Here is a 72089-nt window from a genome sequence, read left to right as displayed (position 1 = left end):
CTTGCAGCCATGCCATTCCTGAACTGTCTTTCCCTTTTTCTTGGATATTTGTTGGACTTCGCGTACAATTGTGACCGGACTGAGATACGGACTATATATATATACACACTCTATATTCTTCTTTGATGAACTGAGACTGTAGAATACTACTGCCATCTTGTTGAAATTTGTTGTTTTTTTTGCACTGCGTGTTGTATTTTTATAGTCACACTTCTCGTTTTATCATCTTCTGTATTTGGGTCTTTGTTTAATAAATCATAACGAAAGTCATGTACTTGGACAATACTAATATTGTCTTGCTCCAACAGCAGTTATTCCCAACCTGCGGCTCCTGGTGGGCTGCGGAGGTATTGCAAGTGGGCCGCACAATCCTTTCCAAAATGGTATTTTTTTTATGGGAGGGTGGATGTTATTATATAAAAATACACATGTTTTCAAGGTTAAAACTCGTTAAGTTTAAAAGGACATTAAACATTTTCAAATATTCTTTTCCTTGTATTTTTTTTTCCTTCGAGTATTATACATATGACAAGAAAATGAGAACACATTATAATGCTATCGTATTTATGGGGTCGAAGATGGGCCGCAAAGGTTTTGGAGACTTAAGTGGGCCCTGAGTTGGCAAAAGTTAGGGACCACTATACTATAGTATTTGCAAGTTAATCCCGACCCTTAGTCGACACGAGGGTGAGCAGGACTCAGGGACCCTGTTTACCTGCACTGGAGGACACAAATCTTCCGTCGAGGGTTCCAGTGCGTTGTCTAAACTCATGCATTACTCACTTTCCCGAATGTTGACCAAAAAATTCCTGGCATGTTTACCTTGTTTACTCGGCTTTCATCCCGCCACAGTCAGGATTTGACACTGCCGTGACTCTGTTTCAAGACGTCGCCTCAGCTTGAAACCATCAGCGTTGTCGCACCCTGGCGATCTGTCGCTCAGCGGTGCACGCATCAGGCTTGAAGTTACTCTCTTCAGAGATCTGTACGTATGTGTGTGTGAGGCAGGGACTGGGGGGGGGGGCGATATGAGGTAGAGGGGCTTTTATCAGCTTCTGAGTTGGAACTCTTTGAGGGCCTTCTCAGAAGCACAGTATTTCTTCCATTGTTCTATTTCCATCCCTCGATTCACTCCTGTCACATGTAAAATTACAAAAAGCCAGCTCTACCCCCTCCTCCCTCGATCCCATCCCCTCGCCCCATGTTCCAGAGTCAGAGATGCACATAACCCACTTCCATTTCCCTCCAAATACTTCTCTATTTTTACAGTGTTCAGACGGAGAGACCTAGAAAGTAAAAGTGATAGTTCTCCCAATTTTTTTGTATTTTTCGACTCGCCCTCATGTCGACCAAGAGTTGGGTTTATTAGTAGTAATCTGTTCCTTTTTAGAGTTGTAGACACAATTGTTTGTTCATTTTAACGTAGTTATTACTGCTCTATATCTTCGCCCGAAAATACTTTATAACATCCAAATGCCTCCATACTGCTCGTCTGTAAAGTAAGTCTTGGATTAATCCTGGACTCGAAAAAAAAACAACTAATAAATTAACATTTTATTTGTAGCTTCATCAAACAGGAAGTACTCCAGCTAAATAGTACTTCCTGTTTGTAGCATGTTAGCCTTAAAGCTTCTGCTACGACCCTTAAATAAAGACTTGTTTAGGTTTTTCTCGAACAATTCCTTATGTCGAGGCGTCAATACAAGACGAACGTAGTAGCAGACGTTCAGTACTTGGATGTTTTTAAGTCTTTTTCGACGAAGATGAAGACGAAGATAAATGAGCTCAAGTCGCTACTTTAAAATGAAAATTAATTTTTTCCTGTAACTCCAAAAAGACACAGATTAAATATAATAATCCCAACCCTTAGTTCGACATGAGGGTGAGTAGAACATGATCATCTTCTCTCATCACTCAGTTGCGTAACATGCGTGGGGACGGCGGGAAAAGTTGCTGAATATAAAAAGCAGACTTTATAACAAATGCAAGCAAAAAAAATGTTTGTTTTTTTCCCCTGAAGTCCTTCAAGTCATGTATTCCTCGGGCAAAACCAATGTTTTCAATGTAACGGCTCACATGTGCACAACAAACAAACACACCTGAGACAGTGAGAGGCCTGGAGGTCTGTGTGCAGGTGAGGAAGGTGTCACTTCCAGTCACTCTTCTTCAGTTACCACTCGCCTTTTCTTCTCTCCTCCGCCGTTTTCTCTCTCGCTTGTCTTGACTTTCTCGCTCCCGCCGTGTCCCGCCTACAGCGACGCGGCGACTTCGGGTTTCAGCAGCAGCCGATCAAGTCAACTGCAGCAGGTGAAGTGGAATTCCCCCACGTCTTGCTTTTGTGCCGAAAAGAGATCACCTTTGATTTTGATCGAGGGCCTTTTGAAACCCAAATATGATCCGCGGAATGCAGAGTCGCAGACGCGGCGAGTGCAGCCGTGATGCGGGCGAGCCACCGCCACCACCCGCCCAGCACCAGGTGACCCGTCTGTCCCATGTAACTGAGTCGCACGACCGCCCGTTGCCCTCCCGTCTCACTCTTTCACCTCGCACTTATTTAGCAGATATCAAGGTCATTCAGACTCCGGGGTTTGATGCCCTGCTCAAGGGCTCCCTCCGCACAAAGGCGGGTGTTTGTTTGTGTGTAAGGTGAATAAAGGTATCATTGTCGGCTGCAGGTGAGCGCTTGTGCCAGGCATCAGCCGCGTACCTGCGGAACAATGGCCCTCTGTCGGGGAACACACCTGAGTCTGGGCGGGCAGGTGAGAGGGCCCGATCGCAAGCAGATTACACAAGACTCGACTTCATTAAAGTCTCAGGAGAGGGTGGAGGCCCAGAGGAGACGGATTAGAAGCATGAAGGGGGGAGGAGTCCATGCACAGGAGGCCAAACTTGACAAGTATTTAACATCAATTTAGCTTCCAAGAGGAAGACGTTTGAGACTTTTGCTGATAATTCTGTAAACATTTGGTTATCAAAATGCAAGTGAAACGACGAGTCCCTTCCTTGCACAGCTACTGTGGAGTCAGCTCGGTCAAGTCTTAGCAAGCTTGACAGGTTTGGGCACAAAATTGCTCACTAAATACAAAATTGCTTCCAATGACAACAAAAGCAGGATTATATCTATAAAACATCTTGTTATTAAAACAATCAAACTGACAAAGGGATTAGGTTTGATTACATTTTCAATTTTTTGATTTAATATAACATTTTTATTAGCATTTCAAATTGTTTGATTATAAAAGAACATTCTGATTTTAAATTGTTTAATAAAGAAATGTTTTATTTAATTGCAGCTAAAATAGTTGAACTGTAATGAAACATTTTCCAACTTTTCAATGGTTTGATGACAGAATGACATTGATTGATTAGAGTTTACAAGTGACAATTTTTGTTTTACGAAATGTTGATTATAGTTTTGAATTCATTTGATTGCAGTTGAAAATATATATATTTAAATTCTTGCCGAGGCTTCAATTCAAGATGGACAGTACACACAAGCAGTATGGAGATATTTGGATGTTTTTAACCCTTGTGTTGTCTCAGGGTCAAGGTGAACGACTTTCCTGGCTTCCAAAAATACATATGCAGTGGTGCAGGTCGCTCACCTTGACCCAGAGACAACACAAGGGATACCACAAACACATTAGCTTTGGAGGCTCAGGGTCACCTCGACCCTTAGAAAACACAGGGGTTAAGAGGCTTCTTTTGCCTGTAACTTCAAAAAGGAACATGTTACTCTGAAAATAACTCTTTGTGAGTAGAAAATAGGTCAAAATTTAAATTTTGATTGAACTGATAATTTAAGCTGTTTTTGAATGAGGCTGTAATACCATTTTTTCAACCTGACTTCCTCCAGCCAGCCTCTTGTGGCCACTTTATGAACTGCGGCTTTTTGTTCTTCTATACTGGCTTCACTTTTAGAAACTATTAACACATTTTCACCCAAAATTATACTAACTTTTAATAACTTGGACCAAGTGCAACACTATGTTAACACGTTTAAATTATTTTAATCTTTGAAAAATTCACAAAAAACGTGTTTATTTGTTTGGCAGAATTCAGAATGAGCGGCACCGGTGGAACCTACAGGATTCTCACGGATGTCAAAGTTCGTTTGCAAAGTAAAAAAAGTTGCTGATTTATCTGATTCACTCTGTGATACGTGTGCCTGTTTCATTTTGATGCGTGAGAAGAGCCGGCGACTTGTAGCCGTGGCAGGTACGACGTCGAAAAAAGCGACAATGATCAGAAGAAAAGCCGAAGTGACTCAAAACTCTTTTGTCACTAATTAATGACATTCGCTGTAGCGTCGCAGGATGAGGAGGGGAAGGCAGAGACGAGATGCCAGAAGAATGATAAGACTCCCAGATTAATTCCTCTCTCATCTCCCGCCTTCTGTCGCCACGCTTCAATCACAGTCGCACCTGGATCTCCTTCAGGAAAAAAAAAGAAAAAGTTCAGCAAGTCAAAGCATCTTTACTTTCACGCTGGATGAACAGTGTTTCTGTCTCAAACATGAAACTCAAACGGGATGTAAATGTCGTCTTTGATTCTGTTTAATGTATCCGGGGTACAAGGTGCCCCTGAATAAAAAGCCCCCCCCCGCCTGTGAAGCGTTCCGGAACACCTTTACAGGACAGTAGACCCCCTGCTGGGAGGATAATAGGAAGAAATTGTTTTGCTGTGAGATGAGGTGATAAAAGGAGGCAGGATGATGGAAGACTTTCTTCTGGAGCGCGCGAGGGAAACAGTCGAGCGCTAATTGAGTGATGGCTGATTGTGGACGTGTTCGTCTTTCATGTCCTCTCCCTCCTCTCTCCCCGACACAAATGAAACGTCAAGATGTGCGAAGAACCGCAATGAAGTTGGAGCTACATGTTGAAGTTTTGAGTTTTTGGACGGTTTTTATTTGCGGCCCGCGGGCCTATTGCGGCCGAGAGAGGGACTCTTTGTTCATCGTCTGATGGTTAAGGAAGATCATCATAATACATTATATCGATATAACTTTGATAATATACTTATGATTAGAACATTTCATTGAATAAAAACCCGTAAAATTATAAGGAAAAATATCAACAAATATTAATATAAATATTTCAAACTTTGATAAAAGACATGAATAAGAAAATGCACCAGCCTGATATCATCATTTAACCTCTTTATGTTCTGAAACGTGGAAGGAAACCTGTCTTTGAAATAAACCCTTCTCTATAAAGGTAGGACATTTAATCCAATGAAGTCCCTCAGGGGTCTCAAACTGGCAGAGGGGGCTACAGGCTTTCAAGCTATTTTAATGGAACGTCTTTGATCCAAATTGAATTATTATTTTGAGGTTTAACTTTGACGCTAATGTGGTTTTATTTGACGTGTTTTATTCCCTTTTTCATCTCAACTGAGTAATCAAAGCCATATTTAAGATTGAATCTTACTTATTCTTTAATTATGTTATAATTATTATCATATTATTATATGATTATTATTATTTGCAACTCAAATGTTAAGAAAAACGATCAATATTTACATTTTAATTGTCAATTTAAAAGAAAAATCATTATTATTTCGTTTTATTAACACTTTATTAGACTATAAACCATAAAATAACTATCACAATTATATTATTTGAGTTTGAGACCTCTTATTTTCATTTTGAGGGGTTGACAATAATTCGTGAAAACGTATACATATCGCACTAAAAAAAATGATAAAACAAAACAAAAGACGAATTAAATTACAAAGTGTAATGATGGCATAATGTTACGAACATAACATTGTGTTTTATTTAAGTAAATAAATAATAAATCACAAAGAAAATGCGGAAATATGATATAAAAACAAAAAGAGAGTGAAAGAATAGTAAATGTGCTCAGTAAAGCAATGTTATAATAATCTAAAACTGTATTTTCCTATGATTTAAAGGTCATGTAGTTATGGCAACAGTCTGGCTTCTGACGGTTGTTAATTGTATTGTTTGGAAAACATCAAAAGGAGAAAGTTTCGTCATTTTCTCAGCCTTATTTTATTTCTCCTTACATGAGCGTACTGACTGATTAATGTCTGACAACATGGAGTCGCTAGTTGAGGTAGCAAGTGTGTGTGTGAGTGAGTGTTTGTGAGTGTGTGTGTGTGTGTGTGTGTGTATACTGGAAGACCTGATCCAGCTGGGCCTGACAGCAGAGCACACATGAAAGACAGGGATAGAGGGGCGAGCGCAGGGAAAAAGAGAAGAAATGAACAGAGTCGCACACGGGGGTTCCTGCTGCTCACAGCGGCAGGTGCTAGGGTGGTGTTGGGGGGATCATGGGAGAGGGGGCGTCTGGGGGCGGGGGGGGGGGGGGGGGGTCAACATATGGGCAGCGTTCAACAGATCAAACTCGCCTCCGCTAAATAGAATGTGTGTTTGATTTGGTGCCGTCGTGATGTTTTTCATTAGCTGTCAAGTTCAAGAGAAATCGCAGAGAACAACAACTGGCGTCTGCAACACAAGAAACATCCACCCAGCGATGAAAACCAGGCGGGCTTTGTTATGAAAGCTACTTCAGTCCCTGTCATTTTCAATAGTTTTAGTAGTGATGGGCTGGTGAAGCTTCGGGAAACAGTAGTGGTGTTGGCTTTTCATCGGGAGATTTCATTGAAAGCTTGATATCATACAACGTCATTAAGCTTCATCAGCTGGTCTACATAAAACAGTTCTGATACCTTTGTGGTTTCTGACCGACTGATACAAAGTGATTGATACATGGCCCACTAACTGTAGGTGGGACCAACTGACAGGGCTGACGAAGCATCGTGAAGCATTCTCCTCATTTCCACTAGATGGCACAATTGGCTGTACAATCCTTTGGGTTTGAGCAACGATTTCAATAAAATCTTCAATCATTTCAAAGCCAAAACATCGACATCTACACAGCTCAGAAAAGGAAGATTTGTGAAGCTTTGTCAGCTACTACTAGCCGTTAGCTCATCTGACAACTGCATGATTGACGCATAACCGACTAACAAGGTGGTGGGAACTAGTCAAAAGCTGACGGAGCTTAATTTTCCACTCATTTAAAAGCCTTTAATTTTCTCAAAAAAACGACAGTGCTTTTTATAATCCGGAGCGCCTTATATATGAACATTACCTGGTGGATGACTTGTTTAAAAACACTTTCATGAGCCGACATGCCGTGGGCGGGATTAGGTCATTGAGTGATCACGGGGTGGGATTTACGACGCACGTCACATCATGGCAAACGTGTATGGAGTGATATTACTGCCACCGGTTTGAGCGAGTGTGTCTTGGTTGTTGTACACTCAAAATCACCAGTCATGCGTGCGTTCAACATGTCACACACGCGCAATCTAGCTGTCATACACGCGCTCAACTTCACTGTCTGCTAACAACACCAGTCTCGCGCGCTGCTGCTTGAAGCCTTTTAAACATTTTTTGAACAGCGTTACCATGGGAGTGAACGGAGTTGTCAGAACGCTTAATAAAGTTTGACTTTATCTGACTGTTTTGTTGACATTCCCTTTAGCACAGTTTATCTAGTGGATGCATAACGCAACCCCAGTCAAACGTTTGACTGTATCTTTTATTCTATGTGTTTTATTATATTCCGGTGCGACCTATTTATGAAAACACCTCTAAAATAGGCCATTCATTGAAGGTGCGCCTTGTAATCCGGGGCGCTGTATAGTGCGGAAAATAAGGTAGCGACTACATTAAAATGAACATACATGTCTTTAACTCTTAAAAGAACAGATTACTCTGAAAAAACTCAACATACTGTATATTAAATGAATTATATTTAATTTTAAAAGTCCAGAACAGTTTATCGGCTCCCAGTGTTTACTTTCGTTTAGGGAACGGGTCCAAATGGCTCTTTGAGTGGTAAAGGTTGCGGACCCCTGGACCAGACCAACAGTAATCACTTTTTCTAAAGGGCTTTAAGGAACATATCTGAGATTTCCCCGAATGAGCGTGTTCGCAAACAAAGATTTCTCAAACACCCTTGAGTCTGGAACGTGCGACGGGTATATCAAATTACAGTACATCAGTTTGGAGGAGAGGCGTCTCCCCTGAAGACTGGGCGTTGACAGACAGCGAGAGAACAGGAGCCTCGCAGATCTTCCTCTTTGATGAAACAATCATCAAATCCCCCAACTGCCTCTTATTTAAGTTACCGACGACTCTTCTAAAAAAAGAGAGAGAAGTTCTCCCAAAGTCGCTCAGAAGTGTGCACGCTTTAGGTGAAGGAAAGGAATGAAGGGAGCATGAAGAAGAAGGGTGGGGGAAAGAAGATAATGTTTATGCATTAGATTTTCAAAGCACTTTTTTCAGCAAGGAAATTCAGATTCAAAGGTGTACTTCTCGCAGGAAGATCTGAAGGATTCTTTCTCCCTCTCTCTGTTATTGCTTGAGTGACAAAGTCTCTGTAGCTTAGCCAGGACTTTGTATGCACATGGTTAGTGAGCGTGAGTAGTTTCTACACAGCTACAGTACTTCCACCAAGGGGGATGATTGATGTATCCCCGTATATATTATATATATTTTCACGCTAAAACTGAATATTCCACTTCAAAGCCAACGGTGACACTACAGTCACACCTTGGTTTTCGAGAATCAAATGCGACTGCTGTTAAGCGCTCACCCGCCCACCGACTGTATCGACAACAACCGTGAACCCGCACTTATCGGTCCAAAACTCATCGCGTGATATTCGCCGAGACTTTTCCTAAAGTGGATGTTTGAACTCTTCAGAAGACTGAAGCTGAGGGAGCGGAGATTAGAGGTTGTGTACTGGCGTCGGAGAGTTGCTGAGCGCAGCGCTTGTACATACGTGTGATAAAAAATTCAAATGAGCGCCTTTGGAATCAATGGAAGGCTTTGAGGCTCCGTAATGAGGCTGATACATGGAGTTTAAACATTTGCCGACGCTGGAAGTGCCACCTCGGAAAAGGAGACGGGGAAAGGGAGGAAGGCTAAAAGGAACTAGATGTGTAGCTTTGATGCGGGGATATGACCGAGGGGCACGGCTGGTTCACAGGCGCCGGGTGGTACTGGAATCCGGTGTTCTCTGTGTGTGACCAAAATTCCCCGATATAGGGAACTAAAGCACTCACTAGACCTCTTCCTAGTCTGTTGAGTCTTTTGATGATCCATATAACGCCATCGATGGATTCATAATAGGCAGCATTTCCTACCTCTTGGCAAGAGACGCTCGACACCCTGGGCAGCTCACCTGTGCATCAAAGACAACAACTCACGCCACTCTCTTCCACCTATAGACCATTCCGGGTTCCTAATGAACTTGTGTATAAATATGGACTGTGGGAGGAAACCAGAGATTTCCATAAACGCCCTATACAGGAAAACACCCCATGTAATGTCTGATTGTAAAAAAAAAATCACTATTGAAGCAGAATAAACAAATGTTACTTTAAAGGAACATGCTCCATAGTATTACTGCGTGAGTATTTAGTATTTACTTGGCTTGTAGTATTACTCCGCAAGTCAACATAGTATTACAGCACAATACTCACACACTCCTATAAGTAGTATAATGCTGCAATTAGTTTTACTCCTAAAGGCTCTGTAGTTTTACTCCCATAGGCTTTTTAGTATAACGCAATCCTTAGTATTACTCTGCAAGGCACTTCAGTATTACTTTGTGAGGCTCTATAGTATTACTCTGCAAGGCTCCTGTGTATAATGCTGCAAGTAGTATTACTCATAAAGGCTCTATATTATTAGTCTGCAAGGCTCTTAAATGAGTCTATAAAGAGGATTTTAACCAAAATCCAAACAAAATAAGTACATTCCTTCAACTATTATCCTGGAACTGAGATACTTTTTACACCCCAAAAAACATTTGGATAATGTACTTCAGTACATCTGTTATTTTTGCTGCTGTGTAAAGAGTAAACATGGCGTTTGACTACTGTTCTAAGTTAAAGCAAGGATTTGGGAAAAAAAGGACATTGGCTACCAAAAAAAACAGATACTGGTGCACACACACACAAACACGCACGCACACACACACACACACACACACACACACACACACACACACACACACACACACACACACACACACACACACACACACACACACACACACACACACACACACACACACACACACACACACACACAAACACGCACACACACACACAAACACACACCACACACACACACTCTCCATCACTCACACACACACACGGCTAAACCTCTCTGTGGAAGCAGTGGGAGTCTAGTGGCACTTTGAACCTCCCAACCATTAAAAGCCTGACAAAGTTTTGAAGAGGCCCATTGAAAGGGAACCTGTGCATTTATGATGTAAATGTATTTCTTCGAATCCTTTCTTCTTCTTCTATCGATTTTTTTTTCTACTTTGACAGCCTTTGAAATTTGTCATATGCACATCCAATTTAACAGGCAGAAAATACTTCTTTGGCCTCTCTCCTTTTTCTCTTTCACAACAATCCATTTTCAAACCCACTTGAAAGGACGAGTCTGTAGATTTTCATTTACTTTCATTGTTTGGAAACCAAAATATACCCAGCTTTAAACGCTGCTCAAGTCGACTGTATCCTCTCGTCCTCAGTCAAAGGCAGGGTCTCGCAGGATTTCATCGGCGGGGGACGTAGTGACTCCTACCATCTAGCGGTCAGAAGTTACACAAACGTTAACAAAAACCATTCAAATTTAGATGTTAATTGTCAATATAAAAGAAAAAACATTTTTATTTCATTTTACTAACACTTTATTTGACCATAAACCATAGAAGAACTATGATAACGGATAAAATATGATTTGCAAGCTGACAATGAAAAAAGAAGTTGATACACTATCGCCATATCGGTGTTTTCTAACACCCCTACTACTGATGGGCTGATGAAGCTTCATGAAGCATCGTCCTTGAATACCAAGATCGCACTTGTCCTTACAATTTGTCAGTGTTTTATTAAAAGGATAAAAAAGCCACTGATTTAACCACAAATAGTGCCCTCTAGTGGACTCATTACAACAAGGACAATGCAAAGCAAACACTAAATGTAACAATAACCATTCCAGATATTAGTGATGATGCTGGCGGGTTCTCATCGATTCGATGGACACACGGATGATACACACACATTAAACATAGACACACTGGACGAAAAACAGCCAAAAACAGGAGAAACCAACAGGACTAACGAATGGTTTAAGATCTTTCTGACGATTACTCACAGTGATGGCAATAGTGTACCTTATTTCAGTTATTTACTTATTCCTCTTTTGCTTTATTGTGCTTTTATTTTAGTTGGTCACTTCCTGTTTTCTCCCTTTATCTCTTGTGGCTTGACCAATGTCACTTGGCTATTGAGTATTCAAGTGGTTTTTGGAGCATGTATTTTCTCTTCTGTTTACAGATTCCCTGTGCTGGTTGTCCTATTTATGCGTGGGATTTTGGACTCTTAATTGTGTTATGAGCTATTGTAACTTGTTGGTTTTTCTATTTGTTACTTGTTGCATGTTTGCATTTGTATTACAAATCCTATGTTGTGCTTAAGAATCTTACTTCCGCTCCATACAGTTTGTGATGGTGTTCGCCAAAGACGAAAGTTACCAATGGGATAATGATGTATCTAGTGATGAAACCACATAATTTCCCAAGATCAATAGATGGCGCTCTTGGCTTGAACCTGATGGGAGAGTTCATTAAAATAGCTTAAAGTGATAGGTAATCTAAAACTATAAACTTCACTCACCCTCATGTCGACTAAGGTTTTTTTGTTGAAGCTTTGACATTAGTTCAAAGAATTGTTCTTGAAAAAATATAACACGTCTATATTTTGAGTTTGTTTTAAGCGGAAGATGCTAGTTAAGCAGCTTAGATATGTGTTGGACGAAATATTCGTGTTCTCCTGTGCAGGTAAACAGGAAAAATTCAGGCAGGAACTGAGAGACTCTTGCACTTGCACTACAAACATGCTTAGAATAAACAGAGTTATTTAAGTTAAAGTTAATCAAATGCTTCAATACAAGATGGACGTTACAGAGTAGCAGTATGGAGTTCATCAGTTCCTTTCTAGAGTTATAGGCAAAAAAGTACATCCACTATAATGAAGCAACTGAGTGTCCAGGGATGAAATTCCTCCAAAAAGACACTTAAAAACATCAATATACCTCCAGACTGCTCGTCTGTAACGGCTATCTTGTATTGAAGCCTCCTCAGGAAAAAATTAAATAAGTCTATATTTTACGCTCATTTGAGACGGACGTTGAAAAAAGTTTAAACAGGAAGTACTTTGGAAGTACTACTGGTCATATCGCCAGTGACATGTCAACATGAAGGTGAGTAAAAACTGATTGAAATGTGAATTTTGGGTGAAATATGCCTTTAATATTATTAAAAGCTTCATCAACCTGTAACTTGATGCTACTGTTTTATAAATGATTGATGATGTGATTTGGACAACTTTATTGAACACATTATCGTGTTCGCCGGACTTGTGCAGAACTGTTGAGTGTGCAGAGTTCTCTAAAGTAAGTACAGCCACACTCCAAGAAAGGGAACTAGCCATTAGATATAATGTGTGTTTCTGTACCACCCGTGAGTGGAGGAAGATGCTTTGTGCCTCCACACATTCACTCAAACACACCGCTGTGTTGTTGTGGCCGACAACAGTCGCCGTGCCTTAATAAAGCCCAAAAACCCCGCCAAGCGTCTCCTCTCTGTTCCTAAGCTCCCGCTGGTCGTCCGCCTCAAGAGTGTCGTAATTTACTGTCACACAACTCCTCAAATGGGCCGTCGCACAGTCGGCAGACTAGGTACCACTGTCACAGAGACAGAAGAAATAAACTCAGTTCCCCCTCGGCAACAAAAAAAAGAAGTGTTTTCACAGACTCTATCATGAACAGCAGTTCGTCCGGCTTTGTTTAGTTCCTCGTTCTTTTTTGGAAAGAGGTGGTTGTCAACAGTAAGAGCCGCCGATGCACCTGGAGTCAAGAAACTACTCTTTGATCACTTGTCGAGTGAAATTCCACCGCTGGATTAAAGTGAGGGGCGGGGGTGGACTGGACAGAGCGATAAAAGACGAAAATGGAGAGCCACGACTTGCAGTGAACGCAGCATGGTGCGTTCACTGACTTTAATGTTGCCTGTAACGACCCGTTGGCTGTAATTAAAATCAGTGTGGCGCTTTGAGTCCGGAGCAGGAACAGCCTTGTGATGTGAAAGGCTTTCAATTTGGAGGTTTGACACAGTCTGGTGAATTCCTGTCTTTCGAAAACTCGTCCTGAGTAATGTCATGAGCTTTCTGCGACAGAAGCGCCGAAGATCAATCTTTCATTAATTAATCTGTCAATTAAAACTATCTCAATATTGATATTACTGTTACAGTTAGAATAGGACTTCAACTCACGCCTGTTGGCAAAACATTTTGTCTTGATTCTCACTAACACTTGTTTGTGGTTTTATCTTGGGGTCAGGTTCTCTCTCACAATACTGGTTTTGACAAGGACTTTTGTTTTTGCTCCTTCATATCATGACAAGGAATAATAATGTTGTTGACAAGTATTGATGATGTGCACAAAACTAGACAAAGGCGCAAGATAATTTAGTTTTGTTATCTCATCTACGGAGTTTTAATTTGGAGAAACTGATAATTGAGGTGTGATACGATTTTTGGTTACAGCATTAAAAGTACGCTTTCTAAGCTTTGTTAGTTTAGTTTTAGCTATGATAGAAAACAATATGATGTTTACAATAAAACATTTCCATTAGAGGCAGTAAAATGTTTAAGTACACACCCCATGACAGAAGTATGTTACACAATTTATTCTAATTTGTAACAAAAGAATTGTATTGTAATGTTTATTGATGGACTAATGAATATTCATGAAGCATTGCTGTCTTCTCAATCGACCTTGAAATATAGACCTTGTTCTATTTTATTTTCAAAAAATTCGAGGCTTCAATACAATAAGGATGTTATAGACGAGCAGTATGGAGGTATTTTGGTGTTTTTAAGTGTATTTTTTGGACGAAGATGAAGATGAAAACACTTGAGCTCCGGTCACTATGTTAAAATGAACAAACTCTGAAAATGAACGTGAAGGAAATTTGTATTTTAAGAATAACTTGATTGATACGAGTGAAATAGGAATTTGTTTAATGTTTAATTATTAAGATAAATTCAGCCTAACATATCTAAGCATTTTAAACATTTTGAAGCCAACAGCGCCATCTACTGAGCTCTGAAAATGATGACAATGCCTCATGAAGCTTCATAAGCCCATCAATACCAACAGGATTGAGTTGACGTGTCTTTTACCTCGCCCATGAATTCACTTTCCTCCTCCTGGACTCTGGGTTGGTCCCACACTGTGATCTCCAGCATACGTTCTCGGAAGTCCCGGTGTAGGTACAAATTTTGTCCCCCCTACAAATTTTGTCCCCCCACTTCCTACGTGATGACGTCACATGCGGCATATGCGAACGTCTCTTTAAAATATTTTTTATGGGTTAAAGAAACGTCAACAGAACATTTACATGATACTTTTTTACCACATAAAATATTTATATTGATGAAAAGACGATCTTCGTCAACATAATCACTTTCCGTTCTTTCATCTCGACACACGTGACTTTGAGACCAACGGAAGTGTCCGCGCTACGACGAAGCTGCTGATTGATTGAAGCCGTTTTACTAATAATAAATGAAATACATTATACAAATGGAACAAATAAAAAAAAATGACTCGTTCAATAAAGTTGGCATATGTACATTTAATAATTGATTTAATTGATTTAAAGAAAAATCGAAATGAAACCTAAATAATTACTGAGGTGTTTATGATCCGAACTACAGACAAGTTATTGAAAGGGGAATATTCTAACATTTATTTTATTTGAAAAGCAAATTATTTCGGAACTCGAATTTTTGTATTGCATTGTACAGTTGTGCGTTATTATTAGTTAAACAGCTTCAGCCAATCAGAGGCTTCGTCACATGTAGCGCGGTCACTTCTGTTGGTCTCAAAGTCACGTGTGTCGTCAGACCAGGAAATGAAAGAACGGAAAGTGATTATGTTGACGAAGATCGTCTTTTTATCAATATAAATGTTTTATATGTGGTAAAAAGTATCATGTAAACGTTCTGTTGACGTTTCTTTAACCCATAAAAAATATTTTAAAGAGACGTTCGCATATGCCGTGTGTGACGTCATCAAGTAGGAAGTGGGGGGACTAAATTTGTACCTACACCGGCGGTGAACGTGTGAATAGATAAAGGTCTGGTTCCACTTGGGCTCAGCACTCTTCTTCACTGTTTTTGTCCGTCGTTTGCTCTTGTCACTAGAGAAGGGAACATAAAGCACCCGAGTCATGTGTGTCCTACGAAATGTATCTTCAATATGACGTAGACAATATCAACAAACCTTCTGTCAGGGAGAAAGTACATTTTGACATTAGGGTTCCTGATGGTCGTCCATCAGGTCGGGTTGGCAGATTGAAGGACGTTGACGATCAGTTGAATAAGCATTCTTTGAGCCAGCTTTGCTAATCATGTAATGCTTATAACTTGAAATGACCAGGCAAATGAAAGATTAGACGGTGGTTTGTGCAATCAATTTTTTTTTATTTACAGTGAACAAATACAAGGGAAGATATTTATAGATTTGTTTGAAAAAAAACAAACACAAATAACTTTCCCTGCATCAAATAACATGTGTGTGGGGGGTTCTTTGAAAAGACTAGGAACGGTTGTGTGCATACAATTATGTGGTACAAAAATAAAATCATCATTCTGACTAAGATAAGACAGAAGTGTATTAGCGATGACTGGAAGTGGACTACACTAGAAAAATAATGGATGTGACGGAAAGGAATAAAAACAAAAATAACAACTTGGTCTGGGTCTTTACACTCCAGTCTGGGTCTTCTTCTTAAACTTTAAACCAGTCTTAATAGTGTCACTGTCTTTATATTCTGGTCTTAATTGTGTCTCTGTCTTTATAATCTGGTCTTGGTATCGACTTGATCTTGGTCTTCTTTAAACTTTGATCTTTATACTATGGTCTTGGTAGTGACCTAATCTTGGTTTGAAGACTCCAGTCTTTGTGCTGACTTGGTCTTCTTGACACTCCGGTCTAGGTAGCTACTTGGTCTTAGTATTTTTTTTAACTCCGCTCTTGGTAGTGACTTGGTCTTGGTCTTCTTTGACCCTGGGCTTTGTAATGACTCAATCTTGGCTGAGGTGTTTTTTACTACTACTTTAATTGCAGCAGCAGCAGCAGCAGCAGCGCATGAATGCCACACAAGTGAAAAACATTCGGAACAGTCGGAAACAATTTCCCGAAGGAGACCTCCTGAGGGATCAATAAAGTTTTACCTTACCTTACCTTACATCCCCATGAAACCAAAGATACAAACTCAATATTATTTCTAACTCATCCGTGTTTGTAAAGACTGGATTGTTGACAAGTCAGAGTTGATTTATGATTTAATTCCAAACTCAGCTGTCATCATTAGCATATGAATCATGTGACGCAGGACCACATGATGCTTCTGGAACAGATGGAGAAACTTGCCTGTGACAGTCAGCCGCTCAAAAGCAACAGCTAAGACCCTTTCCAAGCCAAGCTAAACTGTTAAGTGACGTCGTGTTAACACCTCGCGTGGGAGCCGTGCAGCTTTGAATGGTGGGAGCGACCTTGAGAGGAGGAGCAGGAATTCCCTGCACTTGACAGCTGGAGCTCATGTCCGCCCTTGACTCGCCTGATGTCATGCTGCCCGGGATGCTTGAGGTTTTGGGGAACTGCCGGCATGATCGTCTTTCCTCCACCGTCTTCCGAGGCAACAACAGGAGATGAAGAAGATCGTAGCGCTCATCACAGGAGAAGAATGTTTGTGCCATCGTCCTCAACAACAATATGATTAAAAGGATGTTGGGAAAGAAAAACTTAAGGGTGCAGACTTTTCTCTCTTCTTGATGTATTCTTTTTTACCAAATAGTTTCAAAGTACTTCATTTTCACACAGAGAAGAGGATGTTGAAATAACACCACAAAGAGTACGTCAATAGGATCATTAAAGCAGCAATAGGTAAGATTTAAAAGAGCGTTTCTGGCTCCGCCCAGAGTTGGCTATGAATGTTGGGAAATCACTAAAGATAGAATGTGCGAAACACTTTGAAAGCTCCTGCGTATGAATCATTGGTACAAATAAATTTACACAAATAATACGTACTATTTAGATCATAAAACTAGTTAAAGTTTTTTTGTTCTACTTTTAGGACTTCTAACCTGTTTTTAAAGGTATCACACCAGTTGAAACTTCCTAAAATTCCCCAAAACTACGACATAAATTATTGACTTTACAGTATACACATTTGCATATAAATACATCTATTACTTATTTACAAAACACAGATATTAGTGTGTTAGTACACACACACATACTATAAACAAAAGACATTACGACAGTTACGAATAAACGAAGAAGTTTCATTGACCAACATGCAGGTCTCACATATCACCACTAGATGTCAGCATACACAAGCAACTACCCTCATTTCCAGTCAGTCAGTCAGTTGTTGACATTATGGATCAATACTAATTCATCTTAATTTATTTTAATCAAAATTAAGAAAGATAATGTGTTGAAAAAACAGTAAATCCTACCATGGAATGCAGTAATTCAACAGATCAGACGGTCCTGGTGTATTTTGAGAGCGTTTCTTTCATTTTCGGCTCTACCCTTTTCTCCGAATTATGATCACAACTTGGCCTCTTGTTATCGAAAATGCCAAAAAAAAAGTTGATGATCTTGTTCAGGTCCAAATGACTGCAGGAAACTCCAGGTCACCAGAGAGAAAGCTAGGAAGAAATGTAGTTTAAGAGCATCACAAGCTCTGTGATGATCTGAGGAAAGCCTGTCTTGCTTCGGTTTTGTTGCTCAGCAAACCAAAAAAAAAAGCCACTTTTTATACTTTTGTGTAGTATTTGTGTGCGTCCACATGTGTGTTATGTGGAGGTGGTGGCCGCTCACCTCCCTTGCTTTGGTTCCATGGGAACCTGTGTGCAGCTAATCCCCCTTTTGGCTGGAGATGGCTTCTCCAAACAAATCATGCCGCTCCTCAAGTGGGCTCCTGGCTCTCTTCGCCAAGCTTCACCACAAAAAAAAAAAGAAGAAAAAACAACCCCTTTCTTCTTTTCTTTCTCATATGCTTCACATACAACAGCTACCTAGCGTGAGGCAAATCCCCTTGTCTCTTTTCTTCTAGGAGCACGGGAAGGAGGAAGAAATGGGGTGTGGATAAGCTCCATCAGCGGGAGATTGTCAAGTTGAGGAACTAAGATGACCGAGGGGGGGGTGGGGGGGGGGCAAGGGTGAAGAATGGGTGCTGGAGAAGATAAAATAAAAAGATCTCCAGACTTTCAAATGGCTTTTCTTCACCCTGCAGACGCTGAAAGTCAAAGGGCTGTCATTAATAATCGCAATTACTCTGAAGTATTAGATTCACTCTTTCATATTTTGCAAGCAAACAGAGAAATCAACAGCATCGACCTGTAAAAACGTTCCTACTTATGCATTCCACAAAGAAAAGATGAAAAGAGATTAAAAATCTCACTGATGATGGAAAGTTTCATAGAAATAGCGGCTTTATAAAGCCAACAGTGCCATCTAGTGGGCTCTGAAAACGAGGACAACGCTTCACGAAGCACCATCTTTGTGTGACAACTCATATTCAGTCTGAACATGACTGGTTTTATATGAAATAACAACAATGCCATTAGACCGTTCTTACACTAGGGGGAGCCAAAAGCACAGTTTATAGTGTATAATCGTAGTCTCGTTAAGTCAACTGTTACACATCAAACACAGGTATTAACAGGTTGACGTTCAGATCCAGGATCAGTTCAGTAAGTCTGGGGGACAGAAATAGACCAAAAACATCTGAATTTCAAGGGGAAATGTAAATAGACTTTGACACATGTTTCTATCAGTAGATGTTATGTTCATGCTCAACACGTCGCAGGCCGGAGTTGTTCGTGTGTTTATCCTTAATTCGCCGGTGAAGAGTCAAGACACACATATATGTAAACAGTATAAAGAAATTGTTCATTCAGGCATCTATTTATACACAGAGCAGGTGAGTGTATGACGATGTATCCATTTGGACCCTCAACAATACTTCTGTGTCAGTGTAGACAATGTCGTGAATGCTTTGTTGTGCTATTGCCGTTTGACTGTGTGTATATGTGTTTAAAAAATAAAAGTCTCTCAGTAATTCACAAGAAAACACTATCTCTGATTCACTGCTGTTTGGCTGTCTCATGAAAGTACTGTACATGTTCATTTTGATTGGGCCCCTTATCTTCCTTGAAACGCCCGTGCGCATTATGAAGTCACCCATTTAATCTTTATTTTAATTTTTTACATAATATTAAACATTGGCACCGACTAACTTATCTTCGCGATAATTTTCCCAAACGGCATTCAGAATTAGGAAATACACTTCCGGCTTTCAAATTAAGAGCTTTGGATCGTTTGCATCTGCCTGCCATTACTTTATTGTCACAGTCATACTCGGTACTGTTGGAAATGCACCTTTGTAATTTATCTGTTTTTGTTATTATTCATTATTTTGTGCCATATAGATAGATTGCTAGATAGAAAAAGGCAATTTTAAGATGCGTTAAAATAAAATATAACAACTTTTGAATGTAGAATTTGATAGAAATTTAAAATGAAAACAGAATATTTCATACAAATGTAATTTTTAAAGATATTTATATACATAATTTGTAGCTACAAGCGTGTTGCTTTCCTCGTAATCCCGCGTTCATTTCTCAACTCAGTCAAGCAAATAGACTCATGTTACTTCTCCAAGTTGCCAGCAGATGGCGACAAAGCCACACTCCTGCAAGAGCAAACAAATAAAGTAATTGGTGCAAATACTAAAATAAACAATTGTCTTTGTCACTATTATACGGCATGCGTTAATGATTTCATTTGGCAGTTTATTTACACAAAAATGTTAAACAAATGTTGATAGAAAGGTCTGAGGGAGACACATTTCCAATCACGTTTTCAACCCAACACAGTGGTTTTGTCACGTGACGTGAAGATCAGTATTCGTCACCTGCTGCTTCCTTTGGTGAGACAGATGCTCGGCACTAACCCCAAACAGGAAATTGTCAGCAATGAAACAACGGCAGAGATGGAAACATTTCTAATTGTAGCCCACTTTTGAGAAGAGGCTTCTCTTTAATTCAATATCTGTGGATTATACTGTGGACGGGACAACATTTATCTTCTTCAAGGAGCAACTGAAAGATGCCTGTGGTGGAACTGAACGTCAAGGACTTCACAAATCCTATCTTCTCTGTGCGAACTTTAGGAGTGTTGTTGACCTGTGCGACCTTTATTCTGGAAGGCTTGCATCAAAACCATGGAGTCGTCAAAGAGCCGTCTGTCCAGCAACACGTTGACACCTTCAGGATCTTCTGCATGTTCACCTGGTGCTTCTTCTTCACGGCCACTCTCTCCATCCATCTCCTGACCCTGTTTCAGATCCACAGAATCCTCCCCGTCTCCTGGAAGAACCTGACAGTGACCGTGGCTGTTTTAGGTGCTCTCATGTGCCTCGGCGCTTCTGTGGTGTATCTCCTGCTGGTCGTGAACCTCCCGAAGGCCCAGTGGTGTCGTGTGGCAGCCGCTGTGACTTCCTGTTTGACTGTCGTCGTCTACTCCTCGGAGACTTACATCCTGATCTGTGTCCAGCCCCGGGAGCAGAGAGGATACATGGCTCGTGTCTGCGGCGTCTTGAAGATCCTCCAACTGTGGGGGAACTGTCAGATGATCCCCTTTGTCTTGGAGTTGTTGACCTCCAGGTGGCAACTGGTGTTGTCCATCGTCACGTGCTCCGTCTGCATCTTGATGTCTGTGACTACGCTGGTGGTGATATACGGCGACTTTGCCCGTCGCTGTCTTCTGCCCTTTGACAGATTCCTCATCGTGTTCAGTCTGGTCGGAGTGCTGCTGAACATGGCGGTCACGGTCGTGTGCGTGACGAAGACGCTGCAGCGCCGAGAGGAGAAGGTGAGGGCCGGGGACAAGACGTCACAGCTGGTTATCATGGAGACGGTGGTGGCTGGCATCACGTTGCTGGCGTACACCATGGACTTTGCCCTCTCCATAATTGTGTGGGGTAAACCAAGACATGGAAGAACCAACACGACATGAGGGACGACCATTTTTGTTTGTTTTTTTTCCGTCCATGGGAGGAAACCGAAGAGAACACTCACCTCTACTCCAACATTCACAAAAAAATTGAATTATTTACATCTCACTGGACTCTTTTATGAAATAGACAAGTGTTCATCTATACGTAAAAAAATAATAATAATGTATTAAATACATAAATAACCGTGTCATGACTAAAATGTTATAGTTATGTTACATTAAAATTGTTTTATATGTATTTACACCATACTTAAATTAACGTTAAAGATAGTCAAATATAAAGTAAGAGAATAATACAATATACTCTGCTTGATCTAAGTAAGTAAGTAAGTAAGTTTTATTTGTATAGTGCTTTTCCAGACCAGCACACAATCAACATACATGCATACTGATTACTGAAATTGGGACAAGCTCAACTCAGGATTAGAGTCAAATCACCGGTAGAATAAACATATCTGTCTGCCTGCATCCCGACACCCCAGGGGGAAAGCGGAAAACAGGAAAAAAAAATGCCCAAAACAAGTGTGTCCTCCGCCCGGGAAAATTTGAATTATTAGATTAACAGGAGACAACAGGAAGCTCTCCCAGCGGGACACCTGGATATCAGAAAACTTGAAAGAACAATTTGGCCGGAAGATCTGACCCCCCGGGTGGGGAATCGGGTTTAAATAACGCTAGCTTTCTACAGCTCGGGGCCATACTGTCCTGGACTGTCAATTTGTTGAGTCGCAGGAAGATGGGAGCCCGGTAGATCGTGAAGGAAGTTTAGCTTGGAAGTGGAAAATTACCCGGACATACTCTGGATTGTTCCACAAAACGAAGTACAAGACCCGGGCGGAAGTGACCAATGTCTGTGCGAAGATGTCGTGTTTGACTTTAATAGTTATTACATGTTTTTATCAAGTCATTTAAGTGTAAATGAATGTCTTATCCTATTAAATTATGTCATTTAATTGTTAAATGTATAGATAAATAGACTTTTGACTTTATTAATCCCTCTGGAGATCTCCTTCGGGAAATAAGGTTACATAAATATATATTAATTATATAAATATATATTAACAAGCAGGTTTTCTTGGAAAAATAACATATTTCAATTAATAAATTACTTGTTTAACAAAACATTTGCACGTATAACTGTATAATAAAAAGAGTATTTCATTATTCGTTGGGGTTCGTATTTAATTTGGTAGATACTTTTTTCCTGGGATATGAGATAAATGTTTTTTTCATTATGAAATTTAATTTCCTCATTTTCTTAAATCTTTTTTGCTTTTTCACCCTCTATTTATTGATCTGCATCACAGCGTGGTGTAATGGAAGCCATCAAAAAAGAGAGAAACAGCAACTAGCCCAACAGTCATCTTTGGATTGAAACAATATTATTTAATTCGGATGCAACATGATATCATTGAACATGGAAGGAACTCAGTGGACTGGTTTAACTGCTGACAAAGGTACACAGACTCGCCAGTTTTAGCTTATTTGCACAAATGAAGCCCAGGAATAGTACCTGTTGGTTTTCCGTGTTCCAGTATTTTTCTAATCTTATTAAAGACCAGACATTATATTAAATGCAAAAGTATCCCTCGGGAAGGAGGTGGCTTTCATTAAAAACAAATAAATACTCATAATTAAATACTTAAATAAGTGTTTAATTAAATCAACAAAAAAATCGAGTGAAATATATTCATATGGTTTATTTCTGTATATATTTAAATTGAATAATGAAAATTTAAACTCTATATTTATTTAAAACCAAAGCGAGGAGAAACAAGTACAAACATCACCAATTATGTTATTAAATAGTTAAATATATTTGTTTTTTAAGATTATTTCATGATGTTTTTATTTATATATGATTGAGTCATTTTAGTTACGAATTTCCCTTTTAATTATTTACTAACAAAAATATTTGTTGTTCGAATTATGTTATAGTTATGCCACATTTAAAAGATATTTAGTGATGTATTTATTTATTTCATGTTAGTGCACTTTGGTCCTCTATATGAGACCAATCTGATGATAATAACATGACATGAATTTAAACTTGGTTACATAAATGATCGCTTTATTGTTTTGAAGATGGTTCATTTATAAAAGTGGAAAATAATGCAACTCGAATAAAAGTTGAAGCAGAATCCAAATATGAAGAAAAAAATATTAAAACAATAATGAGTTATCGAGGCATATTTTCATGCTTTCTTGCCTATCGTTGCAGGTACAATAAAATCTTTACACTCTTTTCAATTTCATTTACAGTTTCGAGTGTTACTCGAGTTGTCCAGCAGGTGGCAGCACAGCATTAACTTTTCATCAACTACATGTATTTCTAGAAAGAAAACAATTAATATGAATTTAACACGGAATAAATAAACATGATACATTAAAAAAAAATACATTCCATAACTTCTGCTGGTAAATATGTTATTATTAATATTATACTTTGGGGTTTTCGGTGATTTTAATTCCAAAATGAAGCAGCAAAGAGCAGTTAGTAGATTTATTTATTTTATGTATTCGTTGTTAAGATAAGAAAAGTTCGTTTTTATCGACAATTAACCAACACGTTACTGGCTCACATCTGGCTCGACCCATTGCCAGACCCTTCTAATCGACACACAGAAACATCGGCGATCGGGCCAGCGCGGCCTTCCATATCTCTCCAGTTCGATTGCTCTCGCCTGAACAAATCCAGCCCATTTTTCTTGGAGGAACTCGGTCCCGTCAGTTTGTCAACAGGCTGCGCGACGCTGCTGTCACAACTTGGACCTCGAACCAGAACCAGAACCACACTTCGTCACAGACTCGGAGCTCGTTTAGTTTTGATTCCAGGCGATGATCCCGTCGACACAGGTACTTCCTCTCGATCGTGGGAATGTTTATAATCCGTGACCAGCCACGAAACTTTGATGTAGTTTCTCTGGATCCTGTCAGAACCAGAACCGCTCATTTATTTCTGTCAAATATGTTGCTTTAAGATTTCCACTTGGCTCGGCCATGACTTCTCCTATAAGCTTGTAGATGAATGTGGTGACGTATTGTTACGGAACACCCTGGAATAACCCGTTTTTTTTTGTTTTTTTTGTTTTTTTTTGTTTTAAAAAGGGGTGACTTTAAGTTCGTGTGTGTGTGTTTTCAGACGAACACTGTGGAGATGTGATACTGGAGATGATCGCTGGCTGGATTGAATGGCACTGACGATACAAGGTAAGCACTTTGCCCGTAAATTTGACCTCGTTATTGATTCCGTTATTGACCCGACGAGAGCGAAGGATAGTTCCAGAGACACGAATAGATGAGCGAACAGAAGACAAGGGAGAAAAAAACAAAAATATCTCTCTTTTAGGTTTTAAAAAGTCATTGATTCATATGAAACCAGATACGTCTTAAAGGCAAATATGACTTGTATAAGTATCATTTTCTTGTGATACATATTGAGAAAGTTATCACAATATTTTAGGTGTGAACTTTTTGTTAAATCCCATCTTTAAAATGTTATAACTTACTCAATATTTATTTTGAGTGGTATCATTTTAAATATGGCTAAAAAAATAAGTTTCATTATCCAATAATGATATTCATTCATTCATCACGCTTTATCCCGGGGTCGCGGGGAGACTGGAGCCTATCCCAGAATCATAGGGCGAGAGGCAGGGGACACCCTGGACAGGACCCCAGTCTGTCGACACAGAAAGACAGACAAACATTCACACACGCTCTCATACCTACAGACAATTTCACAAAGTTCTCAATCAACCTCTGTATGTTTTTGGACTGTGGGAGGAAACCGGAGTGTCTGGAGTAAACCCACGCAACACGGAGAGAACATACAAACTCCACACAGAAAGGTTGCCTCGGCCTGGAATCGAACCAGCATCCTAATAACGATGTTTATCATTTTTAATCAATCAATTATTTAGTGATAGATTAGAGGATTTGACTCTGAAAACATGGATAGAAAAATAAAACAATAGCCCGGAATGAACAAACACGGCATATGTTGTTTGAATACACAGTAATGGAAACATTAAACACAGTAACTGTTGTTTTTTATTGATTCAATTCATGAAATCAGTGAAATTCCAGTAAACATGGCCGGTCGGACTCAACTTGAGTCAGATAACAAGCGACCAGACAATCAACGGGTCAATAAGAATCAGTGTTTGAATGGATTAACTTAAAAGTAATGTTTTAGACTCGTATGTATAACTTATGTTATTATAGGGATTCCAGTGAATACTTTATTGATGTTTTCACGAGGGAGTTTTGTCGAGTGAAAACCTGGAAAATGAAGTTGATTTGTGGGGCGTGAACTGAAAATGTTGATATTCTTGATAAACTAGGCCATGTGTTCTACATCAGTATCGTTGTATAGTGGTGACAAAAAAAATGTGAAGTGTGGAATACAGTGAAGTGATTGACCACTGCTGATATCCTGGGATCATTATTCTGCTCATGACATTTATCGCGACACATTTTAAAATATACACTTACAATATGCGATTGAGAGGCCTCACGTGCAAACATAGTTGAGTGCAAACAATCACATTTATTTGTAAAGGAACCTAAACATCATTGGGTGAAACTGAACCGTACTGAAGATCCAGCTGAAGCTCTGACATGTGGGTTAGAGTCAATACCAAGAAGGTGTTTTACAGGTTTCTTTGCACACACTGACCCCAGGCCATGTTAATGATGTTTAGTTTCATGCGGTTCAAGTCTTGACAGCCTCCAAACATCAGCCTCGACTTTATTGAAAAATAAACTCATTTGTAAGTTTCAAAAATGGAGCTCTCAGAAAGACATTGAAATCGATGTGATAACTGACACTTATTAACGAAATGTATATTGATTTATTAGCGGGTAGTAGACCAGGGCTTCCCGATCTTTATTTGTACCGCGGACCAGTTGAATTTCAGGATTATATATACAGACCGATGTTCAAATAGAAACAAGTAAAAATACAAGAAGAAATCTACTTTTAAGTTCATAAAAACATCTCACCTTGAATTTTAGACAATATGTTTGTGTGTTTGCATCTGTGTATGTTTGATCGTATGCTGACGCTGGTGTTCTGTATGTGTGTGTCTTCTATCTTTTAGAGACTTTGTGTCAATGTTTGTGTTTTAGCTTTATTTATATGGCAAGATGACTCTGAAACATACGTTTTGTTTCTAACGTTTGGGTTTTTCACTAGTCAAGAGTCGTACGCTTATATTATTTCAGAGGAAATCTGTGTTTTTTTCTACATTTTTTGTTCCTGGACAGAGTTGAGGACCACTGTAGTAGACGAGTGAGACTTCCTACTTTTTAGAATCTCCTATGGAACCAAAGTCCACTTCAGGTTTCACTCTAAGACTTTACTGATAACTTTTAAAACCCACCATGGGCTGGATCAACTTCATAGAATGACTGACAGAATTCTGTTTTTTCTATGGCGATTTTTAACTTAATTTATTCTTTGATTTTATTTTGCACCACAAAAAAAGGGCTATTTTTCACTCCAGTGAAATGAACAGGTGACTGTTTTGACTAAATCATTATAATTCTGTCACTTCACCGGTTTTGAATTTAGTTTTTATTGATTTAATTGCTCCCTGTGTAATTTTTATATCAGAAGTTTATCGCAGCTTTTTTTTCTGTTAGGAGATTCTCTTTTCCTCTCTTGTACATTTTTCTTTACTGCTAGATTTCATCCACCATCGACCAGCGTCTGATGCATGAACACATCTCATATGTTCAGCTTCGGTAAGATGGTGATGTTTTTTTGTTTTTTCTTTCTTTGAGAGAGATAATGGGATGATTTCTTAACACCTGTCACACTTTCGAGGGTGAGGTAATGGGAGATGTCGCACTCTATCGTGAGCCACAGCGAATCAAAATTATATTCTCTGTCTGACAAGACTACCTTCCAACCGCAGAGAATAAACCCTTTTATTCAACATTTCCACGTGGATGAGACCAAAGGCTCTGTTAGCACACGCGTGTCGTAACGGTGTTGACCTCACACCTGGTGTACGGTTACGTAGTGGAGAGCGTTTTATAGAAACAGCTGTAGACTTCTTCTGTATGGTTAAATAAACAAATAATTACAGATTATTAAATAAATAAAAGCAATACTAATACTAACTGAAGTAAAAATGTTACACATTTCTGCTCTTAGTGAAATGCTACATTAGTTTTGGAGACAGGTTTTTTATTCTATTTTTTGGTGGACTTATATTCCTTGTTCGTTTCATTCAAAACATACTGTACAAAAACACTATCTTGGAGGCTTATAGTCAGTTGGACTATAAAGCGTCTCCTTTGGAACCCAAAAAACGAGAAAAACCGGAATGAAATACAAACATTGTATAACTCATTTATTCAAAGTTTTTGTCGTACTTTCAGGCTGTTCAGTATCCAACCTGTCTGGGATCTGATGGCTTGTTTTGGCTCGTGTAACTCTTTCTAACATGTCATACTGAAAGTATCTTTTAGTTGACAAGAGTCAAATAAATAAGTTTAGCAGATTTACAGTGAAACGGAGTGGCATCACTTTTAACTTCATCGCCACATCAGAGACACTGAGTACTGAGTGAGTACTCAAAAATAAAAGCGTCACATGATTTTTGGCCGAGAAGCGTGACACTTCTTTTAAGTTCCAGACCCGAATTGAGATGAAAACTCTCTTATGAAATCTGTTGACAAGCGGTGGTGGCTCAGCCACATGTCACACTCTTAATTATAAAAAAAATGGATTCACTATTCAGTCACTAGATCACATGAGCTGTGTCTCAAATCGCATAATTGTGTTGTTTTTTTTAGTATTTTTAGTACATAAGTGCGTCTCAATTCTTGTGAACTATGTGATATGTAGTGCGCCATACACACCAAATTGTTGGTGCTGATACCGGCGTAAATATCTCACGAATATTTAGTCTTACATTTCTTGATCAAAACGTGCTGCCAGCAGGTGTCGATAGTGTTCCTACAGCTGGTTGAAATCATTGTTCAATAGTAGTAGAAGAAGAAGCTGTCGCGTCATTTCCTGTTAGTGTATAGCAGCAGTGTTTGATTTGAGACATACTAGCTGTTGAGAATTTGTTACTAGTTAGTACGTACACTATCCTGATGCATACTAACCACCAAAAGATAAGTATGTGATTTGAGACACAGCAATGGTTTCTTTCTCCTCCATTTTGTGACAGTATGACATGAGCGTTAGTAAGCAGGGGGCGCTGTCCTTATTAACCTTCTTCAGGTGAGGGAATCATGGCACGCTGACTGTTCACTTTCACTCTCCCAATTGTCTCTTCTGGAAGTAGACGGATGAGGTGTGCACGGATGTCTAAAAATAAAACTGGGCTATAAAAAAACATCTATCAAAAGATTGGATAGATTTCGTCTTACCATCGTCATTCTCAAAAGTAGAGCCTAGAAGACGACAAACATGCGTTTCCAGGGCAACCCAAAAAAACGAAAATTGAAAACAGAGAAACTCTTTGTATTGGCAAGAATCTGGCGATTCAATACATATCATGATACATTTGAGACGATACGATTTATTGAGATACTGTAGGAACATCGATATAATACACTTTTTTTATGGCTTTTACAGCAAATAAATGATCCAATTGTTTCTCAAATAAAATTTGAAAGTGCTTGTAGGAAAGTGCTTCTCAAAATATTAACAAAAAAAATTTAAACTTATATTAACAATGAAGTGTACTGAAGTTTAAAACAACCTGGAGCAATATCCAGTATCTTTGTGTTACATTTTTCAACTTATTTGTAGTATTTGCAGTATTGTCCAGTACTTGACTCTGGTGTTGTGATACTGTTGTAACAAGGATATATGTGTAGTATTCTCGAGTACTTGACTCTGGTTTCACAGAATTTACAGACCACATGACTCTTGACGAAGAACTTCCTTCATTTGTTTTGAAGCCAAAATGAGTCCAAACATCAGCTTTTAAACCTTAACATTTTCCTTTAATTCAACGTTTTTTTTATCTGTGATTAACACAATTTAAAAGTAAATAAGTAAAGCGTTAACAGTGTTACGACTGAACTGAACTTGTCAAAAAGGTTTTTTGTGTCATCATCGCTTGCCCTAAAGTTTGAAGTTGAACTTTGCGCTGACGCGTGACGTCAGGTCAGCACAAATATATATGTATTTAAATATTTTATATCGATACAGAATCGCAAAAAAAAACATTGAATAAAAATATCTTTATATCAGTATTTTTTTCTTACACCCCTAAAAATAAATACACTTTTATTTTTTTTCTTCCATTATAACACATTTTGAACACAACCTGGTTAATGTTTCACATGGAGATGTGAAAACCTAAATGAAAAAAATATATATTTTGGTATCTAACATGAAAACACTAGTAAATGAGTCACATGTTAAAGGGTGGCAGAAAAAAACAAAATCTAATTTCTGTTATTTCTGTATTATTATTACTGTGTGAAAGTTGTTTTATTTTGTAAAAATTAACAAGAGTCACTCAAAAAATAAGCCTGTAAAATAGTGAAAATAAGTAAAACAATTAGTCGTTGTTGTTGCGTAGAAACCAGTCCAGTTTTAAGTTTTTGTTGTCATTCATGCTAATTACATTTGTTTTACTGCCACACCTTGAAGTTTGGTTTGTTAAAAAGCAGATATGAAACCAGTGCATGGTGCAAAACAGGATGGGGAGCCCTGATTTAATATAATGTTAGATATCTAACATTATATTAATATATATTAAAATAGAGAGATGGATGGATGGGAAGATCTTTACAAGTAACTAATCAGAGAGAATTGTTCCCTATAACCGTCCCCATAAACTTGAGTAAGGTGTCAAAGTGGACGTCAACATGCCTCTGTGGCTCACATAAACTGAAGGAAGTTGCTTAAACCCTCGAGAAGGAGGAAGTGAGATTCGAGCCAACCGATGAAATCTTTATGACTCCATCTCGAACAGCCAAATATCATTTCTTACACATCAATTGTTTGAAGTTGAATGCACCTGAGTCAAGTTTCCCGCCACTGAAAGTCTTTAGGAAAATGAAGATTTGTTCTGTGGTCTGGTGGCATTGTGGAAGATCAAAGTGTGTATTTAAATTGTTTTTTTCTTCCTATTTTATAAGTTATACGTTTCTTATTATATGTAAAAATGGGTTGTATTGAAATTTAGGTGAATTTCTCCTTTGAAATGTGTCCCCATCTCATTGACTTCTATTGTAAAACCCACCAGATAAGTAAGAAAATGAAAGACTTCACTTGGTATAAGTTGAACAATGATAAAACAAGTTGGTTATGGGAGAGATTTACAGCGGAAATGTTTGACTACGTCTTTAAAGACTAATTTTAAAGTCAGAATTAAACAATCTAATATCACAAAGAAAGAATGAGTCCCTGAGTCTATTAATGTTGCATCATGGAAGGAGAATTCGGGCTCCATCTGCTTCTCTGTTCACTGATGACAGTGTTCAGAGGATTGACTGTCATTGACGGTAGTTTGTCCAGAGATCTACGAACATGAACATGAAACCGCTGATGAGATTTGAACATATAGTATAGAATCAAGCAGAGTTCACACCAATTGCCGCATCCATGCCTCAAGTCTCTTTAAAGAATCGTCCGATGTCTATATCCTCATGTAATCCAGCGAAAGGAATAAATAACCAGAGCTGTATCTGCTGGAGAATAAAGCTGATGGTCCTTGACGGAACGACCATTTATTCTTTGTTTTAAAAATATATAAATATTGATGTTTCTGGTCTGTTCACGTTGGAACGATGCATGGCCACACAACTACCAGGAAAATCATTGCAAAATGCTCTTCAAAATACTATACTGTATATAAGTAAATACCATATGTAAGTAAGTAAGTAAGTAAATATTTGTAGCGCGCTTTTCTAGACCAGAGTCAAAAAAGTGAATACTGAACAACTTTTTAATGAATTTTTAAATATGTCCAAACAGTAGCTTCGCTGGTATGCGGTGGGATTTCATTGTTCCTTTAGCGGCGGCAGACGCAATGGTGGCTGCCACCGACTGAAAGTTGAATTTCAACACAAAGATGAAAAAACACTGTTAATATTTTCATGTTTATTGTAAATAGAATTTAAAAAAAAATCGAACCATTCATTTAAACACACCTAATTAAAGTAGAAATGAAATATTATTTGAAAGCCAAATGACATTTATAAAGAAATTCCAAGTATTTCCAGCACTTAATCACTACGAGACTGTCATGACAAGAGGGCGAGTATTGTTGTCATAGTTCAACACAGGTGCTGCTTGTTTGGTAGGAAAGTGATCTTTTGTTGAGAGGCTTCGATGTGTGACTGTTGATACTCGTTCATATCACAATGAGCTTCCAGGCCCCGCCCGCGTCACCAGTTCGACAGCATTCTTGAGAGCTGTTTTGGTTTTGTTTGTCTCTACTGCAACTGGAATTGCTAATGAGCTCTGCACTTAGCCACAAGTACCTCAGTATCCAACACACAACCCCGACAACAGATGCACAAACACAACGTCCCACACCAATACAGCCAGTCGTAATGAGGACCTGCAAGTGCATCATCATAGCAACATTGCGTTTTTCCCTTTAGCCAGAGCCTCTTGTTAATAACGCTTCTCAGAGATCCATCGCACAGAGATGTCATTCTGTTTTCCCCTCTCGCTGCATTGTAGTAAACAACCAGAAACAATGGTTGAGTGAATTTTTGGTTTGTTGCCATGAGCCTATTAGCCGCGAGCTGCTGCACCGCTCACAGTTGATGAGGTCACCAGACTGAGACACTCTGTAGCTCATTGGGTAGATCTCATTGTTCAGGTAGACGAGAATATTCACCGAGATCCCACACTAGGCAACCCTGACGTCGTCTGCTGATCTGGGATTTCATTAACCATGTCACTTGGGAGTGAGGTGTTTTTCTTGGTCTGTCATTTTCATTGTAGAATTTCCCAGAACTAAAAGATGTGTAGCAACTGAGATGAAAACAAGCCTCATTCAGCCTCAAATATCAAATATCACCCTCTAATATCTTGCAATTTTAGCACCGAAATAAAACGGAGTGAACTTGACTTATCAGAGAATATAACTCTAATTTACAGAAAATTCAAAAGTACGTTGCAATCAACAAATCTTTGCCAGAAATATTTTAAAGACGTTTTAATTTTACACAGTACTATATTATTTTAGCAGCTTCTTTCTCTCTGGCCATCAGACTGCTGAATGCAATATAACTTCGAGCATTCACTATTTAAAACATTATTTATTTGTTCTATTTATATATATATTGCACTATTTTTTACTTATTTATATTTATACTTTTATATACATTCATTATATGCAATTTTCAAAACATTTATTTATTCTGTTTATATAATATTGCACTATTTATAACTTATTAATATTTATATAATCACCCAATGCTGTGTTTTTTTAAACTGTTGCCAAGCAACGGAATTTCGTTGCCAGTTTTCTCTGCTGTGTTATTCTGTGCAATGACGATAAAGAATGGCTAAAGTCTATTACGCCTGTTTGTGTTATTCTCTATTGTATGTCTTATAATCTTGAGGCTTCGATTCCTTACCAACTTGCACTCAAAGTGATAGTTTAAATTTAAACTTAACTCATTTTCGACTACTAAGGGTTGAGATTATTTTCAGAGTAATCTGTTCTTTTTTAGAGTAATAGACCAAAAAAAAAGTTCATTTTATTGTATCGACCGCAGCTCAGTTGTTCATCTTTGTTCAAAAAAGACACTTAAAAACATCAAAATACGTTCAAACTGCTCGTCTGTAACGTCCATCTTATATTGAAGCCTCAAGTTCAGAAATTCTTCCGTAGACAATTTTAACAATTTTATATTTTTAAAGTGTTGTAGCAGATGTTGCTAGGCTAGCTGCTATGTCAGCTTCAGTTTCGTTCAAAATAAAAGCACTACTGTGGTGCTCGTCTGTATCGTCCATCTTATTTTTTAAAGCCTTGACAAGAGGAACTGTTCCTGGTTTTAAGCGGACCCTGCTAGGCTTAAAAATCACTGCTAGTTCGAAAATGTTGAAAATAATCCTTCTAACAGACTTACTCACAAAAGAATGGTTTCTTTGTTTTGCTGTTGACCACGTAAAACAACGACTTGGAAAATATGTTTAAGTCGTGCACGTGCTTACATGCAACTTTTAACCGTTAGAAACATTTCAGTTCATTTATTTAATTTTATTTTCCAACTCACTCACACCATATGGTTTTTGCCTGTTTGGCATCTTGAGTCTGACAAAGGCTTTCACATTCATAGACAATGCGTGGCTGTGTGGCGATTCTGCATGATAAAAAAACTTGTTTTCGTCACGATTAAATGTTATTGTCAAGGGTTTGCCGTTGGACAAAACTATGTAGGTCGGCCTAAAGTGCCTGTTTCTGGAGATTGCTATGGTTTGTTTACCATTATATTGGAGCAGGTTGAGAGAAGATCCAGACTTTGGAATGTTTGCCAGAGAGGATTAACTTGCTGTAGGCTGCACCGTCAGTTGCTGGTCAGATGCGATCCAACTGGTTTAACGCCACACTGCCATTGTCAGCAAGATTACAGAGCCTCAGATTGTTGCAGTTTTAGTTAATTTTAGGTTTGTTTGTAGTCTCTCAGCTGTGGTCCAAAGTCTTTCCTCATTCAAACACATTGTAAATGTCAGTACATATGGACAAGACCCCGTAGTTCCAGTATTATCTTGTGATTTATTATTTCTATCGACCAAAATGTGGTATGACAAGAAAGAGATTACATATTGTTACAGACATACATATTGGATGGTCTTTGATCATGACTTCAAAGAACAAATCGTACAATCAAAGTAACACAACAACATCCATGTGGCTGTGGTGGCAAATGTGTTGTTTATTTAACATATCTCCAGGGCAGCTAGTGGAAGTATAGGGCCCCGCGGATCGGCAATTAAATCTCCTCAGGGGCCACATCATACATGGTTCCTGCAAATCCTTCCAAAAGTCTTGAAAAAATAAGTCTTAAATCTAAAAATGAGGCCGTAATTGGCATTAAAATCGAACACAAGTCATTTATTATGTTTGTTTCTAAAATATTTGGTATACTATTAGTTTTTTCTATATAGTAAAAACAGTTTGAAGGTGTCATCACAACCACGAAACAAACAACCCAGTGAAGCGGTTCAGCAGTTTATGTGGCAAGTATAGTTGACATGGACGTTTAATTTGGGCAACAAGGCGAAGATTAAATCCAATTAGAACATTTTTCTTCATGACTGAAAGCTGTACTAAGCAAGACGTTTTTCCCAAACACACTGTGCCTTTGTCTACGTTAAAGGCTTCACGTTACTTTCTAAATCAACTTGTTATTTTCCCATACAACTTGCTAGTTCTTGATTGTTTTTGCAGAATTCTCACTGGTTACACTGACTTTTGTTTTTTTCGTTGGCAGATTGCCAGTCACTGCGAGTCCTGCAATGACCAGTCAGCACACCAACCATGAACAGACTGCCCACTCCGCAGACAAACGGCCACTTGTGGTGCCTTCCGAGTTGCAGGCCGAGCAATCTCTTTCGAAGGAGTCTATTGCGATTCGCTTCTCCTCTTTGGGAAGCGAGGAAGAGGAGGAGGGCGAAGACCTGTGTATGACGAGCCTCTCCGACCCAAGGGTTCAGGATGACTTGAACGTGACCGGGGAGATTTTTAAAGAGGAATCTTTGGGAGAGTTGGAGATGCCTGAAGCCAACAAAAGTCCCCCAGCTTCTGGTCAAGCTTGTTTGACTGAACCTTTGCAGCAAACCTCAGAGCAGATCATCTCAAATTTGCCTCCAACGAAGTCGTTAAGTTTCCCCTCCACCGAAAAACTGTTCTTTAGCTTGCTAAGAGCCTCCTCGTCCGACATCGAGTCTCGAGACGGTGTCGCCAATGTTGTTACTCCTACTGTGAGGCATAGATCTTTGAAGACTCTCGTCAAGTCTTTATCGTCGGATGCCCCCCAAGACTCAACTGCCAGCCGTGTTCCTGAGTCCCGCCTTAACCTGCAGCTCTTCAAACAATTTGCACAGTCGAAGATGCCAACAGTCATTTCCTCATCGAGCAATGACTCTAAAACGACACCCCCCTCGCCCGCGGTCTCTCCAGAAAGCCGCAGCTTTTTCAACGTGTCCGAAGTGGAAGCAAAACTTGAGGACACAAAGCGTCGCTTTTCCGAGGTCATGTATGAACCATTGCAGCTTTTCAGTAAAATGATGGACGAAAAGAGCAGCAACAGAACAAAGTCTTCTGCTGCCAGTACCTCAGAACTCCCTTCAGTCAACGGTCTCGCTGAAAGCAACAACAACTACTGCATCAAAGAGGAAGAAGATCATGAGTTGGAGACTGGAAGACCACAAAGCGCAGCTTCTGCTCCACCTGAATCGCTCGTCTCTTCTGGTGGTGAAACCAAGAGCCCCAACAAGTCTTTGATATCCATGTCATTAGATAACTGCTCTATGTCTGCGCTCGCTAAACAGGAGTACGAAGAGTTCTGTGTGCTCTATAGTGAAGACTTTGAGAATGAAAACACGGACTTGGATAACACTGAAGCTGATGTAGAGTCTACATCGGCACTGAGTGTCAGCTCCGAATCTTACGGTGATGAGGAATCAGAATTTACTGAGGTGGCACCTACCATTCCTTTTTATACTCTCTTCATCCTGACATTACTGGTTTACGGATACTTTCTGATACCGTTTCCCAACTACATATGTGGAATGCTGCTTGGAATTACACTAGGATTCTTCTTAGCCATCGGTGCCGTGTGGCTGACTGGACCAACACCTTCTGGCGCTGGCTCGAGATATTCCAAATATCATGGGAAACTATGGGATCTCTCTAAACTGGACATTAAAGAACCGGACATCTACAAGGTAAGAACATTGTTTTGTTGGTATGTTTTTGACTTTTGTTATTGAGACGTTAACACTTCCTGCATTGTAGGGATGGATGAACGAGATCTCAAATTACAACCCAGAGACCTACCATGCCACACTCACTCAGTCCGTCTATGTCCGACTGGAAGGCTCGGTCATCCGTCTGTCCAAACCCAACCATAATGTCCCCAGAAGAGCTACGCACAACGAACCAAAACCTGATGTCTCCTATATCAGCCAGAAGATCTACGACCTTACAAACAGCAAAGTATGGAATATACATTTTCCTTTTTTCATGTACACGAATGAATTGAAGTTGTTTATCTATATCTGCTTGCCTCTGACCCTGAGTCTTCAAGCTATCAGCTACTCAAACGTGTCTCAGAGATCCATGTTATATTATGGCCTATGCAGTAGGAAGTTATTTTTGTTCTCTTTTGATTATATTCCTGTTAATTGGAATTTGCACATAAAGAGGTTGACTGGTGCTTCTGTATTGTGCCGCTGTGACTCAACTAAATGGGCGTGTTTTTATTGCCCGAACATTGGCCCTTTACCCTCTAGTTAAACCGGACCGAATTTCCCAGATGTCCACGTTTATGGATTGGCTCAAGGATCAATAAAGTCAGAGATACAAAGTCCATATCCTGTACAGTCTTTGACTTATACCAATAATTAGTTAGTTGTAACTTATAATAATGCATCTCCTGCCAAGTTTACTGAAAAACTGGAAAAGAAACCTTTTTTTAATTAATAGTATTTCCAAAACGATAAAAGCAGAATACACAATTTGTAGTTTCTTTATACAAATTCACTTAATTTCTCCACTTGAGTTCAGTGTCATTCTCTAAAAGCCTCTGAAATGAGCAGAGTGGGGCCTCTTTACACTAATAGAAAGTGAAAGGTATGTGGTCCGCTTCAGCAATCTTGCTTCTATACGGTAGCTGGTTAATAAATGATTGTCTTAATGATGAAGCCACCTTCCCATCATAAACATAACACTTTGCCCCAAAGACAAACCTGAGGGAGTAGTTGGAAGGAACACATTAGAAAGCAAGGGTTGTTCTCCATCCACTTCCTTCCACTCATTAGGTTGGAGATGGAGATGAATAATACTCAGATACTTTGCTGGAATCAATATAAGCCGAGTGCCATAAAAATTATCCTTCAAAGACTTAAAATATATCTTATCAAGTCCAGGATGATGGTTACATTACTTTTTCTTCTTCCAGGTGTCTTTAGTGCCTCAGAATTTGGCCCGTAAGAGGGTGTGGAACAAAAAGTACCCCATCCGTATTGAACTGGGCTATCAGGACGACTTCAGGTCAAAGACCGATACGGACAAATCGGAAGTCTGTGAGGGGCTTACAGGGCGAGAGAGAGGAGATGGGATAGGAGTAAGTCCAGGCCCCCCCACGAGAGACCCGACCTTATATCTGTTTGGGAGGACGGGCAGAGAGAAGGAGGAGTGGTTCCAACGCATCCTGACTGCATCCAAGCTTAAGAGTGTTTTGAAGAAGAATAAAAGTGGTAAGGAAAGGATGGCTTGAATGATCAACTATGAACTCATCTTTTCTCATGTTTCATGTGCAGCACTGAACTCTCACAGCAGCAGCCACAGCAGTCTGGACGATGTGCTGGCTAACCAGCCGAAGACCAAAAACAGCCTTTTGGACTACAGTGTTTACATGGCTTCCTTACTGCCAAAACAGGAGGAGGTCCCCCTCACTGCAGCTGCCAGTCCAACTCTCAGCAGCCCACACAGCAGTCCTGCCACGGACAAGAAGGTGCCTCATATAGTTTGTGACTCCCAAATAATCAGCTCCAATCTTAGACTGTCATGAAATGGTAAAAGCTCCTCAGGTAGTTCCTGAGCTAAACGTGTTTCCTTTCAGCTTCAGGCTACCACGTCTGCTCCGGAGCAGAGCGCAGAGGAAGATGATTCCATCGCCTGGTTAAACGCCGCTCTCGGTCGAATCGTCTGGGACTTTCTAGGCGAACCTTACTGGGCAGAGCTCGTCTCCAAAAAGATTCAGATGAAGCTCAGTAAAATCCGGGTCAGTGAATTCAACCCTTGAAGTCTACTTTTAAAAAGTGACACAAACTTTATAGAAGTCGTTGACACAATCTCTCCATCTTTTCCAGTTGCCTTATTTCATGAACGAACTGACACTCACCGAACTGGACATGGGTGCGGCCACTCCGAAGGTTCTTGGAGCTTCTAAACCTTCTATTGACTACAGAGGTGAGAGTGAGGAGATGATTGCTGAGAAACGCATGAGACAGGACAATAACCCAGTTCTAAATAATGGGTGTTTCAGGACCAGAATGACGCCGTTTCCCTTAGTGATGGGCTCATGAAGCTTCATGAAGCATTGTCCTAATTTTTAAAGTAGTAGAATAGTTGGCACTTCTTTATAAAGTGTCATCAGACCACTTCTCGTTTAGTTTATTTGGCTTTGCCTTGCATTGTGTATATATTCTATTTCAATGTCTTTGGGTTACACAATAACATTTTGTGAGGAATTCCCGAATATTATGACATTATGACTTTTTTAATAACACGATGGGGAAATAAGGTGAAGTGACCTCTGGCAAAGGTTACTCTGGGTTACTCTCAAGATTCTTAGCATGACTAACAAGTCGAACAATTGCGTCACTGACATTCACTCAACAGCAGCACTGATGGTTGTCAGAGGCACATGATGACAAGATTAAAATCGGATCACATTGACACTGAGTTAAACCCTTCTTCTTTATTGTATATAATTCTCTTTGTTTTATGAACATATTTACAGATTTTGCTCATTAATCGTACCAGAAAAGTGTTTTTAACCTTCTTTTAAACTAATGTTTCAGTCGACGGAAAAGTTAAACATTTCAAACTTCACTCATGTTGAGGATGTGTCGGGATCATTTTCAAAGTATAGGCAAAAATGTTTATATGTCACAGTACGGATTGGAATCCAGTAGGATCTGGAATCATACTAGTACAGATTGTAATCCTACTACTGAACTGGGATCTGAATATTGGAATTCCAATCAGTCCTAGGATAAATTGGAATTCTACCAGGACAATCTCCAATTCTACATCTACATTTTATTACAGCGAATCATGCTCAATGATCGTTGCCAAAAAGACACACTTGTAAAACCTCCGCGTGTGGTGCTCGTCAGAAATGTTCTTGTTGTTGTCTCACATAGACGAGAGAAATGGTTGCAGGGAAACTTCAAAAAGTCTATATTATAAGCTTGTTTGTAGCAGAAGATGCTGCACAGACAGGGAGTACTCTGGGTAAATATCCTCAGAGAGTAATTAGAGATAAAAAATAATCCAATCGCTTAGTTTACAGTCAGTAGAAAATGAGTGAATTTAACATTTATTTACTCTGTTTGACTGCCAATAGAATTTGATAAAATCTAAGAACCAAGGGCAAACTCTTTTCTTTTGATTGTCACAACCAAATCATCCATTAAAGTAACTGTTTTGATTAAAATATAACAAAAACATTTGAAAGAATCCCATTTTTAAGGTCCTGTCATTGTGATTTAGAGAAAGATGAGCAAATAAAGTTGGATTTTGGTCCATCCCTGAAGCATTTATAATGATGATATATTTCAGTGATGAGCTGATGAAGCTTTATGAAGCATTTTCCTATTTTTCTGAGCCACTCTTTGGCCGTGTAATCCTTGGCTTCAAGCCACTATTTGAATGTAAGGCCAAGAGCGCCATCTACACAATGACACTGTTATGTGAACCTTCAACAGCCCTTTAGTGTGTCAAACTCGCAAAATCCGGCCTGCCAGGTCATTTTTTTTGTGGTTTAAATAAGCCTAACATTCAATTCCATAGTAGTTTAAACTGTAGCAAAACCTCCACAGCAACCCTTGATACTCGTCCGACAACAATCTCCAGCAAACAAATATTCTTATCAATGTTGTGTAACTATGTAATTATATAACATGTGTTTGTTCTTGGGATGATTAGGTGACCTAAAGCGGGTCAGTAAGATTATTCATTCAAGTGGAAGCGTTAACAAAGAAACATTATTGTCAGAGTTTTTAATGCGATGGTTTTGATGAGGAAACTTTAATAAAGTTTAAATCTTGTTCTAAATCCTGCAGGTTTGTGGTTTGACTTGGACGTGTCCTACAGCGGCTCCTTCCTGATGACCCTGGAGACCAAGATGAACCTGATCCGTCTGGGCAAAGAAGGAGAAAGCCTGGGAGAGTTCGGAAAAGACGGGTGAGACTGAACCTCTGTATAAAATCCATGCTTTAAAATAATATATATCTCGTCGGATACAAAAATATCTTCTCGCTCTGACAAGTCTTCTGTTCTCTTTTTAAACTCTTCCTCGTCTGTTTTTCTGGATTCTCCTTTCATGTGACTCGGACGCTTTTCTTCCGGTGAGCCCGACCGCGTACAGCAGCATCCACCTCTGTGTATCATCTTTCATTTCTCATTTAAAAAAAAAAAGCATGTTTCGTGATCCTCAGGCCTTTTTAGGCAAAAATCTTGTCACTCTGGTTTACATGCAACCTGGCAACAGATAAGCAGCTGGAGATTGTTAAATGAACCGTCCATTTTGAGCTAAATCAGGCTGCGGAAAATCGATTTGGAGGAGAGATGTGTTGGTCGAATAGAAGCAAATGTCTATAGAAAACACAACACAGAGAATGTTTGCGGAAAAATGCAATAATTAAATAGTTTCTATGAAAAGAAAAGTCGCTTATTTTGCCATTTTGTGTGGATAGATCAGTAGTTTTAGTGGGTTTCTCGTAACATCACAAATTAATTTCCATCTCATATTTCATAGGGACTCTAGACTCTTCACAGTAGATTGGAAAAAGTATCTAGGACTTTTCTGAGATGTTTTTTTCTCTCGTGGCTTCATGCAGATCCAGACCACGAACGTACTGCCTGGCGGACAGTGATGAAGAGTCGTCGAGTGCTGGTTCTTCAGATGAAGACGACGTATCGGAGCTGTCCAACGATTCTATGGGGGCTGAAGGGTGAGGAAGGCCGAAATACATTTTGAGCACCGGTCTTAGATCTAATCAGAACTCTAGTCAGTGATCTAATAATGAAGCTTCATGAAACATCGTCCTTATTTTTCAAGAACCCACTACAACCTAGTTGTATAATCTGTGGCTTTGAGCAACATTTAAATAAATGAGCCAAGAGTTCCATTAGCTGCAAACGATGCCTCGTGAAGCTTCATCTCTCAAAGCTGGAATGACCTTGAAAAGGGATATTTTCTACTTGGATAAGTTCTTTCTCTCATCAAAATGCTACATTTTTAATCAGAAATACTTTATTCATTCCAAGAGTAAATTGCTTTTTAGTTGCAGTTACTCCATTCTCACTGTTAGACAGTGTCTATGTAATCAAAGTATACATGTGAACCATAGACATAAAAATCTTAAAATATATTACAGACTATACACAGAAAAGTGAAGATATAAACCCAAGAACGTAGATTCTTGGTATATTTGCACAAAGGTTATTGAAGCAACAATTGAATTATAAATATCAAGAGTGCTTTTGTTTATTGGCCACGGGTGAGAATGATTTCCTGCGACACAGAGAGTACAAAACTCAGGCAACAACTCCTCTAACCTAAATGCAGCTAAATGAGTGTCTGGCTGGTCGTGGAGTGGGTGGGACTCACTGTCCAAGATGACCCGCAACTTGGACATCATCTTCCTCTCTGACACCTCCTTGATAGAGTCTTACTTTACCCACATAACGTCACCGGCCCTGTTGGCTCAGTCTCCTCAGTCTCTGGGCGTCTGCTGCCCCAAAAAAACAGAGTATAGAGGATCTAACCAGCCACCACATGAAGTCTGAGGCGCACCGGTGCTACAGACAGTCTTTATGCACAGAAGGTCAGAGCCACAGATTCTGTAGTCTTCGGGGCCACTGGTTTGCAGTGTCTTTAGCACAAGAACCAGGCAGGACGTCTACCACGGCACAGGGACCCCCGGCAGGCTCAAGTTGAAGAAATTTTAACTCTAGGACTAGATGTTACCACTGTTCCATTAGAGATCAATTAAATTCTCTGCGCGATGACGGGGTTTTGAAATGTTCCATGTACTGCATTCAAAGGTTTCTCTGATCGCAGATTCGTTGGAGGCCACAAACCCAGCAAGATCATGCGCTTTGTGGACAAGATCACCAAGTCCAAGTACTTCCAGAAGGCAACCGAGACCGAGTTCATCAAGAAGAAGATGGAGGAAGTGTCGAACACGCCGCTGCTGCTCACCGTGGAGGTGCAAGAATTCCGAGGGACGCTGGCGGTCAACATCCCCCCTCCACCCACCGACAGGATATGGTGAGTCAGGATGTTTGCTGGTCCGCACAATAGTCGGACCGTCTGGAGAACAGCTGTCGGTGTGTTGGTCTGGAGAAGCTAACACACAGACAGCTCTGTTAGCTGCTTGTTATTGTAGTTCAAAGTACGACCGCTTGGGTGCGCTACAGTGGCGATCTTTATTATTATTAACTCATTTTCATTATAGTTTTTTTCTAAAAAGCTGTGGAGACGACAATAAGTAAACTTAACAACTAATACAAAACCTAAGAAATAAGAACAAGACACTAACTTTTTTATTTTCAATACATTATTGTTTTCATTAAGTTTTACGTATATTTGATTGACTTCAATTTTAATAAGAATCATTATAATTCAAAGTTCAAATATTATATATCTGACAAATACTTACTGTGTCTATTTGGGATGTATATCTCCACCACTAAGGCCGATTCCATACGCATCTGGATACACTGCAAGCGATAATAATCAAAATCAATTTGCTCACAATATCACTTAATTTTAAGAGTTTGATATGTGATAATTTGATACAGTTAGTTAGGGTTTGAGAAAATAATAATTTTGTCAGCTTTCTAACCTTAAAAGCACACTTCTGTTTTACTCTTGAGGAATGTCTCCACTGTTCCCTCAATGCTTGTTCTTAATAGAGCAAAACAAATGATCATAATAAAATGACAGAATTCAGTATGTTCAGGCAGAACACTCTAATGTATCTGCAGCAGTAAAAATTGAATTATATTAGATAAATAAGAATACTGGAAATCAAGGACGTAAATGTAAATATTTCCAGACCCGCGACGGTGCGTTTAGTGTGCATTGAAAATCGATGTTACCGTTGCATTTGCTGATGTAAAAAGTCTAGAGTAGAGTCTCACTCGGATGTTCCGAATGGATGCAGATTAAAAATGATGGTTTCACTGTGAAAGAAGCGATGACATCATGTGAAACATATCTTCAAACAGGTATGGATTTAGGAAGCCGCCTCACTTGGAGCTGAAGGCTCGACCCAAACTGGGTGAGCGTGAAGTGACTCTTGCTCACGTGACCGACTGGATCGAGAAGAAACTGGAGCAGGAATTCCAGGTAGGATTTCTAAATCGTAGGGAATAGATTACTCAGAACATTCTTCTTCTGAAGGAACTAAAGCAAACTAGCTTTTATAATTATTACCGATGTGCAATTTGGAAGTATTTGCTTCTTTTAAAATAGATTCTTTATCCAACATTTGAGCCTGAGAACCTGTCACTTTGTCATCACTCAGAAAATCTTCGTAATGCCAAACATGGACGACATTTGGTTGAGCCTCATGCACTCGGCCACGGACCAGCGCAGCTACGGCGCAGCATCGGCCTCCGCGGAGCAAGAGAAGAGCACCAGCGCCCAGCCATGAAGAATGTTTACAGTATTTCCTTAAGCTTGCAGGGTCTCAGCGCGCGACTGGAGCCAAAGTTAATAAGTGCAAACACATTCCGACTGTCTTACAAACATCTATATTCCGCCTTCTGTGGCAACAAGAATGTATGATGGGAACGCTAAAGACATCCATTTGCTGCTCCTCTCAAGTATTTAGACTTTGTTGGACAATATAAACCATACGTGGTCTTCAATGTGATAAGAATGTTGAGACAAAGAAAACATCCACCAGGCTCTTGATAGCCTGAAGGCGGCCATGTTTGTGTATGAAGATGAGTCGTAAGTAAATTCTGATGAATCCGGATGTTATGAATGTTGGTAAATGACTAATTTTTTTTGTGTTTTTTTTGAGGTCTATTGTTTTTCCTTACCAGGTCTAAACGAGCAGTATTGACTTGTGCTATGACCAAACCTTAAACTTATTTAATGCCAATGATGCTCTTATCCATGTCGTGTGAAAGTGATGCACGGGTTCCGTCATCTTTGTCGACACACACACACACGATTACAAACACGTGCAATGACACAATATCTCTTGTGTATATTTAGAAGTGTATGCCTTAAGAAATGTCTCTGTTGGACGCGTCTATGGAATGTCTACGCGTGTCAATGGTTCCTGTGAGAGTTCAGTTCCACGTTTGAAAATGTTTGCACAAATCATCCTTTTTTTTTTGTTTTCTTTTTAACACTACTCAGAGTGTTTTGCGTTTCTTAAGCATCAGAATGTCTGTGAATATATGACTCTGCATATGCCAACATTGTGAAGGGGGTAAGGTCTATGGTACAGAACGTTTATGATTTATACCAAAGTTCCTGGTCGCCTGCTGTGCCAGAAATTAAAGGTACAACTTTTGCTTTCTACAACAACTACATATAAATTGTTTACTTTAAAAAAACAAAACAATCATTTTGTTCGACAATACTGCAGCAAAAACGTCTGTTTCCTATGATTGTCATTCCTCTTGTTTTCATTTGTAACATTGTTTTTTTTTTTAAGAGTGGGAAGTAATTTTGTTATTCTATTTGTATATTTGGTCATCGTAAAAATGAAGGATTCTTTCTCTTTATATTTGTACGTTGATTAATGAGGATGTTTGATAATTTAACTCATGTTTAAATGGCCAATGTCCGTTCTTAAGTGTTTCTCTCTTTTGTATGTTAATAAATATTGTTTCTTTTTGGGAGAAAAAACGTCTTTGCAAAACGACTTTTCCTATAAATGTTCAATTCTCACCTGCTAAACCTTATTTTGAAGCATAACGCACTGGTACCAGTAGAGGGCGGCATTTAGTATTTTTCATGCACAATATGAACATCTTTGTAATCTGGTCAAATTTGTTTGTGTCCATCTTTGCAATGATATAAAAAAAATAATTCTATGCATATTTGTAGACACATTTTCTAATTTATCATTAATTCATTGATAAAAGTAATTAATTAACGTTAAATAATTAAACATCATTATAACAGTTTTCCAGTTCCTTCGTTTAGCAAGCTTTCCAATGATTCCTACCTTTTATAAGTTAAATTAAATTATGAAAGTGGGATTCAACAACAACAACAAAAAAGTAACGCCTAAAAAATTTAACTTTATTGACTTAGTATTCAGGAGGTTGACCAGAAATTCGTTTATTTTCACCATAACTCTTAATATTTCTCACAGGAAAATGATACTTATACTTCGGAAAATACAAATACCAATGTTTATCCGAATTGTAGTTTGCAAATACAGCATGGATATTTTAAATTGATGCATGGCTAAAAAGACAGATCGAGTCCAACAATATTAAAGAAGCTCCACTTCTTGTTTACACTCAGAACAGCCATCTTGGATATACATCTGAAGGTGCGTTCAGGTGTTCTCGGAACTCTGGATTTCCGAGTTGTTCCGCGTCATGTTGAGTTTCAAGACCACGAGTGTGTGTTTAACTCGCATGTCAACAATATATTTGCAGCAATGGTTAAAAAAAACAATCATGGCCGTGACGTCACTTCAATCATCATCATGTTCAGATCACTTCATATATTTTTAAAACAAGAGCTTTAGAAACATACGATTGAGCTTCTTTGGATGGAAATAACAATTCCTGCTAAGAAAACAAATACATAAAAAAAAAAAAAATACTTGGAGCGAGTCGCAGTTTATGATGTCACAGGGATGTTGTCGGTTGCTAGGCAACGCTTCTGTTGACTCCGGGGATAGTTGGACACGGGGGTGCGCGCAACTCTGACGAAATCCAGATGAGAAAATAACGAATATAGTTCCTCGTTTAGTGGTTAGAAATGAGCTCAGGTCAGTGGAAGAAAAGTCAGGTTCGTGGTGAGGAAAACATGGAGGAGCAACCGGGGGGTGGCGCTGCTGCAGAGGTGAGATGACGATGCGTTCTTTAGCGTCCAATTTATCTTGAGAACATTTTTTTTTTGTCTATAGTTTCGATCCATTGGGATTATTTATCTCCTTCCTCTTTTTATTATGTTGCGTGTTTGTTACTTACTTACTTACTACTGGATACATTCCAACCCTGGAGTATGAAGGGTGATAGCATCTGGTTTGAAAAGTTCTAAGAAATGAAAAGGAACCTATTATTTACCCTTTTTTACACTAAGTATTGAATTTTATTTATGCTTTTTTTTCCCCACTTTTAAAATTGTTTCAATTTATCCATAGTTTATGGATCATTCAGTAAAAAAAAAGTATAGTATTTTCACTAAACTGACTGGTTTAAACTGGCTTGTATATCATGTTTTCCTACCCGCAGGTTCCATCTCAGAGCCCTGACTCGAACCCTCATGAAGTCTTTCCGGAAGAGGAACGTTCAGGTATGAAAACTAAATAATAACAATAACATAACCATAATACACTCCTATTTATTGTTAGGTTTCTATAGCCCTATGTTTTATTTACATATAGTTGGAAGGTTATTTGACCGTATCGATTAAAATGGAATAGTTTCCTGTTAAAATTATTATTTTGAAAACTGTAGCGAGAGCAAGAGAGAGAACTTTATTTATTCAGTCTGCAACCTGGATCGGGAAACATTGGTTAAGAGTAATTTCCGGAAAGAGGAGAGGATCATAAAGTGCAGCTTCCTCACAAGAACCAAATACCCAAATACATATAACCAAATACATTTTGTTGCTAAACAACTTTGGCACATGAGATGTTAATAATATATATGAGATATATTAAAGTTTTTATTTGATATTTGAGGAGCAGACAGTGATATTAGCTCAGAAATACTGAAGATTAAATGATTTAGATTTTGTTAATGTTGTGTTAAAAACTGACTATGGTTTTTAACCCACTCTTTACTCTTTAATTCCTCATTCAGAAGATGTCGGTCATTCAGAGACGGTCAACCTGGCTCAGGAAGAGATCGAGGACGACTTTATCATTCTCAGCCCGGAACATGTGCGTGTCATCCTTAACTTCAGTGTCTTGACTTCACATCTAACGCTCAGTGGTTGGTCTTGACAGCCGCTGGTCAGAAGACAACAAGCCGCTCTTCATAAGCAGCTGACAAACCAGCTGGACAGACTCAACCTTGGAATCATGGAGATGGTGAGTCACGGTCACACATTTAAACAAAAATGGGGGGCTGAAGCCTATCACCTCCATGGGCGAGAGGCAGGGGACACCCTGGACGGGACAACCATTCACACACATTCAAACACTCGTACCTGCGGACATTTTCTCCAAGTTCCTATTCAACCTTTGTATGTTTTTGGACTGTGGGAGGAAACCGGAGTGCTCGGAGTAAACCCACGCAACACGGGGAGAACATACAAACTCCACAGAGAAAGGTCACAAGTTGACTCCCTCCCGACCTGGAAGTGAACCGGCAACCTTCTTGCTGTGATCGTGCTAACCACTGTACCGTGTGCCCCCAATTTCTAAATACATCACAGAATTATAATCCCAATACATCGGTCGCTAAGTCTGACATATCCATAAGATGTGAAGGGAAATCCATAGCGTTTCGATGGCGCCTATATGTCCAGAGGGAATCCGGGAGCACATCCTGTGGTAGGCTTGTTGGCGAGCCCTCAAACTCCGCCACAAACATACATCTTCATCCGAGGATTATTCAACACTAACTTCGAAGCGTCGACGCTGTGAGACACACGTGTAACAGTGTCTTTCTACCCCTTTGATTCGGATCTAGATGGCGACGGAGAAGTCCGACTCGAAGGCCCTGCAGGACATCGGTGTTGAGATGTTTCAGGTTCAGGAGCACCTGGCCAGACTACATGCCAAACTTGAAAGTCACGAGCAGGAGAAGGTTCATGCAGACGTCCAGCATCAGCAGACGCAAGAGAAGCTGGAGGCCTTTAAATCGAAGGACTCCACACTAAACCAACATGTTAGAAAAGCCAAAGTGACGGGTGAGTTTCAGATCTTTAAAGTCTTCCTGCTGGTTCCACGTTTGCTTGACGGGGTCTCCATCGCCTTCCACAGAGTCTCAGCTGCAGTTGCAGATAAAACACTTGAGTCAACAGCTTCTCTTCGCCAAACAAGTCAGTACCGATCTCAGGTCGGACGTCAAAACCTTGAGGAACGTCAAACACAAAGCTGCAGCTGAGAAGACGCGAGCAGAAGACCAGAAGCTCAAGCAGGTGGACGTCGAAAGACGTTATCGTCCGCCTTCTGTGACTTTATGAAGTAACTGGTGTAAATCCTGCTCGTCGCTAGGACCTTCACGTGGATCGACTTACGAATGACCTGGAGAAACTGGCCCAGCTGATCGACCTGTTCCAGGTCCAGACCAGTGCCCAGGCAGAGGAGACGAAGGCGGCAAGAGAAGTACTTTCTGAGGTAAAGACAGAAGATGATTTAGAACAACCACATTTATTCTTTAAAAAAAAAACAGACTCTTTCTCTAACACTCAGACATTGTGTGGGTTTAAATAGGTGAAGCTGGAGATCGAGTCTTTAGCGATGGTGAGAAAGCAGCTGCTACATCAGTGGAACAACAGTCTGTTGGATTTGAAGAGACGCGATGAGGCGTTTGTTGCCATGCAGGACGCTATAAGGTGATTATCACAAACCTCTTTTAAACCTTCTAGACCACTGAGTCTTTCAACCTTAACTACTACTATTTTCAGGCGCCTTCCAGTAATCTTTAGTGATGGGCTCATGAAGCTTCATGACGCATCACCTATATTTTTAGAGCCCAGTAGATTGAACCCTCGGCTGTAAAATCTTTCACCAAATATTTGAATAAAACCTTAAGGATATGAAGGCCAACAGCACCATCTACTGAGCTCTGAAAATGACACTTCATGAAGCTTCATGAATCATTGAACTTATTATCAGGGTCCAGTAGGTGTTATATTAGGTGTGGTATATTTATTCATATATGATAATGAAGACTTGCATCATTTGAAGGCCAACAGCGTTATCTACTGAGCTCTGAAAGCGACGCTTCGTGAAGCTTCATCATCTGGCCACTATAATGAAACCGGAGACTGGTGTCGTCCATGGGCAGAGTTGCAAAGTGAAGTGCACCAGATACAGTGAGGGTTTAATTCATATCTCTGGGTCAAGATGACCCGCTGGCCAATAAAAAAAAAACTTGCTTGAGGTTAAATAGCAAAATCAACAGCATCAACAGGAGAAATCCTTTGTTTCGTCCAGCGAGGTGGAACACCAGGTGATCCTGCTGGACAGAGAGGTCGACGGCTACAAGAAGTTCACCGTCGAGCAGCAGGAGGAGAGCGAGACTCGGATGATGCATCTGAACTGGGCTCAGATGGACTGTGACACTTCCAAGCACCAGATAAGCCAGAAAGAAATACAGAATGAGGCTCTGCGAGCTCGCTACAGCGCCTGCGTCAGGACTCTTCGAGAGACTGAGATCGCCCTCCACAGGTTCAGCAAAGTAAGTGCAAAAAAAAAAAAAACATTTTTACAACGTTCAAACTTTTATCAATTCAGCTCGTACCCATCTTTCAGGGTATGTTCTACCTCTCTTTTATCTCTTCCCCTCTTTCTTTTATTCCATTTTTTCTACCCATTCATTTCAATGGGGAAACTCTTCAACTCAAGATTCTACTCCTTCCACTTCCATCTATCACTACTTTCCACTACTAATTCCACTACTACTGCCTTATACTTAAAGTTATACTTATACTAATAGTTTTACTTATACTTATCTTGTGCTTATACTCCTCCACTGTTTCACTCTTCAACCCTTTCACTCCTCCACTCCTCCACTCTTTCACTCTTTCACTCTTTCACTCCTTCACTCCTTCACTCCTTCACTCTTCCCCTCCTTCACTTTTCCACTCCTTCACTCCTTCACTCTTCCACTCCTTCACTCTTCCACTCCTTCACTCCTTCACTCCTTCACTCTTCCACTCTTCCACTCTTCCACTCCTTCACTCCTTCACTCTTCCACTCTTCCACTCCTTCACTCTTCCACTCTTCCACTCTTCAACCCTTTCACTCCTCCACTTATAGTAAAACTTATACTTATAGTTTTAGTTAAACTTATAGTTATACTTATAATTATAGTTAAACTTATACTAATAGTTATAATTATAGTTAAACTTGTAGTTATACTTATAGTTATACTTATAATTATAGTTAAACTTAAAATTATAGTTATACTTATAGTAATACTTTTACTTTTAATTATAGTTAAACTTATACTTATAGTTATACTAATAATTATACTCTCCTTCACTCCTCCAATACTCTACTCATTAAATCATCTACTCCTTCACTCCTCTACTACTCTACTCATTAAATCCTCTACTCCTTCACTCCTCTACTCCTTCACTACTCTACTCATTAAATACTCTACTCCTTCACTCCTCCACTTCTTCAATCCTCTACTCCTTCACAAGTAGTAGAACTACACGTACGAGTACTACTACAAATACTAGAACTACTAGGAGTACTACAAATACTAGTACTACTAAGAACACTAGTACTACTAGGAGTACTACAAATACTAGTACCACTAAGAATACTAGTACTACTACATCTACTAGTACTACTAGGAGTACTACAAATACTAGTACTACTAGGAGTACTACAAATACTAGTACTACTACGAGTACCACAAATACAATTACTACTACAATTAATACTAGTACTATGAGTAGTACAAATACTAGTACTTCTACGAGTACGACGAATACTAGTACTACTTCGACGAGTACTAGTTCTACTATGAGTACTAGTAGTACGGGTATTAATAGTAGTATGAGTACTCGTAGTACTACAAGTAGTTGTACTAAGAATAATTCATAATAATAATAATTTAATTTAAAGTGTTTTATCATAACAAAGTTATCTGAAGACACCTTACAGTCGAAGTAATACTCCAGTGGAGAAAGTAAAAACAGATCAATAATAAAGAACAGTGTGGCTGGAGCAGGAAAAAGTTCCTTTTTAGAAGAACCTGGAGCAGAAGTAAACAGTTGATGAATCAAAACAAGAGCGTCCATGTTTACTTGTTGAACAAAGACCCGTGCTGTGTCTCAAATCGCATACTAGCGTACTAAAAGTTAGTATTTTTAGAACGTTAGTGTGTCTCAATTCTTAGTATGCGAAATTTAGTGCGCCATGCATACTAAATTGGCATACTAACACGCCCACAAAACTAGCATGGTTCGATGGACACTCACCATACTAAACAGCTGCCATTTTAGTGACGTTTTAAACGGAAGTTACATCATATATAAATGCATATATATGCATATACTTAAATGTGTATTTTCAGCAGCAGTAGGAGGATAAACACGTCTTCGCTGCTGATACCAGCTTAAATATCTCGCGATTATTTAGATTCTCATATTTTTTCTTTATTTCTTTTTCCAAAGTTGCAATACGTGCTGCCAGCAGGTGTCGGCGATAGCGTTCAAACAGCTGCTTGAAACATCGTTAAATAGAAGTAGAAGAAGAAGCTTTCATGTGATTTCCGGTTAGTGTGTAGCTTCAGGGTTTGATTTGAGACATACTATCTGCGGAGAATTTGCGTACTAGTTAGTATGCATACTAAACTGATGCATACTAACTTCTAGCATACTAAGATTAGTATGCGATTTGAGACACAGCACAGGTGAAAGCAATCGTGGATAAATGAACACATGACTTCCTCAACCAGACCCTGTGATGGATCACAGATTCACTGATGCACTGAGACAACAATGTTTTTAGAACCTATAAAGAACTCAAAGACAAAATCAAAAAAACAGGAACCATCGCTTAATACTGTAAAGGTATAGGAAAAAAGAAACATCCATTTATTTCATGGCTTGATGGTCTAGTGGTATGAACCTTGCTCTTGGTGACTGAGGTCCTGGGTTCAAAACCCGCAAGCGACATGAAACTTTAGTTTCTCTCTTTGTGTAGATATGGTTTGTGTGTAGTCTGTGGAAAAGTTATCTTTTATCTCTTCCATTCTTTCTTTTATTCATCTTTTTCTACCCTTTTTACCCTCTTTCCACTGTAACCTACTACTTCTACTACTACTAAGTCCACTACTACTAATTCCACTACTACATCTTCCACTACTACTAATTCCACTACTACTACTTCCACAACTACTACTTCATCTACTACTTCCACAACTACTTCCACTACTACATTCACTACTACTCCCACAACTACTAATTCCACTACTTCTACTTCAATTACTACTTCCACAACTACTAATTCCAAGACTACTTCCACTATTACTAATTTCACTAATACTTCCAATACTACTAATTCCACTACTACTTCCACTACTACTATTTCAACTACTACTTCCACTACTAATTCCACTACTACTAATCCAACTACTTCTTCCACTACCAGTTCCACTTCTACTAATTCCACTACTACCACTTCCGGTACTACCAATTGTGCGAATGCTGCTCAGCATTCACACTGCATTTTCGTCCGGGAATGCACTCTTTTCTAGTTTTAATAATAAAGAACTAATGGCTTTTAGTCAAAAACAATTATTTAAATGTCATTTAAATAATCAAACCTCAATAAATATAAGAGTATAGAACACATTTAATACACCAAGAAAAAACATAATTATACACACAACGGAAAATAATAGAAGTACATTTAGATAATAAGACGATATGGAGCATGTTTAATAATAAATGAGTAACTACCATCATCTGGCAGGAGCTCAGCACCAGACAGACTGAGACCAATGATCAGAGGAGACAGCTGGAGACACAGCATGGACTGAGACTGGACCTGGAGGACCAGATCATGACGGCCATGGAGCAGAAGCTGACTCATAACAAGGCTGCGAAGTATTCCAGGCGACTGGCAGAGAGGACAGCTGTGGTCAAAAAGGAGAAGGTACGTGCAGATCAGAGAAAGAGCTGGTATCGCAGAGACGATTTTCAGGTTTTTATGCTCAACTCAGGCTGATGAAAATCATGTTTTGCAGAAAACTTTAACATATTCCAAGTTAAAAATACCAGATAAACCTTTAATGTTCTTTACAGAACTGAGCCAGAAATTACTTTTTATTTGAATAAATCATAAAATGAAAAGAACAAAATACATTTTAATATAAAAGAAGATCTGCCTATACATGACAAGAGTCAGAAAATTAGTAGGTCTGACTTGTTTGATATCAATGGCTGATGAAGCAACATCAATGAATATTGAACATGTCAATGAAATAGGTTCCCAGAGCCGAATATCGTACAAGAGGGCCATCTAGTGGGCTCTAAAATTGACGATGATGCTTCATGAAGCTTCATCTGCCCTTCAGTAATATTATTGACACATCTCCAGTTTTGATTTATACCCGGACTGTCCTTCGGCCAAATTTCCAAGGGGTTGGAGGATTTTTTAATTTCCTCCCAAAAGATGTACTTTCTACTGCTACCTGACGACGTAGCTCAGCTGGAACTAGAAATAATATCTCAGATTGATTCTTGAGAGAGGAAACAGACAAGCGGATCATGGTTGAAATGTCGAAATCAAAATGTAGCTCGAGTTACTCAGTTCCTCATTAAATGCAATTAAGTGGCCTTGAATACCTATTAAAAAATCTTAAAGCCTTCAAATGAAACTAGCACATCTACATATGTAAGTTTCCACTTTGTGACCAGTTTAAATAACTTTTATCGCTTTTTCAGAGTTGAATTTATTCCACGTTCAAATTGGAAGACACTTCTGTACAGACTATGATTTGTTGCTTTAAATGTTGGAAGTGGCCAAACAGAGTCAAAATTCTCCACAAAATGCATTAATAAGTCCACTGATAAAATGATAAAACATAAGCCAAGGTACGAGGTAAACTTTCTCTTTAAATAAATATAAATTGACATGAATTAAACTATCATAAATAAATCTGATTTTACACTGTAAAGTTCTGACTGATTTTCCTTAGGTCGCCCTAAAATAAAAATAATAATATCCGAAAAGTTTATAGCCTCAAAATACCAAATGAAAAAAGACATATTTTGTCTTACTGTTACTATTTCTTCGAGTTTTACAGAAATTGGTTTATACTTTAAAAGTTGCGACCAAAATACTCGAAAAAAATCGCATTAATAATTCCGTTCTCACAACACCTTCAAAGAAAATAAGAAATACAATGACAAAATTTGAGCCAAGGTACAAGGACTTTCACTTTAAATAAATGTAAATTTAGTTCATTTTCAACTAAAATCGTATTCAAAGCTTGTTTAAGTCACATACAATGACTCTCAGAGACACATTTTCTTGATGTCACGCTCTGATGTTTTGATCTTTCTTCGCGGGGTGGCATCAGGTCGCCCTACTGTGGCAGCTGGAGAACGAGTCGGCCGTGGCTGGACTGGAGAGCGGTTTAGTCGCTCAACATCTCGTGAGCCTCGGGCTGATCCAGGCGGCCCTCGACGAAGAGATCGCTGACCTGAACAAGCTGGTGACCGGCTGCGAGGCCAACGTGGCGTCTTCGGTCACTCTGGTGGGACAGAAGCAGATGACCATCGCCAACGCCAACAAGAGGATCAGTCAGATCGCGGCCAGCACCGGGGTAAGAGCTGCGCCTCGCCCCGCGACGTCCGTCCATCACGTGACATGTCGTTGGTCCTTCACAGAACGAGGATCTGAGTCCTCTGCAAATCAAGATGGAGGCGATCACCGGGGAGATCCGGGACTTGGCGGCCAACATCAGGCGGGACAAGCAGCTGTGGCTGGTCCGACAAGGAGAACTGCTGGGACTGAGCGAGGAGCTCCAAACCAACAGCAAGAGCATTCAGAGGCTACAGATCGAGCTCAGTGCCAGGAAGCAGAAGACTCTTCACCTGGAGAGTATGGTCCACCTCTGAAGATGTCAGAAGCAGCATAAGATAATGACGTTATCCACATGGCAGGTCAGGTGGAGGTGGAACATGGCGAAGAGGCGGAGCTGGAGAAGAACTCGGAGACCCTGAAGGAGCTGGAGAAACTCACCGTGCTGGTGAACAAGAGCGGACGTCTGACCGATGCCCTGCAGCAGGAGAACACTCTGATGGAGAACGACATCGTTCGCAGACTCAAGGCAAGACTCTGATGTCCAGGAGATGGTGAGCGAAGTGTGATCACAAACTCTTGTGCGCCAGGAGGAAGAGCAGGAGTTTTACGAGCTCCTGACGAGACAAGAGGCGAGCCAGGAGGACAAGGAGCAACTGGTGGACAGCCAGCTGGAGGCAGAGTATGTTTGCATGTTTCAAATCCTTTCATTTTTCTCCCTGACTCTCTCTGGGGAACAGACGACAGATCATGCTGTGGGAGAGAAAAACACAACTCGCCAAAGAGATTTACTCGACTGTGGACTCTGAAGTGGGTCAAGGAGAGATCCAGGTGATGAAGGTGGAGATTCATCGAATGGAGGTGAGACACACTCCTGCTGATTCTTACCTCAAATGTATAACTCGATTACATTGATTTAAAATTCTTAAAGTGATAGTTCACACGAAATTCAAACTTCACTCTTTTTCTACAAACCATTATGTCGACTATTTTAAGAGGAATCTGTTACTTTTTAGAGTAAAAAACGTAATTTCATGTTAACGTGGCGGCTAATGCTAACTCTTTGTCTGAGGAAAAGTTCAAGGGGTATGAATTATTTTGCAAGCCACTGTATATGGATACACACATACATGGACATGTACTGTTTGTGGGTATCCACATATATGGACACACACACACACACACACACACACACACACACACACACACACACACATATATGGATACAAAAACACATGGACACACACGTATATGGACACAAACATCTTTGGACACACACATATATGGATACACAAACACATGGACACACACACACACATACGGATACACAAACACATGGACACACGTGTTTATGGACACAAATATCTTTGGACACACACGTGTATGGATACACAAAAACATGGACACACACATACTGTATATGGACAATAACACATGGACACCCACATTTATGGATACACAAACACATTGACACACACATATATGGACACACGCATATATGGATACACAAACACATGGACACACACATATATGGATACACGCATATATGGATACACAAACACATGGACACACACATATATAGATACACAAGCACATGGACACACACATATATGGATACACAAACACATGGACAAACACAAATATACAAGGGGCGTCATAGCTCAGATGGTAGAGTGGTTGCCTGCAGTCCAAAAGGTTGCAGGTTCAATCCCAGCTCCAGACAAGCTTGTGTCGTTGTGTCCCTGAGCATGACACTTTACCCTGATTGCTCCTGATGGTAGACTTGGCGCAGGTGTGCAGCCTACTCCCATCAGTATGTGTGAATGGCTGTCAAAAGCACTACCGAATTTCCGCAGTACTAATAAGGGATTCTAAAAAAAATATATATATATATATAGATACACAAGCACATGGACACACACATATATGGATACACAAACAAATGGACACACACATATATGGATACACAAACAGGTATTTTGAGGCTTTTAAGTGTCTTTTTGTACAAAGCAAACTGATGTCTATTTGCGTCATTAAAATGAACAAACATGTTTATCTATAACTCTAAAAAGGAACAGATTGAATATAACTTAAACTTAAAAAAAACTTAAGTTGGTCAACTGTAAATCTGTAACTCATTACACAAGAGCGTGTGAGTCTGCATTTTATGTTGATTTTTGTTTACCTGTAGTCTTTTTTATTTAATTTAAATAAGCAAAAAGGCTTTTGACAATGAAATCTAGGAATTGAAAAAATTAGCTAATAAGCCTTTTAATTAATTGGTAATAATAATAACTTGTTATTTGCTGTATAATCTTGACCAACTATTTCAACGAAAACCCACCAACATTTATAAACGCCTTTAAACGAGCCCCGAAAATGATGCTTCATGAGCCCATCAGCTCCATCAGCTGAAGTAAGTTTAGAATGAAACAAATGTGAATAGGGAAGTAAAATGACCTATATTTGATCTTGACACAAAGTAAGGCATTTTGGGATCCAACGAGAGCTAGTTCGATAGAGATTAGCGAGATGCAGGAACTCGCTAATCTGGCTTCATGTGACGATAGGATCCCTCACTGATGATAATGATCTGTTCATTCTTCTTCTTCTTCTGTCGGCTGAAGCTAACAATTCTTTGATTGACTTGCTAAGGTGCGACTGAACCAACTGAAGAAGCAGCAGGAGAAGCTACTGAAGGAGAGCGAGGCGACCATAGCCCGGAGAGAGACCATCCAACTGCGACGGGAGATCATGAGCCAGAACCACAAGCAGACCTCAGCGGGTCGGCTCAGTCTTGCCACCAAAGGCCTGAAGAGGATGATTCAGGAGACACGCAAGGTGAGTAAAAAATTAAAAAACAACGACGATGATGTGTTGTTCACGGGCCTCTTTTCACAGGATGTGGCGGAGAGTGAGCAGGAGGTCAGGGAGCTGCAGGAGAGCCGGGTACGTCTGAGTGACAGGCTGGCTCAGCAGAAGCAGCAGGTCACTGAGCTGTGCAGCATTAATGAGGGTCTGGACCCCGACTTCATGAACCTGCAGGACACCAAGGACAAGGTGAGGACATCCGACCGGCTCGGTTTAAACTCAGCGCATTGTTGGTGTCGTCAAGAATCGTTGGGATTATCAAACACGTATTACTTAATCTTGTACTTTCTTTTGCCCTCAACTTCGGTATACATTTCAACACTACCGTCCTCACACCATTTGTATTGTGCAACAAAGTCTTTGACTTCGAGTCACTATATGTCAATCAAACATGATCTGGATTTAAAGCCAAACCATCTTCTGAGCTCCGGACATGAAGTTTCACAACGCTTCATCAACCTATTACTTTGACAAATGTCCTGGTGGAGAAATTTGATAATATATGTTGACAATCTTCGAGCAAATATTTGAATGAATCCACCATCTGAAGGTCAACAGTGTCATCTGCTGAGCTCTTCATGAAGCTTCATGAAGCATTGTCCTCATTATCAGGACCCACTAGATGGCACTCTTGGTGGTACAATTATTGATTTATTATCTATATATTTGAATGAAACCTTGCATCATTTGAAGGCCAACAGTGCCATCTACTGAGCTCTGAACATGATGCTTCATAAAGCTTCATCAGCCCAATACTTTCACAAATTTGTCACAATAAAACTCCTGGAAAATGTTCATTACTGCTCGAGTCTTATGAACGGCAACATCATTCTATAACTCATTGTTCCTGTGTCAACTATAATGTAACTCATAATGTTGTTGCTCATGTGTCATTGTGTGTCTCCTAGAATCTGTCGCGCCTCGTGTCCCTCCAGAGCTGGACCAAGAAGCTACTGGCCGTCCGTGAGGGCGTCTACCAAACATCATGCTCCCACGAGAGAGTGGTCGCTGCTCTGCAGGGCTTGACTCAGCGAGTGCAGGCCACCGGCCATGTTCTAGACCAAGTGTGTGAGACCTGGCCGCAGTACCAGGAGACCCTGCGACGACCTTTACTGACACTGGCCGCGAGTTCGGAGACCCTGAGGAGTGTACCAGGAAGTGCGAGAGATCTTCAGGGCAGTAGAGAGCTCCATATTCTCACCTGAGTACTAAACTCAGGTGAGAATATTACATATAAATCTAGCTAATAGAGTCAGTAAATATGTCCATGGACAATTTTGCTAGCATGCTAGCCCTTTAGGGCCAGGCAAACGACAATTATGAAATCTCTCTCTGCAAGTCAAAATGTATGTTCTCCCTGTGGTACTGGGTTTACTCCGGGCGTGTGTGAAAACTGGTGTCCTGTCCAGGGTGTCCCCAGCCTATTGCCCAGAGAAACTGGGATAGGATCAACCCTCCACAACCTCTATAACGGATAAGCGATAATGAATGTATGGATATTCAGCAGCAATGAGGCGCCGTAGTTTTTTTAAATTAATATTTGACTTGCAAATCAAACTTTATTTCTTATCATCGTTTTATGGTTTATGTGTTTAAAGTACAATTATAAATTTTTTTACAAAATTGAACATATACACTCAGTGTTCATTTTTGTGTTGCAATTAAACTTCCTGCCGCTAGATGGCGGCAGTCATTGCGTCCTCAGCAAAATTATTATTGAAATCCTGGGAGAGGACTTAGGATGAGAGGATACAGTTGACTTTAGCAGCTGTTTGGTGATATTTTGTTTTCAAAACAAATAAAAAGTAGTTACGATTTGTCAAGAGTCATGTGGTCTGTAAATTATGCAACACCAGAGTGAAGTACTTGGACAACACTACAAATATATACTTCTTACTACAGTATCGCAATATATCGTATTATTGTCCCTGTATCGTGTGATATTTATCGTACACCATTTTCTTGCCAATACACAGCACCTGTGTAAGCAATTTAGATAATCAAATGTATTCTGTAATTTCTAAAAGTGGGTATTTTTTTTTTCTCACTTTTTTGTTATTTTTACAAAGGCAGTTACCCTGACCATCAATGGTGACGACTAAAATATCCTGTAACCTAAATAACCTTGATTATACTTTAGAAAATGATTCCCCTGTGCCCTCGAGGACAACAGTGTCTTCTTTCACTCCGGCAAACTTACTGGAAGAGTTGTAAACAAGAGCTCTTTTCATCTGAAAGGTCAATCTTTTGTTGCGACCCATTTCTGCAACGTTTCTTCCTCGTGTTTTATGTAATTCTTCCCGTTCTCTCAGAATTCACGTATTTCTTGTGTGGTTATGCACGAGGAAATCAAACTTTATTCTTGCTTCAACTATGTGGGATAGTGATGTGCCTGTTAGGCAGCAACATTCAATCAGTGAAGATAGGAAAATAACTGATTTAAATGTGATTGTGTTAATTTAAATGTAAAAAAGAAAATTATTTTTGATTGATCCAAGCCATTGGTGATGGTAAGAATTGTACATTTAGCAATGAGGGCTTAACCACGGTTTGAAGGTGATTCATTAAGATTGGATGTGGAAGCTTTCATTAAATTTCTTCTGCGGAGACTATACAAAGCTATTTCTGTCAAGAGGCGAAGGACACCCTGAACAGACTGCCACCATGTTGATACAAACCACCATTCAAACACTCACACCTGAGGACACAGAGTCCTCAATGAACTCGCTACGGATATGAACCACAAATGTGTTTGTGGTATCCCTTGTGTTGTCTCTGGGTCAAGGTGACCCGGAGACCTGAAAACAAATGGGTTTGTAGTATCCCTTGTGTTGTCTCTGGGTCAAGGTGACCCACAGGCCTGAATAAAATGTGTTTGTGGTATCCCTTGTGTTGTCTCTGGGTCAAGGTGACCCGGAGGCCTGAAAACAAATGTGTTTGTCGTATTCCTTTTGTTGTCTTTGGGTCAAGGGATACCAAAAACATTGTGTCACCTTGACCCTGAGACCACACAAGGGTTAAAATAGTTGTTTTGTTTAAAATACACTATTAGTAAATAATAATCTTCAAATAAATAATGAATATGAAGTAAGATCTTGTTAAGTGTCGTGTTTTCAAGGTGAGGCAGCAGCATTTTGTTTCCCTCAAGCTTTGGCTGCTACTGTATTTGTTTTTTCTTTAACAACTGGCCAGACTAGTCGGAACAGAATACTTTCTTAACATAACAACTGTTGACGTCATTACCTTGAACACAGACATGTGCGCCTGCCAGGTTTTCTGCTGTGTAATGTTGTCAAACCCGCTTCATTGATGCCTTCTACCGTTACCCATGAACCTTGAGACTGCTGGGACTTTTTAGGTTTCTAACTTTGGTCTCATGCAAACCGTGGTCTATAAATAGACTCAGTAGAACAACGTAATCAGCAGTTGTGGTTATTTTTAGCTCCCGTGTTTCTTATCAGCAAGGACGTGTAATGATAAGCACGTGTGTGTGTTCGCTCTCACTTCACAATACACTAACCCTGCTCCTGTAATTATCCAAGTCGTGATTTGTTGAAAGATGAGAATGATCCATCAGATGCTACGGCAGAAAAATGTTCCTGAAGTGATGCTACTGATAAACAAACTCTTTCTTTTGAAAGGGAAGTGAGACAAGAATCACTTCTGGACTTCCATGGAACAGAGTGACAACATACTGACAAAAATGACATTATATTTTGGTGTTTCCCTGAACATAAGGTCAACGTTTTTAATTCAAGATGAGCTAATGAAGCTTTATGAAGCACCAGTTTAAGAGCTCAGTAGTTTGCACAGTTGGCGTAAAAATGCAGGGAAGTTGAATTAAAATAGCTGCTTGAAGCCAGAGATAATGCGCCAAAAAGCGCCATCTAGTGGGCTCTGAAAATCAGGACGATGCTTCATGAAGCTTCATCACAAGTTGTTATATAAGGTTCAGAACGCGTTATGAAAGTGAAATAATGATGTCAATCACTGACAATTAAGAAATAATCAGTTTTGGTTTACTAAATGAAGTAAAATGTTCTTTAATAATCTAGTTTTATTCGTTTTAGGTTACTAATTTACAAGTAGAGGAAACTGTTCTCTAGTTAACTAGTTGTATTAGTAGTTTTGGGTTGCTAATTTAGAAGTAAAGGAAAATGTGCTGTAGTTATCTAGTTGTATCAGTTTTAGGTTACTCATTGACTTGAGAATGAAAATGTTCTTTAGTTAACTACCCATATCAGTTTTAGCCTACTTATTGACTTGAGAATGAAAATGTTATTTTGTTAACTACCCACATCAGTTTTAGGTTACTCATTGACTTGATAATGAAAATGGTCTTTAGTTAACTACTACTGTAAAACGATCAAAACACGGAGTCCGTTCTGGTCGCTCCAACACGCCGTTACTTCCCGTTCCGGTTCTTAATACTTCGCTTTGTGGAGAAAGATGGTCAATACATAGTGTCACGGGTCGTTTATTCACCGCTTAAAGTCAAACAAAATACAAGCTTTACGATCGATCGGTCACACTTTCTCCCGGCGACTGTACAGGTCAATAGCCTCTGGCAAAACAGGTCCCGATCTGTAGAAACATCGCTATATTAAAGACAAATTTCCCGCCCAGGGGGTCATCCTTTCCGGCTAAATAGTTATTTGTGTCCCGATCCCACGTAGAGAGAACTTCCTAATTTGTCTTCCTGTCATCTTTTCATTCAAATGTTCTCGGGTGTGGGTTTCAGTCTTTCTAGCCCCCCTTTCCCGGATGTGTCTTGCTTCGTTCTTTGATCTACGATTTAAGGTGGGATTGGCAGATAAACAGATGTTTTAAAAAACCGGTGTCGTATCTCTAATTCTGTTTCAAGCTTGTCTTGAAACAGTGTGATCAGTCTGGAGTGAAATGTTGATTATGAATGTGTATTCAAATGTTTAAGCTCTTAGATGAAGCGAGTAATTTATACTTTATATTTTGATTATCTTTTAGCATTAATTTAAGTATGGTGTATACGTATAGTGTATAATATTTTTAATCTAACACTACCCATATCAGTTTAAGGTTGCTAGTTTACTGGTGAAGGAAAATGTTCTCCAGTTTAATCAGTTTTAGATGACTAAGTAATAAAGGAAAATGTTCTCTAGTTATTTAAGTATATCTGTTCTAGGTTAATCATTTATTTGTGAAGAAACTTTTCTCCATTTCACTAGTCATTAATGTTTTAGGTTACTAGTTTATAAGTGAAGGACAATGTACCTGTTTTAGTTTAATAGTGAAGCAAAACATTCTATGGTTAACAAGTCAGGCTAGTCATTTACTAAGAAGCTAAAAGTTCAATAGTTAACTTGTTGTTTTATCTTTACAGTAGTGATTTACTAGTACTGGAAATATTTGTATTAGCTTTAGATTAGTAATTTACTAGTGAAGATAAATGTTCTGTAGTTAACTAGTTGAATAATCTACAGGTTATTAATTAGCTGGTAAAAGAAAAAGTTATTTGCTTAACTAGTTATATTTACTTCAGGTTAGTTGTTTACTAGTGAAGGTTTTCTAAGGCTCCTTTTTCCTTTTTCCCTAATACTTTCATCTCCAACCCCCTACACACCGATGTATGGGAACTACCGGTACGGGGGATAACAAACAATAAGTTAAATAAAAATGTTAATTCGTCAGTTTAATTATTTAGTTGCGGATCAACTACCTACATATCCAGCTTCTGTACTGAAACTGTACAGATGACCTACTTAGTGACTATTCGTTATTGCTGTGGATAACATGATATAATCCGGCAAACTAACGTACATCCCACAATCACTCATTAAATACAATAACTAAACCTCCTGGTGTTTTTTTCATTTCCTCAGCTGGCAGACTTTGGACCTGGTTTAAGGTATTTAAAGGCCAAACGTTTCTTTGGTAAAAAATTAACTTTTTGCTTTGGTATAACTGGCACATTGGAGACACATTGTCCAGAGACAAAAAAATCCAATCCAAAAACCAAAGTTACTCTTGTAGCTACTGCTGTAATGAGAATCTGAAGTCTGAAGAAGCTACATCTGAAGATGGAGGACATGAAATTGTTTTCCTGCTTTATTTGCAGTTTTATATTTATGATCTTTATGTATCTGACGTGTTCTTGATCCAACCTCCTGACTGTGACTTTTTTCCTTGTTTGTATAAATTCTTTGCAGAAGTGTGATTACACTTTGACCAGATGGTCTCCCTCCAGAACCAATTTCCTTCTTTGCACTGGTGTATTTGATCGCATGGCCATCTATTTTTAGACGACTCAGAATTTTCCAAACTGTTGAATGTTCAAAAATAACTTTATGTTAACGTGTTTGCGTGCTCGGAGCGGAGCTCGGCTGTCTTTCTGGTTCTCCCACACACCTACACACAAACACGCAAGAGGCGTGGACAGCAGCTTTACTCTTTTGTGCAACTTCCCTTCCTTCAGACAGTCGTTTTCTCTGCCAGCTCCTGACATGACTCTGTGAGCAGAGGCTCTTCCGACATTGACAGCATCTGGACACAGGACACTGGAGTCTCAGGATGTCAGGGGATTCGGTTCCTGAGTGTCCTGACCTGAAGGACATGAAAGAGGACGAACTCTGGGAAGTAATCAATGACAACCGCCACCGGATCTCATTGGAAGTGAGGCACTGCAGGTTGATCCCGTACCTGAGGCAGGCCCGGGTTCTGACCGAGACGGATGAGGATGAGATCAACACCTGCCACAACCTCACCAACCGCAGCATGAGAACTAGTGAGTTTGTTAATGATTGAGTTGATACTGAAAATAACTGTTTACAAGTCTCCTGAAGGTGATGTCAGTCAAAAACAATTGAGTAGATTCAAGGTTTTTGTCATGTAAAAACACAAACTAGTTAACTAGTCGTATCAGTTCGAAGTAATTTGTTTACTATCAAAGCAAAATGTTCTCTAGTTATCTAGCCCTATCAGTTTAAAGTGACTAGTTTACTAGTGAAGGAAAATGTTCTCTAGTGAACTAGGTGTATTAGTATTGGGTAAACAATTAACTAGTAAAGGAAAATGTTCTGAAGGTGAGGATGATGAGGATGATGAGGATTATGAAGATGAAAAGGATGAAGATGAGGATGATGATGAGGAGGATAAGGATTATGAAGATGAAAAGGAGGAGAATGAGGAGGATGAAGATGAGGATGATGAGGATGATGAAGGTGAGGATGATGTGGATGATGAAGGTGAGAATGAGGATGATGAAGATGAGGATGAGGAGGATGAGGATGAAGGTGATGATGAGGATGAAGGTGATGATGAGGATGATGGTGATTATAGTTATGAGGATGACAGTGATGAGGATGATGAAGATGAGGATGATGAGGATGATGATGATGAGGAGGAGGATGAGGATTATGAAGATGAAAAGGAGGAGGATGAGGAGGATGAAGATGAGGATGATGAGGATGATGAAGGTGAGGATGATGAGGATGATGAAGGTGATGATGAGGATGATGGTGATGATAGTTATGAGGATGACAGTGATGAGGATGATGAAGATGAGGAGGATGAAGATGAGGATGATGCGGATGATGAAGGTGAGGATGATGAGGATGATGAAGGTGAGAATGAGGATGATGAAGATGAGGATGAGGATGAGGAGGATGAAGGTGATGATGAGGATGAAGGTGATGATGAGGATGATGGTGATGATAGTTATGAGGATGACAGTGATGAGGATGATGAGGATGATGAAGGTGAGGATGAGGATGAGGATGAGGATCAGGATGAGGATGAGGATGAGGATGAGGATGAGGATGAGGATGAGGATGAGGATGATGAGGATGATGAGGATGAAGGTGATGATGAGAATGAAAGTGATGATGAGGATGATGGTGATGATAGTTATGAGGATGACAGTGATGAGGATGAGGATGAGGATGAGGATGAGGATGAGGATGAGGATGAGGATGATGGTGATGGTGATGGTGATGGTGATGGTGATGGTGATGGTGATGGTGATGGTGATGGTGATGGTGATGGTGATGGTGATGAAGACGGCATTCAAAGTTATTGTCCTTTCCAGGCTACCTGTTGGATCTTCTCAGGACTCAGGGCAAGAACGGAGCGGTGGCACTGCTGGAGAGTCTGATGATCCACTATCCAACCATATACACCTCAGTCACTGGACGTCCGTCATGTAACGACCTGTCGCGAATCAGTGGTTCGTCTCTTTGTGACTCCGTTACTGGACTCAGTTCGGATTTTCTTTTGACATTTTGACTTTGACGGCAGGCCTGGTGAAGTACTCGGAGCTGACGGAGTACTTGGTCCGGGCCATCACCGGGATGCAGCGCGAGCTCCAGGAGACTCGTGTGGAAGCCAGGCAGTTGAACGAGCGCTGCATCTGCCTGGAGGCGGAGATCTCTCAGAGCCTGGAGCAGGAGCAGACGTTCAGATGTCTGAAGACCGACAACGAACGGCTGCGCAGACACTTGTGTGGCCTGCAGAAGGACGTGACCAAGCTCAAGGACGAGAAATGTGACCTGTACATGCGCTACACGGCCGCCATCGAGGAGAAGTCGGCGGTCAACATGCGCCTCCATGACCTTAACCTGCAGGTTAGTCAATGTACGGACCCTGGGGCCACACGCGGCCCTTTGACTGTATTTATGTGTGTACTTTATAGCTAGTACAACTTCAACTACCAAAGCATTTGGAATTCATGTGAGTGATTGTTGTTCTCCAAAGTCATTTTGAACTTTTCTTTAAAAAAAAGTGATTTGTATCATATTCTTTAGAGATAATGTACTGTATATGATACTAAATACAATTTAATTATAGATTATAAATGATAAGGCCCACTAAGAAGGGCTGTAGCGATACACTAATCTTACGATATGATTCAATTCAATATATTAAGCTCACGATACAATTCAATAAGATATACTCAACTCACGCTATGATTCAATACAATATACTCAGCACATGATACTATTCGATGCAATATATTCAACTCATGATTCAATTCGATGCAATATATTCAACTCACAATACGGTATATTCAGCACACGATATGATTTGTTACAATTTTCAGCTCTCTATACTATATACGCAACAGACAATGTAATTCTATACAATATATTTAGCTCACGATAAGAATTGATGCAAGATATTCAACTCACAATACGATATATTCAGCTCATGATACGATATATTCAGCTCATGATACGATATATTCAGCTCATGATACGATATATTCAGCTCATGATACAATATATTCAGCTCATGATACGATATATTTAGCTAATGATACGATATATTTAGTTAATGATACGATATATTCATCTTGCGATACGATATATTCAGCTCATGATACGATTCTAAACAATATATTTAGCTCACGATTAGAAATATTCAGCTCATGATACGATATATTCAGCTCACGATACGATATATTCAGCTCATGATACGATATATTCAGCTCACGATACGATATATTCAGCTCATGATACGATATATTCAGCTCATGATACGATATATTCATCTCATGATACGATATATTCAGCTTATGATACGATATATTCAGCTCATGATACGATATATTCAGCTCATGATACGATATATTCAGCTCATGATACGATATATATTCAGCTCACGTTACGATATATTTAGCTCATGATACGATATATTCAGCTCGTGATACAATATATTCAGCTCATGATACGATATATTCAGCTCATGATACAATATATTCAGCACATGATACGATATATTCAGCACATGATACGATTCTAAACAATATATTTAGCTCACGATTAGAAATATTCAGCTCATGATACGATATATTCAGCTCATGATACGATATATTCATCTCATGATACAATATATTCAGCTCATGATACGATATATTCATCTCACGATACGATATATTCAGCTCATGATACGATATATTCAGCTCATGATACGATATGTTCATCTCACGATACGATATATTCAGCTCATGATACGATATATTCAGCTCATGATACAATATATTCAGCTCATGATACGATATATTCAGCTCATGATACAATATATTCAGCACATGATACGATATGTTCAGCTCATGATACGATATATTTAGCTAATGATACAATATATTCATCTCGCGATACGATATATTCAGCTCATGATACGATTCTAAACAATATATTTAGCTCACGATTAGAAATATTCAGCTCATGATACGATATATTCAGCTCATGATACAATATATTCAGCACATGATACGATATGTTCAGCTCATGATACGATATATTTAGCTAATGATACAATATATTCAGCTCATGATACGATATATTCAGCTCATGATACAATATATTCAGCACATGATACGATATGTTCAGCTCATGATACGATATATTTAGCTAATGATACAATATATTCATCTCGCGATACGATATATTCAGCTCATGATACGATTCTAAACAATATATTTAGCTCACGATTAGAAATATTCAGCTCATGATACGATATATATTCAGCTCATGATACGATATATTCATCTCACGATACGATATATTCAGCTCATGATACGATATATTAAGCCCACGTTACGATGTATTCAGCTCATGATACGATATATTCAGCTCATGATACGATATATTTAGCTCATGATACGATATATTCAGCTCATGATACAATATATTCATCTCACGATACGATATATTCAGCTCATGATACGATATATTCAGCCCACGTTACGATGTATTCAGCTCATGATACGATATATTCAGCTCATGATACGATATATTCAGCTCATGATACGATATATTCAGCTCATGATACGATATATTCAGCTCATGATACGATATATTTAGCTCATGATACGATATATTCAGCTCATGATACGATATATTCAGCTCATGATACAATATATTCAGCTCATGACACGATATATTCAGCTCATGATACGATATATTCAGCTCATGATACGATATATTCATCTCATGATACGATATATTCAGCCCACGTTACGATGTATTCAGCTCATGATACGATATATTCCGCTCATGATACGATATATTCAGCTCATGATACGATATATTTAGCTCATGATACGATATATTCAGCTCATGATACGATATATTCAGCTCATGATACGATATATTCAGCTCATGATACAATATATTCAGCTCATGATACGATATATTTAGCTCATGATACAATATATTCAGCTCATGATACGATATATTCAGCTCATGATACGATATATTCAGCTCATGATACAATATATTCAGCTCATGATACGATATATTCAGCTCATGATACGATATATTCAGCTCATGATACAATATATTTAACTCATGATACGATATATTCATCTCACAATACGATATATTCAGCTCACAATACGATTCTATACACTATATTCTGCTCACGTTCACAACTCATTCAGCTTGTGTTGGTTTCAGATGTATCAGCTGCAGACAGAGCTACTGAAGGCTCAGAAGGAGAATGATTTCCAGAAGCAGCGTTCCCTCAGGTGTCTCTTCTCCGCTGAAACCCCACAACAGCAGGAGAAGGTCCGGAATCTGTGCTATCAGCTGGAAAAGGCAGAAAAACTCAACCCGGTATAGAGATCGATGCAACAGCAATCCTTGTGGAACTTCTTCTTGGGGTCTCATCCACCCTCTCTCGTCTCAAGGCCCGTCAGGACATCCTTGCCCAGGATCTGGCCGAGGCCATCGACAGCCAGGTGGAGCTGGCCGAGCAGCTGAGGAGCTTCAGAGGAGAGAACGAGAAGCTGCTCCGAGAGAAACAAGAGGTTTGAATCTTGTCTATCATGATCGAACCTTCTATGATTATTCCTTTATTTGGGACTAGTTTCTGGACAAGTCTGAAGCCCTGAGCCTGGAGGTCCAGCAGCTGACCCTGGACTGTGACCAGCACCAGAAGAAAAGCAGTCTGGTCCAGAATCAGATGAGAGAACTACAAAAAGAGCGAGACCAGGTGAGAAAATCCACCTAGTTCTGCTGAGTACATGTCATTATGTCGGCGTTCTATTGTCCTGCAACAATACAGATTATCTATAATCACAGAATCCAGTTCTCACTCACAACTATTGTCTCTTACAACACACCCACATCGGGAACACAATTTAATTACTACTTCTTGAGTACTCCTACGTACATGAGATTCCTTTGATGACATCAAAACAGCGGCTTCATTATGACTTTTCAATTTAAGGGTTTCGACTTCAATTCAACCTTTTAATGGTGGTAAATCTGCAACATTTAGCTTGTTCGCGCTCACACATCATACATGATTCACATTGTATCCCCATGATCTTAAATTCAGAGCTTATGCAATGAATTTGTTGGTTTTAATAAGTAGAAATTTAAAGACTCAAATGATAGAACTTAGGCTTTAATGCTTAGCTCATAGGGGAAAATAATCGACTCGTTTGAAATATTATGGGTTATTTGTTGTAATGCTTTTAAATCTAAATGTTCAACTGGAAATACAAGAATTCCAAATATATCAGCACAAAACAAAAGTGACAGAGAATTTGTTAGGAGTGAAATCACAACAACAAATATCTGTTTGTCACAGGAACTGGTTCATCAGCATTTTCTTTGTTTGAAAAAACAACTTGTTCTTTGGTTTGGTTGATGGTTAGATTTCTGTATTTCCAGTTTAAAACGATAAAAGTCCAACGGTCAAGGCTCTGCGTACCTGACCTCCAAGGTGTGACTGTGTACCAGGAACTCTAGGAATTCCAAATCTAAATTCCAATTGAACTGTTTCTGACTATCTGTCCAGGTACACCAACAGAAACACATTCCTTGTCTATGTTTGTGTTTCTCTTTTTTCCACATATATATCTTAATCTATCTAGTATTAGTCATCCGGCAAGCAGTAGAAAAATAAAAAGCGATGTGGACGTTGCTGTCTTGTTTTCAGACTTCAAAAAAAATGATTTGATTGTGTGATGTTTTATTAATAAAGTCACGGGAAGATTTTTCTGGTCACTATTAATTATTATTATTTTACTATAAAGGATTATCTTATGTTTTCTTTTTTGTGTCCCTTAAAGTGATAGCTCATACAAAATTCAAACAGTCATTTTCTACTCACCATCATGTTAACTAAGGGTTGTGATTATTTTCAGTATTCGTGTGTTTTTTTTGCCCAAAAAGGCTCTTAAAAATATCAAAATACCTCCATACTGCTAACATCCATCTTGTATTGAAGCCACACCATGAGAAATTGTTCTGCAAAACATTAAACAAGTTGATATTTTAAATAGCTATTAAAGCTAACTTGCTACACAAACAGGAAACACTGTAGATTAATATCGCGCCTAATAGAGGTAACTGTTTCTCTGTCATCTCATACACCTGACCGTCTCATTCCTCTCCGGCTGCAGGCGTACGCCTCCAGAGACGAGGCCCAGGCCATGATCGCCAACATCCTGGCGGAGAAAGACACCATCAGGTGTCAGCTGCTGGAGGTCCAGGATAAGGTCTTGAGCCTGCAGTCCAAACGCCCTGACACAGTAAACTGGCAGGGCTCGAATGTACGTGTTCAGATAAAGCCTCGCTGGGGGAGCGTACAAACATCTCCATGTTACAGGAGACCAAGGACTCCTGGAAGAGTCCAGACTCCAGTTTCGAAGAGAGCCCTGGTGGTAATAGACGCAGACTGCGACGCATGGACGCGATTAACCCTTCGTCACTGACTGGCTGCATTACTGAGGTGTGTGAGCGTCTTTCAAGAATCCTTCTGTCGCTAATGAAAATGCATCTTATTTGTTTCCTGCCATGAAGTGCGAGGATCTGTCATTCAGCAGCATTAGCTCCCGATATGCCGAGCCGCCCTCCCCCACGTCTCTCCGCAGAAGGGTGGAGTGCATATGTGAGGAGAGCAGGTTTGTGTTTCGTGTTCACAAAATAAACTTACTTAAAGGTTTGGTGTGTCCGTGTAAAGGCGTCAGTACATACAAAATACATAGTCAGCAGATTTTCGAGTGACGGGCTGATGAAGCTTCATGAAGCATTATCCTCTATTTTAAAGCCCACTAGATATCACTGTTCGTTGAAAAATATTTAGCTTTTAACGTTTATCTGTATAAAAATGGATGGTTAACGATTTCTCTCATTAGACTCTCAGTATAAGATCCTTCTTCTCGTGTTATCTCAGCTACATTTTAATGCTTGTGCAAGAAACCTTTCGAGAAAATGGTTTTTCATTGGTGTCGTCGTCTCCTTTTTTCTCCTTCCAGTCTGGAAATATTGGAGACAGATTCGCTGTCGGACGACTTTGTCTTCTTGCCTGAAGGTACACAGTCGAGCACTTCTTTCATTTTGGTTTATGTTGGCTTTGTTGCCAAAGCCCTCAAAGAACAAAACCTCT

General features: G+C 39.4%; 4 protein-coding genes across 4 annotated transcripts in view; all 4 read left to right on the top strand.

Moving 5' to 3' along the window:
* The first annotated feature begins 20190 nt into the window (after positions 1-20190).
* On the top strand, positions 20191-22143 carry LOC148088897 (myeloid-associated differentiation marker homolog). Its single transcript, XM_087782787.1, has one exon. The coding sequence runs from the start codon at positions 20312-20314 to the stop codon at positions 21218-21220; it is 909 nt and encodes a 302-aa protein (XP_087638913.1). The 5' UTR covers positions 20191-20311; the 3' UTR covers positions 21221-22143.
* A 1808-nt stretch (positions 22144-23951) lies between these two features.
* Positions 23952-45061, top strand: LOC148088896 (testis-expressed protein 2-like). Its single transcript, XM_087800991.1, has 13 exons — positions 23952-24076; positions 24363-24430; positions 34661-36116; positions 36187-36387; positions 37352-37649; positions 37713-37906; positions 38015-38176; positions 38265-38364; positions 40245-40365; positions 41022-41135; positions 42248-42457; positions 43420-43540; positions 43719-45061. Exons 3-13 carry the CDS (start codon positions 34686-34688, stop codon positions 43845-43847), a joined length of 3081 nt encoding a protein of 1026 aa, XP_087657117.1. The 5' UTR covers positions 23952-24076; positions 24363-24430; positions 34661-34685; the 3' UTR covers positions 43848-45061.
* Positions 45062-46201: 1140 nt separating this feature from the next.
* ccdc40 (coiled-coil domain 40 molecular ruler complex subunit) lies at positions 46202-58918 on the top strand. Its single transcript, XM_087779100.1, has 18 exons — positions 46202-46237; positions 46630-46690; positions 47203-47282; positions 47349-47432; positions 48037-48256; positions 48330-48487; positions 48564-48686; positions 48783-48904; positions 49509-49995; positions 53007-53189; positions 54619-54864; positions 54929-55142; positions 55205-55371; positions 55433-55524; positions 55583-55703; positions 57498-57683; positions 57744-57902; positions 58622-58918. The coding sequence occupies exons 1-18, from the start codon at positions 46202-46204 to the stop codon at positions 58916-58918; spliced, it is 3036 nt and encodes a 1011-aa protein (XP_087635226.1).
* A 5267-nt stretch (positions 58919-64185) lies between these two features.
* card14 (caspase recruitment domain family, member 14) overlaps positions 64186-72089 on the top strand; it is a 12625-nt gene continuing 4721 nt past the window's right edge. Inside the window, exons 1-10 of the mRNA XM_087800980.1 lie at positions 64186-64473; positions 65776-65913; positions 65985-66310; positions 69146-69304; positions 69379-69498; positions 69558-69683; positions 71104-71253; positions 71310-71432; positions 71504-71604; positions 71959-72014. Of these exons, the coding sequence (XP_087657106.1) occupies positions 64260-64473; positions 65776-65913; positions 65985-66310; positions 69146-69304; positions 69379-69498; positions 69558-69683; positions 71104-71253; positions 71310-71432; positions 71504-71604; positions 71959-72014 (1513 nt within the window). The 5' untranslated portion in view covers positions 64186-64259. The remainder of the gene's footprint in view (positions 64474-65775; positions 65914-65984; positions 66311-69145; positions 69305-69378; positions 69499-69557; positions 69684-71103; positions 71254-71309; positions 71433-71503; positions 71605-71958; positions 72015-72089) is intronic.

Source organism: Callionymus lyra, chromosome 1, assembly GCF_982586985.1.
Source record: "Callionymus lyra chromosome 1, fCalLyr1.hap1.1, whole genome shotgun sequence".
Taxonomy (NCBI): Eukaryota; Metazoa; Chordata; class Actinopteri; order Syngnathiformes; family Callionymidae; genus Callionymus; species Callionymus lyra.
This window is presented reverse-complemented; position numbering and strand designations above follow the sequence as displayed.

What these genes read in the sequence shown, in the direction of transcription:
- LOC148088896 (XM_087800991.1), top strand. Translation starts at nt 34,686, where the DNA reads ATGACCAGTCAGCACACCAACCATGAACAGACTGCCCACTCCGCAGAC. An exon ending in GTCCTGCCACGGACAAGAAG is followed by an intron (nt 37,907 to 38,014) that starts GTGCCTCATATA and finishes GTTTCCTTTCAG; the next exon opens with CTTCAGGCTACCACGTCTGC. An exon ending in CCACCCACCGACAGGATATG is followed by an intron (nt 42,458 to 43,419) that starts GTGAGTCAGGAT and finishes ATCTTCAAACAG; the next exon opens with GTATGGATTTAGGAAGCCGC.
- ccdc40 (XM_087779100.1), top strand. Translation starts at nt 46,202, where the DNA reads ATGGAGGAGCAACCGGGGGGTGGCGCTGCTGCAGAG. An exon ending in ACATCGTTCGCAGACTCAAG is followed by an intron (nt 55,372 to 55,432) that starts GCAAGACTCTGA and finishes CTTGTGCGCCAG; the next exon opens with GAGGAAGAGCAGGAGTTTTA. An exon ending in TGCAGGACACCAAGGACAAG is followed by an intron (nt 57,903 to 58,621) that starts GTGAGGACATCC and finishes TGTGTCTCCTAG; the next exon opens with AATCTGTCGCGCCTCGTGTC.
- LOC148088897 (XM_087782787.1), top strand. Translation starts at nt 20,312, where the DNA reads ATGCCTGTGGTGGAACTGAACGTCAAGGACTTCACAAATCCTATCTTC.